Source organism: Salvelinus namaycush, chromosome 16 (assembly GCF_016432855.1).
Source record: "Salvelinus namaycush isolate Seneca chromosome 16, SaNama_1.0, whole genome shotgun sequence".
NCBI classification, from domain to species: domain Eukaryota; kingdom Metazoa; phylum Chordata; class Actinopteri; order Salmoniformes; family Salmonidae; genus Salvelinus; species Salvelinus namaycush.
This window is the reverse complement of record NC_052322.1, coordinates 8076757-8138537: the sequence shown is the minus strand read 5'-3', so window position 1 is coordinate 8138537 and position 61781 is coordinate 8076757. Positions and strand designations below refer to the sequence as shown.

General features: G+C 42.5%; 1 protein-coding gene across 1 annotated transcript; it reads left to right on the top strand.

The window, feature by feature from the left end:
- The first annotated feature begins 33305 nt into the window (after positions 1-33305).
- Positions 33306-51236, top strand: LOC120060594 (DENN domain-containing protein 2D-like). The gene is made up of 13 exons (XM_039009969.1): positions 33306-33357; positions 34011-34109; positions 40730-40899; positions 41542-41654; positions 41759-41828; positions 41945-42022; positions 43046-43186; positions 46161-46309; positions 46430-46601; positions 47176-47226; positions 49736-49817; positions 50717-50962; positions 51146-51236. Exons 2-13 carry the CDS (start codon positions 34073-34075, stop codon positions 51214-51216), a joined length of 1380 nt encoding a protein of 459 aa, XP_038865897.1. The 5' UTR covers positions 33306-33357; positions 34011-34072; the 3' UTR covers positions 51217-51236.
- The last annotated feature ends 10545 nt before the right edge of the window (positions 51237-61781 follow it).

The window sequence follows — 61781 nt, the reverse complement described above, 5'->3', positions numbered from 1 at the left end:
AATCGTTGAAGATGCACATGGAGTAATAAGGGAGATTACTAAGTGTGTTTGGTAATAGTACTAAGTGAATGTGGATGTAAGAGTTGTGTGACCGTGGAAAGGATGATTGAAATGTGGATATTAAGATCAATTAGTGTTAAGAGATTGAAATTTGGATAATAAGTGGTAAGCTGAGTTCAACAAAGGATTTAAATGTGGGATAATATGAGGATTGAAATTTGGATAATACGTTTTTCGTTATAGTGCCTTCGGAAAGTATTCAGACCCTTGCATTTTTCCTAATTTTGTAAGGTTACAGCCTTATTCTAAAATGTATTTATTTTTATTTTGCCTTCATCAGTCTACACACAATACTCCATAATGACACAGCAAAAACAGGTTTTTAGAAAGTTTTGCTAATTTATACACAAATAAAATAATGAATTATCACATTTACATAAGAATTCAGACCCTTTACTTAGTACTTTGTTGAAGCACCTTTAGCAGTGATTACAGCCTTGAGTCTTCTTGGATATGGCGCTACAAGCTTGGCACACCTGTATTTGTAGAGTTTCTCCCATTCTTCTCTGCAGATCCTCTCAAGCTCTGTCAGGTTGGATGGGGAGCTTTGGTGCACAGCTATTTTCAGGTCTCTCCAGAGATGTTCAATCGGGTTCATGTCCGGGCTCTGGCTGGGCCACTCAAGGACATTCAGAGACTTGTCCCGAAGCGACTCCTGCATTGACTTGGCTGTGTGCTTAGGGTCGTTGTCCTGTTGGAAGGTGAACCTTCGCATCAGTCTGAGGTCTGAAAACCTGCTCTGGAGCAGGTTTTCATCAAGCATATTCTTTGCTCCGTTCATCTTTCCCTCGATCCTGACTAGTCTCCCAGTCCCTGATGCTGAAAAACATCCCCACAGCATGATGCTGCCAGGTTTCCTCCAGACATGACGCTTGACATTCAGGCCAAAGAGTTCAATCTTGGTTTCATCAGACCAGCGAATCTTGAGTCTTTAGGTTCCTTTTGGCAAACTCCAAGCGGGATGTCATGTGCTTTTTACTGAGTGGCGGCTACCGTCTGGCCACTCTACCATGAAGGCCTAATTGGTGGATTTCTGCAGAGATGGTTGTCCTTCTGGAAGGTTCTCCCATCTACACAGAAGAATTCTAGAGCTCTGTCAGAGTGACGATTGGGTCCTCAGTCACTTCCCTGACCAAGGCCCTTCTCCTCCGATTGCTCAGTTTGGCAGGGCAGCCAGCTCTAGGAAGTCTTGGTGGTTCCAAACTTCTTCCATTTAAGAATGATGGAGCCCACAATGTTCTTAGGGACCTTCATTGCTGCAGAAATGTTTTGGTTCTCTTCCCCAGATCCGGGTCTTGACACAATCCTGTCTCAGAGTTCTATGGACAATTCCTTCAACCTCATGTCTTGGTTTTTGCTCTGACATGCATTGTCAAACTTATATAGAAAGGTGTGTTTCTTTCCAAATCATGTCCAATCAATTTAATTTACCATAGGTGATCTCCAATCAAGTTGTAGAAACATCTCAAGGATGATCAAAGGAAACAGGATGCACCTGAGCTCAATTTCGAGTCTCATAACAAAGGGTCTGAATACTTATGTAAATAAGGTATTTTAAAAAATATATTTAATACATTCACAAAAAAATATGGGGTATTGTTTGTAGATTGCTGAGGAAATTGTTTCATTTTAGAAAAAAGGCTGTAAAGTAACAAAATGTGGAAAAAGTAAAGGGGTCTAAATACTTTCTGAAGGCGCTATATATAACGTTATCTACAGGTTCTGTCCACTACCGCCCGTCGGCTGTACAGGTATAGAGGATAACATGTCTCACCAGAGGATAACATGTCTCACCAGAGGATAACATGTCTCACCAGAGGATAACATGTCTCACCAGAGGATAACGTGTCTCACCAGAGGATAACGTGTCTCACCAGAGTATAACGTGTCTCACCAGAAGATAACATGTCTCCCCAGAGGATAACATGTCTCACCAGAGGATAACATGTCTCACCAGAGGATAACGTGTCTCACCAGAGGATAACGTGTCTCACCAGAAGATAAAATGTCTCCCCAGAGGATAACATGTCTCACCAGAGTATAACGTGTCTCACCAGAGGATAACGTGTCTCACCAGAGGATAACGTGTCTCACCAGAGGATAACATGTCTCACCGGAGGATAACGTGTCTCACCAGAGGATAACATGTCTCACCAGAGTATAACGTGTCTCACCAGAGTATAACGTGTCTCACCAGAGGATAACATGTCTCACCAGAGGCTAACGTGTCTCACCAGAGGATAACGTGTCTCACCAGAAGATAACGTGTCTCCCCAGAGGATAACATGTCTCACCAGAGTATAACGTGTCTCACCAGAGTATAACGTGTCTCACCAGAAGATAACATGTCTCCCCAGAGGATAACATGTCTCACCAGAGGATAACATGTCTCACCAGAGGATAACGTGTCTCACCAGAGGATAACGTGTCTCACCAGAGGATAACGTGTCTCACCAGAGTATAACGTGTCTCACCAGAAGATAACATGTCTCCCCAGAGGATAACATGTCTCACCAGAGGATAACATGTCTCACCAGAGGATAACGTGTCTCACCAGAGGATAACGTGTCTCACCAGAGGATAACGTGTCTCACCAGAAGATAAAATGTCTCCCCAGAGGATAACATGTCTCACCAGAGTATAACGTGTCTCACCAGAGGATAACGTGTCTCACCAGAGGATAACATGTCTCACCGGAGGATAACGTGTCTCACCAGAGGATAACATGTCTCACCAGAGTATAACGTGTCTCACCAGAGGATAACATGTCTCACCAGAGGCTAACGTGTCTCACCAGAGGATAACGTGTCTCACCAGAAGATAACGTGTCTCCCCAGAGGATAACATGTCTCACCAGAGTATAACGTGTCTCACCAGAGTATAACGTGTCTCACCAGAAGATAACATGTCTCCCCAGAGGATAACATGTCTCACCAGAGGATAACATGTCTCACCATTTGTAGAGTTTCTCCCATTCTTCTCTGCAGATCCTCTCAAGCTCTGTCAGGTTGGATGGGGAGCTTTGGTGCACAGCTATTTTCAGGTCTCTCCAGAGATGTTCAATCGGGTTCATGTCCGGGCTCTGGCTGGGCCACTCAAGGACATTCAGAGACTTGTCCCGAAGCGACTCCTGCATTGACTTGGCTGTGTGCTTAGGGTCGTTGTCCTGTTGGAAGGTGAACCTTCGCATCAGTCTGAGGTCTGAAAACCTGCTCTGGAGCAGGTTTTCATCAAGCATATTCTTTGCTCCGTTCATCTTTCCCTCGATCCTGACTAGTCTCCCAGTCCCTGATGCTGAAAAACATCCCCACAGCATGATGCTGCCAGGTTTCCTCCAGACATGACGCTTGACATTCAGGCCAAAGAGTTCAATCTTGGTTTCATCAGACCAGCGAATCTTGAGTCTTTAGGTTCCTTTTGGCAAACTCCAAGCGGGATGTCATGTGCTTTTTACTGAGTGGCGGCTACCGTCTGGCCACTCTACCATGAAGGCCTAATTGGTGGATTTCTGCAGAGATGGTTGTCCTTCTGGAAGGTTCTCCCATCTACACAGAAGAATTCTAGAGCTCTGTCAGAGTGACGATTGGGTCCTCAGTCACTTCCCTGACCAAGGCCCTTCTCCTCCGATTGCTCAGTTTGGCAGGGCAGCCAGCTCTAGGAAGTCTTGGTGGTTCCAAACTTCTTCCATTTAAGAATGATGGAGCCCACAATGTTCTTAGGGACCTTCATTGCTGCAGAAATGTTTTGGTTCTCTTCCCCAGATCCGGGTCTTGACACAATCCTGTCTCAGAGTTCTATGGACAATTCCTTCAACCTCATGTCTTGGTTTTTGCTCTGACATGCATTGTCAAACTTATATAGAAAGGTGTGTTTCTTTCCAAATCATGTCCAATCAATTTAATTTACCATAGGTGATCTCCAATCAAGTTGTAGAAACATCTCAAGGATGATCAAAGGAAACAGGATGCACCTGAGCTCAATTTCGAGTCTCATAACAAAGGGTCTGAATACTTATGTAAATAAGGTATTTTTTAAAATATATTTAATACATTCACAAAAAAATATGGGGTATTGTTTGTAGATTGCTGAGGAAATTGTTTCATTTTAGAAAAAAGGCTGTAAAGTAACAAAATGTGGAAAAAGTAAAGGGGTCTAAATACTTTCTGAAGGCGCTATATATAACGTTATCTACAGGTTCTGTCCACTACCGCCCGTCGGCTGTACAGGTATAGAGGATAACATGTCTCACCAGAGGATAACATGTCTCACCAGAGTATAACATGTCTCACCAGAAGATAACATGTCTCCCCAGAGGATAACATGTCTCACCAGAGGATAACATGTCTCACCAGAGGATAACATGTCTCACCAGAGGATAACGTGTCTCACCAGAGGATAACGTGTCTCACCAGAGGATAACGTGTCTCACCAGAGTATAACGTGTCTCACCAGAAGATAACATGTCTCCCCAGAGGATAACATGTCTCACCAGAGGATAACGTGTCTCACCAGAGGATAACGTGTCTCACCAGAGGATAACGTGTCTCACCAGAGGATAACGTGTCTCACCAGAGTATAACGTGTCTCACCAGAAGATAACATGTCTCCCCAGAGGATAACATGTCTCACCAGAGCATAACATGTCTCACCAGAGGATAACGTGTCTCACCAGAGGATAACATGTCTCACCAGAAGATAACATGTCTCCCCAGAGGATAACATGTCTCACCAGAGTATAACATGTCTCACCAGAGTATAACGTGTCTCACCAGAGGATAACGTGTCTCCCCAGAGGATAACGTGTCTCACCAGAGGATAACATGTCTCACCAGAGGATAACATGTCTCACCAGAGGATAACGTGTCTCACCAGAGGATAACGTGTCTCACCAGAGGATAACGTGTCTCACCAGAGTATAACGTGTCTCACCAGAAGATAACATGTCTCCCCAGAGGATAACATGTCTCACCAGAGGATAACATGTCTCACCAGAGGATAACGTGTCTCACCAGAGGATAACGTGTCTCACCAGAGGATAACGTGTCTCACCAGAAGATAACATGTCTCCCCAGAGGATAACATGTCTCACCAGAGTATAACGTGTCTCACCAGAGGATAACGTGTCTCACCAGAGGATAACGTGTCTCACCAGAGGATAACATGTCTCACCGGAGGATAACGTGTCTCACCAGAGGATAACATGTCTCACCAGAGTATAACGTGTCTCACCAGAGTATAACGTGTCTCACCAGAGGATAACGTGTCTCACCAGAGGCTAACGTGTCTCACCAGAGGATAACGTGTCTCACCAGAAGATAACGTGTCTCCCCAGAGGATAACATGTCTCACCAGAGTATAACGTGTCTCACCAGAGTATAACGTGTCTCACCAGAAGATAACATGTCTCCCCAGAGGATAACATGTCTCACCAGAGGATAACATGTCTCACCAGAGGATAACGTGTCTCACCAGAGGATAACATGTCTAACCAGAAGATAACATGTCTCCCCAGAGGATAACATGTCTCACCAGAGTATAACATGTCTCACCAGAGTATAACGTGTCTCACCAGAGGATAACGTGTCTCACCAGAGTATAACGTGTCTCACCAGAGGATAACATGTCTCACCAGAGGATAACATGTCTCCCCAGAGGATAACATGTCTCCCCAGAGGATAACATGTCTCACCAGAGTATAACGTGTCTCACCAGAGTATAACATGTCTCACCAGAGTATAACGTGTCTCACCAGAGGATAACGTGTCTCACCAGAGTATAACGTGTCTCACCAGAGGATAACATGTCTCACCAGAAGATAACATGTCTCCCCAGAGGATAACGTGTCTCACCAGAGTATAACGTGTCTCACCAGAGTATAACGTGTCTCACCAGAGTATAACGTGTCTCACCAGAGGATAACGTGTCTCACCAGAGGATAACATGTCTCACCAGAGTATAACATGTCTCACCAGAGGATAACATGTCTCACCAGAGGATAACGTGTTTCACCAGAGGATAACGTGTCTCACCAGAGGATAACATGTCTCACCAGAGTATAACATGTCTCACCAGAGTATATATAGGAACATACTATAGGAAGTATTGGTTGGGCATCAATACACAAACAACCTTAACTGATTTGGACAAATTTGGTTGTTTGTCTGATGTGTTTTCACCTGCCAATCTAGTCTTATTTACCGCTCTTTAGGCAATTTCATTGTCACTAGTTTTGGAGGCTGTATGATTACAGCTTGTATATAAGGAGCAATCTTGATCTCCTTGAACAAGAAAACATTTGTCAGGCATTATCAGACTGGACTAGATTGTGTAAACTAGGGTATCAATCAATGTTGATATCATTGTATATCTAAACTGTTTGTTTCAAAGCAAAAGATACACTCTGGACAGTGGGCACTCATATGGATATCAAAGAGTATCGCTTTGGAGGTGTATTATGAACAGAGTGCTGAACCAATGTATGGCGATATACAGAAATGACTCTGTAAAATGAACTATGTGACCTAGGGGTGGTCTAGCAGTCTGGGCCAGGGTTTCACACTCAGTTCTCGGGCCCCAACAATACACAGCTGAATCAAATAATCAAAGCTTGATAACCCTTGTCTAGGCTGCTGCCGCCAGCGCAGGTGTACAGCTGAAGCATGGGTTTGAATCTGGTCCACTGCTATTTCAGCACTCTCCTCTATAGCTCTCTTTATCTAATAAAAATACAATGGAACATGAAAAGGGTTTGTGGATGCTGAAGTTGACAAAAAATATATATGTTTTCACGTTTTTCTTAGATTAGAACATAATGATGATCTGGAATGAAATGAATGGCCTGCTTTTCCAGTTATCAGTCAATACCATGAAATATACATTTTTGATTAAGGGCTCTGTTCAACCTGCATCGTGGAAGTTCAGCTTTACAGCATGATTGAAATGCAATTCTCGCTTTAGCGGAGACTGCATTCACAGTGAACGCTGCATGTGCCAGCTCAATCGGAAACGACCTTTACATGTCTATCGCGGGATCTGTAGCGCTTCAGATTTACAGATTGAATAGAGCCCTTAGACTAGACCGAGAGTGTATGCAGCATTGTAGCTTTTCCAGTTAGAGAACGTGCCACATATGTCCACTAGATGGGGATCCATGACCTAACTCCAGTTCATACTAGGCTTGTTTTCCGACTTGGTAAATGAGTGTCATTTATCACTGATGTACTGTTTGGGACCAGGGTTGATGTACGCTATTATTGTGCAACACTTCCTCCTTCCATTCTCCCACTAAGAACAAGCTAGAAGTCATACGAAGTGTATCACAAAGATGGTAGAAATTAAATATTTTTATTAATTCCCAATGCAAAGAAATTTACATCAAGCTCACATTTGTAGTAGATTGGCTAAACCATTATGAGTATGTTTGACCATTTTCTTCCATAAAGAGTATTAAAAAAAGTGCATAAGTTTTTACCCTCCTATTTCGTATTTTTCCCCCTATAAAATGTTAATATTTTATTTACAATAGGTATACAGCAGGCTTGAGTTCAAATACTATTTTAAATCTTTCAAATGCTTTAAGCGTTTGCTTTAGCCTGTACGGAGTACCAAATGGATGGGGTTTGCAATTTTGGGATTGTTCTATTGGTCCATTAAGCCAGACAAGCTCAATCAAGCACAGATAAAGTAGTTGAAATGATTTAAAATAAGATTTGAACCCAGGTCTGGTATACAGTAAAGTAAACAGAATTGTCATTTGTCATTCCAACACAACACCTGAACGTTTAGAAATATGCTTAGTCGATGTTGTCATGGGTTATGCAATATGAAGACATTAGGTCGAGGATGATGCATTGTTTATGCATCGTGAAACATAGCTTGCTTGGAATACTCGGTGCCAGTTTGATCCTTGTCACAGACTATTGTAGAGCTCCTCTCCTCCAACCATTAGGGCTAGATTGATGCCAGGAAAGTGCTTCTTGGGAGTTGGTGGACATTGATCTTGTCTTGAACCAGTAAGCAGTGGGGTTTAGGCTATCTACAGCTACTGCCTGTGGCTTACTACTGACCTAAATGTTCATGAAGGATGCTCTGGGTAGAGGTGAACTGGGTAGTTGACCTACAGATCGAACCAACCATCCCAAAAAATATCGAGGACAAGGTCAGAGTGTATATACATACAGCTTGATTCTGATTGCGCAAGAGATTGCGCCTCGGAAAGTATGTAAGTCGGCCTGACCCATTTCAGTTGTATTCTATGTGTCGAGTTCAATTTTGCACTACGCAGCATTAACTGTGGGACTTAGCTCAGGCCTATGTTTGGAGATATCTTTATTCACTATGCAAAGCACAGAAAAATGGATATTGGTAAATACATTTCAAATGGAAGGTATATACCGGATAGGTGTAAAAACGAGAATAGAGAGAGAACAAAAAAAAACGGACAAATAACTACATGTGTATTGCACAGTCTGTGGACGATTAGAGCGAGTCAATTGTGTATTCAGTTTTTTTATGCAGCCCTTGGATAATTTTTGCAATAGCAGATTTCTTCAGCATCATCTCAATTTGTGTAAGAGGCACATTTCAAATTCTTTTGCAAACATCATATGACAGGAAGGGAGGGGAAATGTTTGATCTACTTGACACGGTGCAGGTGCTATCAAACTAACACAATTTCACTTTTACTTCCTGTGGCTAGTGGTAACAGCACAACCACTGCATTTGGAGACTTCCTCTTATTATAAAGATATCCAACTTACTCATCTTATTTGAGTACATTTTTAGCATTACAATAGTACGTTATCACTAGGTTTTATTCAAACAGACAATAGCATTTGTGCCACAGGCGGTTCTGAGACAAGGCAGTGCTAGTGTTTCAGTGCCCTCCACAGATGAATTGTTAGTTCAACTGAGTTGGCTTGCCGCACTTTTGTAGAAAATAAATGTCCGTAATTAACTACTAAAAATAAATTATTAAAGAATACAGATAGATAAAATTAAGAAACACATGACATAACCTGGTGTTAAATGTGAGTTATTCTGATGTTTCTTCTTTCTTAGTGTTTGTTTCGTAACATTACACAACCACGAGCTGCAGCATATGGAAAGCCCAAAATGTGTCAGGTTTGTTTAGATATGCTTTCAAACCTAAATCGACAGTCAGATTACCAGTAACCTGCATTACGCAGCAGCTGAGATAAAGAGAGAATATTGCAAGTAGAGTTAACACCAAAGCAGCCATATTTTCTTTGTGTCAATACACTACTCTGGGTGAAGATGGTGCCGTAATGGGTGGCCACCATTTTGCAAGCTCCGACCAAACTTTGCTGTTCTGTGATTCTTTGGTTTATTCGTACTTTCTTTTCTCCAAATGTATGCGCTACCACATCTTACAACCGACAACTTTCGAGCATCAGATCGGCAGTAACATTCAATTCCAGCTTCAACTTTGACTCATCTGCCCTGGGCTCTTGCTGTAATTCTACCCAAGAGGAAACGTCGATGTTACAGATGCAAGAGAGGGGGGATCCTGGCAAAATTAAGGGCACCTCTTCCCTGCATTCTACTGGCCAATGTACAGTCACTTGATAAGATGCGTGACCTCCGATCGCGGATTTGCGACCAACGGGACTCTCGAAACTGCAACATTCTCTGCTTTTCTGAAACATGGCTATGGGACAAGATACCCCCATGGCTATCCAACTATGGATTCTCCATTCACCGTGACGACAGGAAAGTGGAGTCAGGGAAATCGAGGTTTGCCTCTTCATCAACAACTGGTGTGCAGACTCAAGCATGGTGGAAGTGTCAACCCATTGTTCAGCTGTATTGGAATACTTGGTCAAATACCGACGACCCTTTTACCTCCTGAGGTAGTTTTTAGCTGATTGTGACTGTTGTATACGTTTCACCTCAGGACAAGAATAACAACAAGCTGGCACTTAACGAACTGTACGAGGCTATAACCAAACAGGGAACTTACATCCAGAGGCTGCTTTTTTAATTACACAAGTGTGTATGATAATAGGACACAATGTTTTCACAAATGATCTATTTTACGTTCATTTAAAACAATGTAGATTACATGCATCAATTCAGATTCTACACAGCAAAATTGGAAGTGTTAGAAATGAACACTACAGCGAGTTAGTTTAACACTTTTGCGGTGTGTACGTATATGAATCCAATCGGAATGAATTTCACACATTCAAAAGTGTTAAAATGTTAACATTTAGACAATGTTTTTGTAACACTACTCTGGAGTGCAATATAAAATGCACTCACTGGATATAAATATAATGGAGTGAAATACAATGAAATAGTGTAAAGCCTAATTTGCATATTTCCCAGGGTGTCTTTAGAGATACCACCCATGACTGTATTTGTTATTGACAGACATGGTTGTTGAATTCTTTCTTTGAAAGGCCTGTGGCTTTCACCAAGTTAGTTCCTAGGCGAATGTTATCATTAAAATGAAACTTCATGACAATATACATGACATATATCGTAAGGCCTTACTTAGGAAACTCCTGGTTTACAGGCCACATCAGGCCTTCAAGTCACATTATACTGGCTTGCAAAGTGATATGTAATTCCTATTGGAATCCAAACAGAATTAGGATATCCAACAGAGTTAGAATATCCCATTTTTAATGCACGCGTAACCCGCATTCAGAATGACTGTCAGGATAATGGAATTTGCTAAAGGAGACTACCTAAACCATTTCAACTGGAACAACCATTTCAGTTACGATTGCAATAAATCTAACTGATTGGAATAGTTTAGAAAAATGTATGCCATTTATCTTTGTGTAGCATAGATTAAGCAAAGAACATGCAAAAAACACAGATTTTGAAAAACAACCCTAAGAAAATCAACCTGCAGTAGAGCATGGTGTAAAATATGATAATGGTGTGGTTTTGATGGGACTGTTTTACTCTCCACAGTGTAAAACAATAACTCTGGTTATTGGGGACGCCTAGCCCTTTTAGGGCTAGGCGTCCCTCTAGCGGGACAACTTCTGGTGAAACTGGAGGGAACGCAATTCGAATAAATAATCATAAAAATTATGGATATTAAACATTTAGGTACATATAAGTGTCTTATACCGGTTGAAAGCTTAAAATCTTGTTAATCTAACTGCACTGTCCGATTTAAAGTAGGTATTACAGCGAAAACATGCCGTGCGATTGTTTGAGGACGACCCCCCACATCAAAATATTTTTCCACCGGCACAGGTTTCATAAATTCACAAATTGCGATTAATATTCACCTACTTTTAGAAAATCTTCCTCTGATTTGTCATCCAAAGGGTACCAGCTATAACATGTAGTGTCGTTTTGTTAGATAAAATCCTTCTTTATATCCCAAAAAGTCAGTTTAGTTGATGTCATCGATTTGACTGTTATTTCTTAGTTTTTTAAGTTACAAGCCTGAAACCTTGAGCATAGACTGCTGACACCCTGTGGAAGCCATAGGAATTGCATTCAGGGAGCTAATTTTCAGTATGACCTTATACTTGCCATTGTAAGAGGATGGTCTCAAAAAAAAGACATTCTGGTTGGTTTTTCTTTGGATTTTCTCCTACCATATCTATTGTGTTATAATCTCCTACATTATTTTAACATTGCTACAAACTCCAACGTGTTTTCTTTCCAATGGTACCAATTATATGCATATCCTGGCTTCAGGGCCTGAGCAACAGGCAGTTTACTTTGGGCACGTCATTCAGGCGGAAATTGAGAAAAAAGGGGCCTAGCCCTAAAGGACCGGATCCTTTTTTTTCAATTAACGCCTGAAATTACATACCCAAATCGAACTGCCTGTAGCTCAGGACCAGAAGCAAGGATATGCATATTCTTGATACTATTTGAAAGGACACACTTTGAAGTTTGTGGAAATGTGAAATTAATGTAGGAGAATAAAACACATTAGATCTGGTGAAAGATAAAACAAACATCCGTTTGAAAAAAAAAACATGTTGCATCATCTTTGAAGAGAAAGGACAGACAGTGATGTAGGATTCTAGGTGTAATTTAGATGTTGTCCACAAGACAGCAGCAGTGTGTATTCGCAAAGTTTCAGAATTACATCACAGCATAATATTTTGTATCAAGTCTGTCAGGTCTAGACCCAAGCCACCCCCTGTACCCAGACTTTGAACTACTCCCCTCTGGGCGCAGGTATAAGGCACCCCTCAGCAGGAAAAACAGAACTAGACAATCATTTGTGCCAGGTGTGATATCCCTCCTAAATTGCTCGGGCTAATGTTCCTATCGATTCAGTAAGTCCAGCCTTTAAAAAAATATATTATTGGTATGTAACTGTTATGAAGAGTTATATTGTCAATTTTGTTTTGTATTTAAACGCCACTTTAAACGTGTACATGACAGCGCAACAAAATTTCCCCATTGGGACAATAAAGTCAGTAAGTAAGTAAGGTGTCCTTCACGAATTTGCCCAAATGTGCCGAATTGGTCAATTGATACATTTTCAAGTACATAACTATGAAGATACAAAAATGCTATGGTAATAAAAAAATGTAAGTTTACACACTCCCAGGAATGTCATACATAATGGATCATTAGCTTCCCTACAGAAAAGACACTAACCTTCACACATCTAGATGGCCGGGCAGGGTGGGTGTGGACCAGAGACAGCAGTGGGGTCAAACTGTAGAACCCAGTTCCTACATTTGAATATTAAAATGTATTTTATCAAACAAAACAATGCTACATTTTTGTCTCTGGGACCCTCAGGATGATTGAATGTAAGGACATTATTTACCTTCAGAGGTGAATGTATGAAATCAGTTGCCGTGATAGTGTTTTGTTGTGCACTATCCTCAAACAATAGCATGGTATTTTTTCGCTGTAATAGCTACTGTAAATTGGACACTGCAGTTAGATTAACAATCATTTAAGCTGTCTGCCCATATAAGACATGTCTATGTCCTGGAAAGTTGGCTGTTGTTTACAATGTCATTCTCGTCACATTATCGCATATTGAGCAATAACTGTCCCGATTTCGGGACACCAATCCAGTAGAAGTTAACACCAACATTGGGAGTTATTTTACACCACTGAGTGTTCATTTCACTCTTAAATTCACTCTGGCTCCTGAAATCAATCAACACTGGTCAATGTGCTGTGTACAAGCTTCATGTTGATTGGTTCGACTGAGGTACACTCCTTTGAATTGTTCAGTACAAAATGCTATTACAACTGGAAAAACCCTCTAACTTAATATGCTTCAATTTGAATACTTAAATCCATTCCAAAAATAAATTGCATTGGAATTGACCTAATCTCTCGTGGATAGATTCTCATGGACAGGTGGAACGAGAATCTGTCAAGACTAACATAAAATTATGTGATTACGAGCAGCAGTAGTTTCTGGTTTGGGGTTTGTCATGGTTGATTATTTGAACAAATCAGGATTAGGTGGTGCTTAAAACTTCTTTGGGGTAGGGGGCAGTATTTTCACATCCGGATGAAAAGCGTGCCCAGAGTAAACTGCCTGCTACTCAGGCCCAGATGCTAGGATATGCATATTATTAGTAGATTTGGATAGAAAACACTCTGAAGTTTCTAAAACTGTTTGAATGATGTCTGTGAGTATAACATAATTCATATGGCAGGCAAAAACCTGAGAAAAAATCCAACCAGGAAGTGGGAAATCTGAGGTTTTTAGTTTTTCAACTCTTTGCTTATCCAAGATACAGTGGAAATGGGGTCATGTTGCACTTCCTAAGGCTTCCACTAGATGTCAACAGTCTTTAGAACCTTGTTTGATACTTCTACTGTAAAGTGGGGGCGAATGAGAGGGGATTGAGTAAGGTCTGCAATGAGCTGACCATGCGCTGACCATGCGCGTTCATGTGAGAGTTAGCTTGAGTTCCATTGCATTTCTGAAGACAAAGGAATTCTCCGGTTGGAACATTATTGAAGATTTGTTAAAAACATCCTAAAGATTGTTTCTATACTTCGTTTGACATGTTTCTACAGTAATATGACTTTTCGTCTGAACTTTTGCCTGGACCTGCCCGCGCGTCGTGAGTTTAGATTGTGTACTGGAACGCGCGAACAACAAGGAGGAATTTGGACATAAATTATGGACATTATCGAACAAAACAAACATTTATTGTGGAACTGGGATTCCTGGGAGTGCATTCTGATGAAGATCATCAAAGGTAAGTGAATATTTATAATGCTATTTCTGACTTATGTTGACTCCAACATGGCGGATATCTCTTTGGGTTGATTTGTCGTCTGAGCGCCGTACTCAGATTATTGCATGGTTGGCTTTTTCCATAAAGTATTTTTGAAATCTGACACAGCGGTTGCATTAAGGAGAAGTGGATCTAAAATTCCATGTATAACACTTGTATTTTCATCAACATTTATGATGACTATTTCTGTAAATTGATGTGGCTCTCTGAAAAATCACCGGATGTTTTGGAACTACTGAACATAACGCGCCAATGTAAACTCAGATTTTTGGATATAAATATGAACTTTACCAAACAAAACATACATGTATTGTGTAACATGAAGTCCTATGAGTGTCATCTGATGAAGATCATCAAAGGTTAGTGATTAATTTGATCTATATTTCTGCTTTTTGTGACTCCTCTCTTTGGCTGGAAAAATGGCTGTGTTTTTCTGTGACTTGGCTCTGACCTAACATAATCGTTTGGTTTGCTTTCGTCGTAAAGCCTTTTTGAAATCGGACACTGTGGCTGGATTTACAACAAGTGTATCTTTAAAATGGTATAAAATACTTGTATGTTTGAGGAATTTTAATTATGGGATTTCTGTTGTTTTGAATTTGGCGCCCTGCAGTTTCACTGGTTGTTGACGAGGTGAGACGCTACCGTCCCACATACCCTAGAGAGGTTAAACTGGTGAGGTGATTTTCAAGCCTGTGTGAGGATGATAAACGGTTTCCACTAGATTCCACAGCCACAATGTAAAATTTATATTGAGTAGTAGTGACACAGGGAGGGCCTTCACAAGACTGAATTTGGTGCTTCAGGTCGAGAGGTGAAACTGTTAGGACATTTAGGGCCGATTTCCAGGACTAAGATTAAGTTTAGTCCTGGCACTTTCAAGTTAACTTTAAAACTCTGCTTGGTATCATATCCTGTAAACTACACAGATGTCTGCTTTGGATATCTGTTTCTTATGACGCATGACTCCAAGCACATCATATTGTTAGGCAAACCAGAAGGGTGTGCCCACAGTTTAAATATAGAGTTTCAAAGTCTACATTAGAGCAAACAATAACTGATAGCTTGAAGGAGAGACAATACATTGTGAGGGAGTCTGAAATATGAGCCTCACCACTGGGTTATGAGATTCAAACCACACTACTGAACAAGATGGACACTACGCTCACAGGTAATGAAAATATCTTAATAGAAGTGATCACTGTAAATAATCTTCAAAAGTAGTTGAAGGTCAGATGTTGACATGTCACTGCTTCCAATGAATTGTATTTCTTTTTTTCTTTTTTTTATCTCAAAACTACTTATCCACGTCTCTTCCAGACAAATAGAGCTGGGATGGCGGGAGAAGCAGAGAAACTGGAGCTTTTCCTCTTTTCGATTCCAGCTTGAGCATCCCCGTCATCCCTTATTATTTGGTATGAACAAATTGAGGTAATTTATTTGGAATTGACTCAGAAGAAATAGATCGGTCTTGACCTAGTGCCATAGACACCAAAATTGTTATTCCCCTAGCCATATTGATACATATGGTCATTATTGCTGCCCATTTTCTAAAATGTTGATTAAACCTTCCTTCAGTTCACATACAATACATCATAGAAGTAAGGTGTAATCTTGATGCTTAATCTCAAGCGAAGGTAAACAGATGGCGAGGAGACTGGATTTAGGCAGGGGGGGGGGGGGGGGGGGGGGTGCAGTCCTACTCTTCGGTGCGTGAGGCCTCAAGAAAGGGTAGGTGGCTCTCATCTAAACACCTACGATCTCTATCTCCCCTTCTCTGTCTGAACCTGAATAGTTTTATACCGACCATGCAAGTAAAGCATGAATAGACAAATCTTCAAAGCATTCCAGAGGAGAGGGAGGAGGTTGATGCTCTTGTGACAGGAGCCTCAGGAGGACCCACCCGTCTGGTCCAGCTGAGGGTAAACAAACCAAACTATTCATTGCTCAACCTCATGGACGCCACGATGCATCACTTTACAATGCAGTCAGAAAGTATTCAGACCCCTTGACTTTCCACATTGTTACAGCCTTATTCTAAAATTGATAAAATATTTGTTTTGTTTCTCATCTACACACAATACCCCATAATGACAAAGAGCAAACAGGTTTATAAAATGTGTGCAAAAAAAATGGGGTACGACAGTAGTCAATAGTATTCAGACCATTTGCTCTGAGACTCGAAATTGAGCTCAGGTGTATCCTGTTTCCATTTATCATCCTTGAGATGTTTCTACAACTTGATTGGAGTCCACCTGTGGTAGATTCTATTGATTGGACATGATTTGGAAAGGCACACACACGTGTCTCTATAAGGTCCCAGAGTTGACAGCGCATGTCGGAGCAAATACCAAGCCATGATGTCGAAGAAATTGTCCATAGATCTCCAAGATAGGATTGTGTCGAGGCACAGCTCTGGGAAAGGGTACCAAACAATGTCTGCAGCATTGAAGGTCCCCAAGAACACAGTTGCCTCTAGTGATGCAACAATTACATTTATGGGCCGATACCTGATATTTTCCATGCCAAAAAAAACGATCCTGATACCTGGTATTTAAGGCACTGCATCTCAGTGCAAGAGGCGTCACTACAGTCCCTGGTTTGAATCCATGCTGTATCACATCCGGCCATGAACGGGAGTCCCATAGGGCGGCGCACAATTGGCCCTGCGTCGTCCGAGTTTGACAGGGTAGGCCGTCATTGTAAATAAGAATTTGTTCTTAATCTGACTTGCCTAGTTAAATAAAGGTTACACACATACTAACCAAAAAGTTATTTTGTTGGCATTTACACATGTTCCCATTACCAGCAAAACATAATCAAAACCCATTTCTTTCACTTACTTTGTGCTGTTTTGTTGTTCATTTGTTCAGTCGTTTTATTCTCAACCAGGATTTCTATGGAACGCTGTTTGGGTCTTTGCGTGTCAAAAAATACACACGTCAAATAGTGTTATTTGACGTGTTTATTTTTTGACACACAAAGACGCAAATAAGCTTGACCAATCAGGACCTGAATATGACTGCACAATAATATAATGCATTCAAAAAAATGTGCGTAGTTATTACACATTGATTACACTATCACTCATATGTCACAATGATTCATCGATACGTATGCTATGATGCTGGTAAAGTTGTCTCGCACACCTACAGTGCTGGTCATAAAAAAAGCTAGCTATCTCATGGATGCAAACAGTGTTCTTCCCCAAAAACATAGCAAAATGACATAATCTGTTTCAGTAGCTATAGTTAGCTAGCTAACTATATAACTAGGTGTCATCATATAAAATAACCCTAATTTATAAGACATTTCTTATTTGATTAATGGTGGTCTGACCCACTGTCACGCCCTGACCATAGAGAGCTGTTTATTCTCTATGTTGGTTAGGTCGGGGTGTGATTAAGGGTGGGTTATCTAGGGGAATTGTATGTCTATGTTGGCCTGGTGTGGTTCCCAAACAGAGGCAGCTGTTTATCGTTGTCTCTGATTGGGGATCATATTTAGGTAGCCATTTCCCCATTGTGTTTTGTGGGATCTTGTCTAGGTATAGTTGCCTGCGAGCACGATTTTGAGCTTCACGTTTCGTTTGTTCGCTTTATTGTTTTTGTTCTTTGAGTTCTCTTCCTAATAAAAGGGATGGAAACATACCACGCTGCGTCTTGGTCCAATCATTATGACGAACGTGACACCCATCTATGTTTTAGCTAGCCACAATGATTAGCAACAATAGTATGTAATTGACAGTGATGCAAATAGTAAACTTGTCGTCATTGAATACATCATGCTAAACGAGGTTGGAATGTTGTTTCATAAAATCAACAAAAGACAATGATTTGTTAATTTGACAAAAATCTGTTGAAATCACACTGGATGTATTAGACTTTAGAATTGCATTGGGGGCATACTTATTTCACTGTACAGCCTTACCTATGGATTGTGGATCAATGACATCGGGTATCAGTCTACTCAGTGACACCTAGAGAACATTAGCACCGTAGCTCTTAATGCGGGACTCTGAAACTGTGAATTGAAAACTATTCCTGAGGAAAAACAATACTGCGTGGATGTTTGAGGCTGATAACTGAGGACGTTAGGGAAAATATATCTTGGGTAGTGAGTAGACTGAAACCCCATTTCATTGATCCCCAATCAGTAGGCAAAGCTGTACAGTGCAACAGGAATGTCATACATACAATAGGCTGACTGGGGAGGTGATTTCACACAATCTAGCGATAAGAGCTACAACGCTAATATTTACCTAAACTCTTCAGTTGTGTTCTGTGGGTGTCACCGAGTAGACTGATACCCCATTTCATTGCTTCACATTCCAACCGTGTTTAACATCGTCTAGTCTAAATATGGCATGATTCCACCAATTGTAACCTTCTGCATCACTTTCAAAGAGGTACTTTTATTTTGAAAGCAAACCGCAAATTCCACTATTGTGTCTAATCCTTATTGTGGCTAGCTTCACAACACATAACCCGGTCCGGTCGAGTGTCACTAACCAGATGAAGCTAGCTGGCTGCTAATAACATTAGCTTTAGGCAACAGAGTTAAGTAGCTGGCTAGCTATTTATTTTCATGAACTGAAGTTCAATTTCAATAGGCGAACAACAAGTGGCTACCTAGCTAATATCGGCATGCACGTCAGCTTTGACATCGGCGATAAACTAGACATCGGGCCGATACCGAGATCGTAGTAGATCGAAAGTAGATCGACGATGGCTAGAAGACCGGTGACACCGACCGCCGAACGCCGCCCGAACAAGGAGAGGAACCGACTTCGGTGGAAGTCGTGACAGTGAAATAGTGGCCCACTCCTCTCCAATGGCTGTGCAAAGTTGCTGGATATTGGTGGGAACTGGAACACGCTGTCGTACCCCTCGATCCAGACCATCCCAAACATGCTCAATGGGTGACATGTCTGCGTATGCAGGCCATGGAACAACTGGGACATTGTCAGCTTCCAGGAATTGTGTACAGGTCCTTGCAACATGGGACCGTGCATCATCTTGCTAAAACATGAGGTGATGAATGGCAGAGCAATGGGCCTCAAGATCTCGTCACATAATCTGTGAATTCAAAATTGCCATCGATAAAATGTAATTGTGTTCATTGTCCGTAGTTTATGCCTGCCCATACTACACTCCGCAAAAAAAGAATGTCCTCACTGTCAACTGCGTAAATTTTCAGCAAACTAAACATGTGTAAATATTTGTATGAACATAAAAAGATTCAACAACTGAAACATAAACTCAACAAGTTCCAGACATGTGACTAACAGAAATGGAATAATGTGTCCCTGAACAAAGGGGGGGTCAAAATCAAAAGTAACAGTCAATATCTGGTGTGGCCACCAGCTGCATTACGTACTGCAGTGCATCTCCTCCTCATGGACTGCACCAGATTTGCCAGTTCTTGCTGTGAGATGTTACCCCACTCTTCCACCATGGCATCTGCAAATTCCCAGACATTTCTGGTAGGAATGGCCCTAGCACTCACCCTCCGACCAATAGGTCCCAGACGTGCTCAATGGGATTGAGATCCGGGCTCTTCGCTGGCCATGGCAGAACACTGACAATCCTGTCTTGCAGGAAATCACGCGGAGAACAAGCAGTATGGCTGGTGGAATTGTCATGCTGAAGGGTCATGTCAGGATGAGACTGCAGGATGGGTATTACATGAGGGAAAAGGATGTCTTCCCTGTAACGCACAGCGTTGAATTTGCCTGCAATGACAACAAGCTCAGTCCGATGATGCTGTAACACACCGCCCCAGACCATGACGGACCCTCCACCTCCAAGTTGATCCCGCTCCAGAGTACAGACCTCGGTGTAACGCTCAGTCCTTCGACGATAAACACGAATCCAACCATCACCCCTGGTGAGACAAAACCGTGACTCGTCAGTGAAGAGCACTTTTTACCAGTCCTGTCTGGTCCAGCGACGGTGGATTTGTGCCCATAGGAGACGTTGTTGCCGGTGATGTCTGGTGAGGACCTGCCTTACAACAGGCCTACAAGCCCTCAGTCCAGCCTCTCTCAGCCTATTGAGGACAGTCTGAGCACTGATGGAGGGATTGTACATTTCTGGTGTAACTCGGGCAGTTGTTGTTGCCATCCTGTACCTGTCCCGCAGGTGTGATGTTCGGATGTACAGATCCTGTGCAGGTGTTGTTACATGTGGTCTGCCACTGCGAGGACGGTCAGCTGTCCGTCCTGTCTCCCTGTAGCGCTGTCTTAGGCGTCTCACAGTATGGACATTGCAATTTATTGTCCTGGCCACATCTGCAGTCTTCATGCCTCCTTGCAGCATGCCTAAGGGACGTTCACGCAGATGAGCAGGGATCCTGGGCATCTTTCTTTTGGTGTTTTTCAGAGTCAGTAGAAAGGCCTCTTTAGTGTCCTAAGTTTTCATAACTGTGACCTTAATTGCCTACAGTCTGTAAGCAGTTAGTGTCTTTTAAAATATATATATATTTTAAATTTCACCTTTATTTAACCAGGTAGGCCAGTTGAGAACAAGTTCTCATTTACAACTGCGAGCTGGCCAAGATAAAGCAAAGCAGTGCGACAAAAACAGAGTTACACATGGGATAAACAAACGTACAGTCAAAAACAAAATAGAAAAATCTATATATAGTGTGCAAATGTAGTAAGATTAGGGAGGTAAGGCAATAAATAGGCCATAGTGGCGAAATAATTACAATTTAGCATTGCCACTGGAGTGATAAATGTGCAGATGAGGATGTGCAAGTAGAGAAACTGGGTGCAGAAGAGCAAAAATAAATAATTTGTAGAATGAGGTAGTTGGGTGGGCTATTTACAGATGGGCTGTGTACAGGTGCAGTGATCGGTAAGCTGCTCTGACAGCTGATGCTTAAAGTTAGTGAGGGAGATATGAGTCTCCAGCTTCAGTGATTTTTGCAATTCGTTCCAGTCATTGGCAGCAGAGAACTGGAAGGAAAGGCGGCCAAATGAGATGTTGGCTTTGGGGATTACCAGTGAAATATACCTGCTGGAGTGCGTGCTATGGGTGGGTGTTGCTATGGTGACCATTGAGCTGAGATAAGGTGGGGCTTTACCTAGCAAGTGGGTGGAGCCAGTGGGTTTGGAGCCACTGGGTTTGGCGACAAATGTGAAGCGAGGGCCAGCCAATGAGAGCACACAGGTCGCAGTGGTGGGTAGTATATGGGGTTTTAGTGACAAAACAGATGGCACTGTGAGACTGCATCCAATTTGCTGAGTAGAGTGTTGGAGGCTATTTTGTAAATGACATCGCCGAAGTCAAGGATCGGTAGGATAGTCAGTTTTACGAGGCTTTGTTGTGAAATAAGAAGCAGATTCTAGATGTAATTTTGGATTGGAGATGCTTAATGTGAGTCTGGAAGGAGAGTTTACAGTCTAACCAGACACCTAGGTATTTATAGTTGTCCACATATTCTAAGTCAGAACCGTCCAGAGTAGTGATGCTAGTCGGGCGGGTGCGGGCAGCGATCGGTTGAAAAGCATGCATTTAGTTTTACTAGCATTTAAGAGCAGTTGGAGGACACGGAAGGAGTGTTGTATGGCATTGAAGCTCATCTGGAGGTTAGTTAACACAGTGTCCAAAGAAGGGCCAGAAAACAGAATGGTGTCGTCTGCGTAGAGGTGGATCAGAGAATCACCAGCAGCAAGAGCGACATCATTGATATATACAGAGAAAAGAGTCGGCCTGAGAATTGAACCCTGTGGCACCCCCATAGAGACTGCAAGAAGTCCGGACAACAGGCCCTCAGATTTGACACACTGAACTCTGAGAAGTAGTTGGTGAACCAGGCGAGGCAGTCATTTGAGAAACCAAGGCTGTTAAGTCTGCCGATAAGAATGTGGTGATTGACAGAGTCGAAAGCCTTGGCCAGGTCGATGAATGCGGCTGCACAGTACTGTCTTTTATCGATGGCGGTTATGATATCGTTTAGGACCTTGAGCGTGGCTGAGGTGCATCCATGACCAGCTCGGAAACCAGATTGTATAGCGGAGAAGGTACGATGGGATTCGAAATGGTCGGTGATCTGTTCATTAACTTGGCTTTCAAAGACTTTAGAAAGGCAGGGCAGGATGGATATAGGTCTATAACAGTTTGGGTCTAGAGTGTCTGCCCCTTTGAAGAGGGGGATGACCGCGGCAGCTTTCCAATCTTCAGGGATCTCAGACGATACAAAAAAGGTTGAACAGGCTTGTAATAGGGGTTGCAACAATTGGAGGATCATTTTAGAAAGAGAAGGTCCAGATCGTCTAGCCCAGCTGATTTGTAGGGGTCCAGATTTTGCAGCTCTTTCAGAACATCAGCTATCTGGATTTTGGTGAAGGAGAAGCGGGGGGGCTTGGGCAAGTTGCTGCGGGGGGTGCAGAGCTGTTGGCCGGGGTAGGGGTAGCCAGGTGGAAAGCAAGGCCAGCCATAGAAAAATGCTTATTGAAATTCTCGATTATCGTGGAATCAGTGGTGACAGTGTTTCCTAGCTTCAGTGCAGCGGGCAGCTGGGAGGAGGTGCTCTTACTCTCCATGGACTTTAGTGTCCCAGAACTTTTGGGAGTTTGTGCTACAGGATGCACATTTCTGTTTGAAAAAGCTAGCCTTTGCTTTCCTAACTGCCTGTGTATATTGGTTCCTGACTTCCCTGAAAAGTTGCATATCGTGGGGGCTATTCGATGCTAATGCAAAACGCCACAGGATGTTTTTGTGCTGGTCAAGGGCAGTCAAGTCTGGAGTGAAGCAAGGGCTATATCTGTTCTTAGTTCTACATTTTTTGAATGGGGCATGCTTATTTAAGATGGTGAGGAAAGCACTTTTAAAGAATAACCAGGCATCCTCTACTGACGGGATGAGGTCAATATCCTTCCAGGATACCCGGGCCAGGTCGATTAGAAAGGCCTGCTCGCTGAAGTGTTTTAGGGAGCGTTTGACAGTGATGAGGGGTGGTTGTTTCACAGCGGAACCATTACGGACGCAGGCAATGAGGCAGTGATCGCTGAGATCCTGGTTGAAGACAGCAGAGGTGTATTTGGAGGGCAGGTTGGTCAGGATAAAATCTATGAGGGTGCCCGTGTTTATGGATTTGGGCTGTACCTGGTAGGTTCCTTGATAATTTGTGTGCGATTGAGGGCATCTAGCTTAGATTGTAGGACGGCTGGGGTGTTAAGCACATCCCAGTTTAGGTCACCTAACAGTACGAACTCTGAAGATAAATGGGGGGCATCAATATGCATATGGAGTCCAGGGCACAACTGGGGGCTGAGGGGGGTCTATAGCAAGCGGCAACAGTGAGAGACTTATTTCTGGAAAGGTAGATTTTTAGAAGTAGAAGCTCGAACTGTTTGGGCACAGACCTGGATACAGAACTCTGCAGGCCATCTCTGCAGTAGATAGAACTGCCAAAGAGGGCAGGGTTGCCAACTTGGCGGAAAATGTTGTAGCCAGGATTCAGACACGGCTAGGACATCAGGGTTGGTGGAGTGTGCTAAAGCAGTGAATAAAACAAACTTAGGGAGGAGGCTTCTGATGTTAACATGCATGAAACCAATGCTTTTACGGTTACAGAAGTCAACAAATGATAGCGCCTGGGGAATAGGTGTGGTACTTGGGTCTACAGGGCCTGGATTAACCTCTACATCACCAGAGGAACAGAGGAGTAGGATAAGGGTATGGCTAAAGGCTATAAGAACTGGTCGTCTAGTGCGTTGGGAACAGAGAATAAAAGGAGCAGATTTCTGGGCGTGGTAGAATAGAGTCAGGGTATAATGTGCAGACAAGTGTATGGTGGGTTGTGAGTACAGTTGAGGTAAACCTAGGCGTTGAGCGACGATGAGAGGTTTCGTCTCTGGTGGGACCAGTTAAGCAAGGTGAGGTCTCCGCATGTGTGGGAGGTGGGACAAAAGAGCTATCTAAGGCAAGGTGGGCGGGACTGAGGGCTCTACAGGGAAATAAAACAATATGGACTAGCTGAGACAGCAGTAGACACGGCATACTGACATTAGAGTGAGGCATATTGACATCAGAGAGAGGCATAAAGCAGTCACAGGTGTTGATCAGGAGAGCTAAGACAACAACGGGTAAATGGCGATGAATGGTCAGAGCGGGTACATAGAGGACCTGAGTTCGAGGCTGGGGCCGACAGATAAACAAAATGAGGTATAATTTTATTGAAACAGTCCAGGGGCCATCAGCTGTGTAGCCGGGTGATCATAGGGGCCAAAGAACAGCAATAGGTGAGTCAGGGAGCCATTCAGTAGTCAGTACTACGCTAGGTGAGTGGGAGACACGGCGCTTAGAAAGCTAGCGGGCCAGGGCAAGAAGATGCATCTTCGGCGTCATCGCAACGGAAAAGCCCGTTGCGACCACGTCGGCAGACCAGTCGTGATGGATCGGCGGGGCTCCGTGTCGGCAACAAAGGGTCCAGGCCAATTGACAAAAGAGGTATTGTAGCCCTAGAATTAGCTGGAATATGGGCCTAGCTCGTGGCTAGCTCAAGGTGGTCTTAACGACCATTCCACAGGTGCATGTTCATTCATTGTTCATGGTTCATTGAACAAGCATGGGAAACAGTGTTTAAACCCTTTACAATTAAGATCTGTGAAGTTATTTGGATTTTTACGAATTATCTTTGAAAGACAGGGTCCTGAAAAAGGGGCGTTTCTGTTTTTGCTGAGTTTATAACCCCACCGTCACCATGGGCCACTCTGTTCACAATATTGACATCAGCAAACCGCTCTCCCATACAACACTTACACGTGGTCTGCGGTTGTGAGGCTGGATGGATGTACTGCCAAATTCTCTAAAACTACATTGGTCTCCAAGGGCAGAGAAAGGAACATTAAATTATCTGCCAACAGCTCTGGTGGACATTCCTGCATTCAGCATGCCAATTGCATGCTCCTCAACTTGAGACATGGCATTGTATTGTGTGACAAAACTGCACATTTTTGAGTGGCCTTGTGTAATGCTCATGCTGTTTAAATCAGCTTCTTGACATGCCACACCTGTCAGGTGGATGGATAATCTTAGCAAAGTGGAAATGCTCACCAACAGGGATGTAAACAAATTTGTGCACCAAATCTGAAAGAAATACACTTTTTGTGCATATGGAACATTTCTGGGATCTTTTACGTCACTTTACATGTTGCGTTTATTTTGTCAGTATTGTAAAGGCTACATAACTGCACTGAAAACCCAAAATGATATCCAAGAAAAGTTTTAAAGACCGATTTATTAGGGATGAAATATGTTTGTCTGCTTACAATTATCCTTCAAAAATCTTCAGCATAATTACTTGACTCATGAATAATTTGCATTTCAGGTCATGTGCTTGATGATTAGTAGTCGTTTACCTCATTGGGAGGAGTGTCACAGAAAGCATCTGTAAAAGCTTTAAAAAAAGCATGTGTAAGACAAACCGCTAACAAAATGAAATCCTGGAGAACATCACAATCTCGCCTATCCTATGGCAATTTTATTTGATTGTCATCTTGACTCACCAGATTAAAATTAGCTGTAATTCTAGTTTTTATCAAAGGAATAGTTAAGCATTGGTAGCGTAAATGTATCAGATGAAGCACATCCACGTGAGAAACTGACAATTGATCGACCCATAGGCTCCGTGTACAGTTTGTTGCGTTCATCTCTCCAATTCCCAGAGAAGCCAACCCGTGAACATTGAGCAACAGCATGCGCTACTTGTGCGACTATTCTCCTTGTGCTACCAGGATGAATGTGGTTGATAAATAATAATTTGAGAAACGACAAGCAGTCCAGGGAGATAAGACGCTCAACGTTGATACCTGTGAGAGCTATGAGTGGAGAGGTAACGAAAAGGATTCGAGAAAGACATGGATTAAAAAACTTCAAGCAGAGATGGAGTGAGTAGATTACATGCATTTATAGGCTAAGAAGTTTTAAACATGTTCGCATTGAGAATGAATGACTGATTGTATGACAAGGTTTGTAAAAATGTAAGTACCTTCACTGAAAAGTGGCTTCAATCAAGTCACTACTCGCGTTCCGACGGTGCCAACAGCAGGTTTCCATCGACCAGTTTATTCGACAAAAGCAACGTCGCAACAAATTTTTTTTTTGTTGCGCCATGTGTAATGGAAACCGCAGATGACACTTTCTTAAGATCAACAACAATTGTATATCAGTTAGACGGGTCGATTTTTCATTTCGAACTTATCTTTGCGACAAAAATGGAAACGGTGTGTATTTTTAACTAACAATTTAAGGTACACGGGGATGGTGATGTCAAAACGTAACTATGAAGCGCCACTCCACCCACATGTAGAACTATTTCGAAATGTCTGCCTACTAAATGTATTTTTCAACTATAAAAAAGGTTATTTGCAGGATCCTTGTCCTGATATTTAACAATGGCGGAATTACTTTGTTTGTGTGATTGGTTGGAAGCAGGTTTCACCGTCTAATTATTTCAGGTCTACAGGAGTGGACGTTTCATAATGGCACAGACCGTGGCGATATGTTGGCACATGGGAATTAGAACATGTCAAATGTTAGTAAATTCTTGCATTTGATCCATAAAGGCTTTTGAGGGCTACCTGAGACATAGCTGGGAGGACATGCAGGCCTGTCTTCAATGTATTAATGCATGGAAACGCTTCAACCACATTTTTATTTTGACACTAGGTTTTCTGAAGGTGTTTATTTCCTACAACCACGTTCCATCCACCGTTTTTACATGAGTACAGTCATACCAGGAGACGGGACGTTTCGCTACAATTTTACAAATGTAGACAATTTCGTCAACATGGTGGATTCTTTGTTGGTTAAATTGCTAGAAATGGCAGTGAAAACGCCTTTATGCGCAAATATTGATATAATAACTATCATATTTGGGCTCAGTCAGGGCTCTGTGCAGGCCAGTCAAGTTCTTTCACACCGTTCGACCACCATTTCAGTATGGACCTCGCTTTGTGCACGGGGGGCATTGTCATTCTGAAACAGGAAAGGGCCTTCCCCAAACCGTTGCCACAAAGTTGGAAGCACAGAATCTTCTAGAATGTCATTGTATGATGTAGCACTGGAACTAAGGGCCTAGCCCGACCCATGAAAACAGCCCCAGACCATTATTCATCCTCCAAACTTTTAGTTGGCACTATGCAGTCGGGCAGGTAGCGTTCTCCTAGCATCCACCAAACCCAGATTTGTCCATCAGACTGACAGATTGTGAAGCGTGATTCATCATATCGGGGTTCCCGAGTGGCGCAGCGGTTTAAGGCACTGCATCTTAGTGCAAGAGGTGTCACTACAGTCCCTGGTTCGAATCCAGACTGTTTCACATCCGGCCATGATTGGAAGTCCCATAGGGCGGCCAGTGTCATCCGGGTTTGGCTGGGATAGGCCGCCATTGTAAATAATAATTTGTTCTTAACCTTTTATTTAACAAGACAAGTCAGCTAAATAAAATCATTCCAGAGAACAGACTGAGTTATGTGTTGTGAAGCTAGCCACAATAAGGATTAGTCACAATTGTGGAATTTGCGGTTTGCCTTCAAAATAAGTGTCAGTGATGCAAATTATAAGAGTATGCCATGCTTTTATTCTGAAAGCTAACTGCAAAGTCCACTTGTGGCTAATCCTTATTGTTGCTAACTTCAGATGGATCCGACCACAATTAATCAAACAATAACTGTCTTATAAATTAAGGTTATTTTAGATGACACCTAGCTATATAGTTAGCTAGCTAACTATAGCTACTGAAACAGATTGTTGTGTTACACATCAAATAGTGTTATTTTGACGTATCTTTTTTGACACGCAAAGACCCAAACGGCATTCCATAGAAATCCAGGTTGAGAATGAAACGAACAAAACAGCACAGAAAGTAAGTTGAAGGAAATAGGTTTTGATTATGTTTTACTGGTAATGGGGACATGCGTAAATGCCAACAAAATAACTTTTTGGGTAGTGTGGTGTGTGACCTTTTTATATTAACTAGGCAAGTCAGTTAAGAACAAATGCTTATTTACAATGACGTCCTGGACGACGCTGGGCCAATTGTGCGCCGCCCTATGGGACTCCCAATCACGGCCGGATGTGATACAGCCTGGATTCAAACCAGGGACTGTTGTGACGCCTCTTGCACTGAGATGCAGTGCCTTAAACCGCTGCATGTGTGTAACTATTTAACTGTACTAGAATGCTTAAAAGGCCACAAAAATGTAAAATATCTGTATAGGTTTTTTGGCAAGGAAAATATTGGATATCGGTATCGGCCAAAAATGTCATCGGTTCATCACTAGTCATGACAGTACATTTCTGAAACCGCAGAACCTAAACCATGAAGCACTGACTTTAGCGTTCTATCATGGTCATATTTCAAGTGCAATAATACGTTAGTACATTTACATACAGATAAAGGTTTAGCGAGTGTGTGAGAGAGCAAGCGAGTGTGTGAGAGAGCAAGCGAGTGTGTGAGAGAGCAAGCGAGTGTGTGAGAGAGCAAGCGAGTGTGTGAGAGAGCAAGCGAGTGTGTGAGAGAGCAAGCGAGTGTGTGAGAGAGCAAGCGAGTGTGTGAGAGAGCAAGCGAGTGTGTGAGAGAGCAAGCGAGTGTGTGAGAGAGCAAGCGAGTGTGTGAGAGAGCAAGCGAGTGTGTGAGAGAGCAAGCGAGTGTGTGAGAGAGCAAGCGAGTGTGTGTGAGAGAGCAAGCGAGTGTGTGTGAGAGAGCAAGCGAGTGTGTGTGAGAGAGCAAGCGTGTGTGTGTGAGAGAGAGCAAGCGAGTGTGTGTGTGTGTGAGAGAGAGCAAGCGAGTGTGTGTGTGTGTGAGAGAGAGCAAGCGAGTGTGTGTGTGTGTGAGAGAGAGCAAGCGAGTGTGTGTGTGAGAGAGCAAGCGAGTGTGTGTGTGAGAGAGCAAGCGAGTGTGTGTGTGTGAGAGAGCAAGCGAGTGTGTGTGTGTGTGTGAGAGAGCAAGCGCGTGTGTGTGTGTGAGAGAGCAAGCGCGTGTGTGTGTGTGAGAGAGCAAGCGAGTGTGTGAGAGAGAGCAAGCGAGTGTGTGTGTGTGAGAGAGAGCAAGCGAGTGTGTGAGAGAGAGCAAGCGAGTGTGTGAGAGAGAGCAAGCGAGTGTGTGAGAGAGAGCAAGCGAGTGTGTGTGAGAGAGAGAGCGAGCGAGTGTGTGTGAGAGAGAGAGCGAGCGAGTGTGTGTGAGAGAGAGAGCGAGCGAGTGTGTGTGAGAGAGAGTGCGAGCGAGTGTGTGTGAGAGAGAGCGAGCGAGCGTGTGTGAGAGAGAGTGCAAGCGAGCGTGTGTGAGAGAGAGTGCAAGCGAGTGTGTGTGAGAGAGAGTGCAAGCGAGTGTGTGTGAGAGAGAGTGCAAGCGAGTGTGTGTGAGAGAGAGTGCAAGCGAGTGTGTGTGAGAGAGAGTGCAAGCGAGTGTGTGTGAGAGAGAGTGCAAGCGAGTGTGTGTGAGAGAGAGTGCAAGCGAGTGTGTGTGAGAGAGAGTGCAAGCGAGTGTGTGTGAGAGAGAGAGAGTGCAAGCGAGTGTGTGTGAGGGAGAGAGAGTGCAAGCGAGTGTGTGTGAGGGAGAGAGAGTGCAAGCGAGTGTGTGTGAGGGAGAGAGAGTGCAAGCGAGTGTGTGTGAGGGAGAGAGAGTGCAAGCGAGTGTGAGAGAGAGTGCAAGCAAGCGAGTGTGTGAGAGAGAGTGCAAGCAAGCGAGTGTGTGTGTGAGAGAGAGCGAGCGAGTGTGTGAGAGAGAGCGAGCGAGTGTGTGTGAGAGAGAGAGCGAGCGAGTGTGTGTGAGAGAGAGAGCGAGCGAGTGTGTGTGAGAGAGAGCGAGCGAGCGTGTGTGAGAGAGAGCGAGCGAGCGTGTGTGAGAGAGAGTGCAAGCGAGCGTGTGTGAGAGAGAGTGCAAGCGAGCGTGTGTGAGAGAGAGTGCAAGCGAGCGTGTGTGAGAGAGAGTGCAAGCGAGCGTGTGTGAGAGAGAGTGCAAGCGAGCGTGTGTGAGAGAGAGTGCAAGCGAGTGTGTGTGAGAGAGAGTGCAAGCGAGTGTGTGTGAGAGAGAGTGCAAGCGAGTGTGTGTGAGAGAGAGTGCAAGCGAGTGTGTGTGAGAGAGAGAGAGTGCAAGCGAGTGTGTGTGAGGGAGAGAGAGTGCAAGCGAGTGTGTGTGAGGGAGAGAGAGTGCAAGCGAGTGTGTGTGAGGGAGAGAGAGTGCAAGCGAGTGTGTGTGAGGGAGAGAGAGTGCAAGCGAGTGTGAGAGAGAGTGCAAGCAAGCGAGTGTGAGAGAGAGTGCAAGCAAGCGAGTGTGTGAGAGAGAGTGAGCAAGCGAGTGTGAGAGAGAGTGAGCAAGCGAGTGTGTGTGTGTGTGAGAGAGAGTGCAAGCGAGTGTGTGTGAGAGAGAGTGCAAGCGAGTGTGTGTGTGTGTGAGAGAGAGTGCAAGCGAGTGTGTGTGAGAGAGTGCAAGCGAGTGTGTGTGAGAGAGTGCAAGCGAGTGTGTGAGAGAGAGTGCAAGCGAGTGTGTGTGAGAGAGTGCAAGCGAGTGTGTGTGAGAGAGTGCAAGCGAGTGTGTGTGAGAGAGTGCAAGCGAGTGTGTGTGAGAGAGTGCAAGCGAGTGTGTGTGAGAGAGAGAGAGTGCAAGCGAGTGTGTGAGAGAGAGAGAGAGCAAGCGAGTGTGTGTGAGGGAGAGAGAGTGCAAGCGAGTGTGAGAGAGAGTGAGAGAGAGAGCAAGAGAGTGTGAGAGAGAGAGAGAGCAAGCGAGTGAGAGGGAGCCTTGCCAGAATGAGAAGCTACCAATCCCTAATTGGATTGAGTTGAGGCTTGCTGGCTTTCAAGAGAAGATGATGTAACATGTTATGTAACCTGAAGGGCAGGCAGCACACCCTGTGATAGAGAATAACTTCTTTACACCTACGCAGTATGTAAGCCTTGCTGTTCTCATGTTCTTCTAGCTGCCCTGCCATCGGGCATCTGGCATTGACATCAGCTATCAGCCATTGAATGAATGCTTCCTTTGAAATTAAAGCTGCTATACTGCCCTTGTTGTGCCACTTCCAATGGCAGCATCCAAGCTCAAGAGTTGCTGATGCTCAATTCTTGATGGCTGACGCGTGCATTAATTGCGTATTGTGAATTCAAATAATGATAAATTAAGTTGATTTGTTGCATATACACCACTTGTTATTTTACAAAAATGTATGAAGTCAAATAGCTACTAGCTAGCAGACACCTGCTAGCCACATTTGTATAATTGTATAATTGTTTTATGCTTTTGAATGTTTGTTATACTAGCTGTTTAGTTTTTTATAATCTTTATTTGAAAAAAATTATGCTGCTAGCGATACGTGGTACCGCAATGTGCGAGCGACAAACTGGACAGTACTTTTCCAGAATGAATGTTCATTGATACATCAGTTTTTTTAGTGGTGTCTGCTCTGCTAGAAATTTGAACAGTTGAAACATTAACAGGGTATGGTACAAAGGGTTAACTCCTCTGAGACATGATTTTACTGTAATAATGTGTTTTGGTGTTCATATGACCTATTTCTTTATTTTTTATTTTTTTATTCTGTTGGACCAAACCTCAAATGCAAATTGCCAGTCGAAACCGCTTGTCAGAGACTACGAAGTGATCATCTTTTTTTTCATACTTTTTTGTTGTGATAGGGAGGGGCTTGGTGTGTATGTAACCATAGAGAAAGAGGCAACGCAAGAGGTTTCACTCTCGCCAAAATCTATCCAAAGTAAACCCAATACATTTCTATGTGCTTATTTTGAAACTAAACTAACTAACCTTCCCGCCTTTGGGACAATGACTCCTATCGTTACACCATGCCCAAACCGGTTGGGCGCGCCATCTTGCGCAAATTGATTTTGTCCCCCCACACCAAACGCGATCACGACACTCAGGATGAAATATCAAAAACAAACTCTGAACCAATTATATTAATTTGGGGACAGGTTGAAAAGCATAAAATATTTATGGCAATTTAGCTAGCTAGCTTGCTGTTGCTAGCTAATTAGTTCTATTTAGCTAGCTTGCTGTTGCTTGCTAATTTGTCCTGGGATCTAAACGTTGAGTTATTTTACCTGAAATGCACCAAGTCCTCTACTCTGTCAATTAATCCACACATAAAATGGTCAACCAAATTGTTCCTAGTCATCTCCTCCTTCCAATCTTTAAAAAAACAAATTGGACTTTATATGGCGATTGGCATCTAACTTTCATATGGTGTATTACCACGACCGACCGACCTCAGTTCATCTTTCAATCACCCACGTGGGTATAACCAATGAGGAGATGGCACGTGGGTATCTGCTTCTATAAACCAATGAGGAGATGGGAGAGGCAGGACTTGTACCGGGTTCAGCGTCACAAATAGAACTGACTTATATTTTAGCGCTTGGCAACGCAGATGCTTGTTGGCGCGCGTGAGCAATGATTGAATAACATGCATGTGTACATTTATTTGGCGCATGCAAGCATTGCATGTGCATCTCGTCATTATAATACTGATCTCTGGTGTAACCGGGAAGGTGCACAGAAAGAGCAAACAAGATGAAAAAGACATGAGAACAATCGTACATAAACGCTCATAAAAATACAAAAAAAACTTGATTCTGTGTTACAGGCATTTTTTAATATAGTGCAGAAACATACATTCAAATTAATCAAATTCGATTTATTTCCCAGCCCTAGCTGAACTGTGTATGTTTTGTCCTCTTGTTTCCACAGTGCTAAACCATAATGGTGAGCATGGAAATTAAATTGGACAAATGTTCAGTCATTTTGGTTGACTGCAACACTGTAGTGTCCGTTAATGGTTTAACTGTTACACACACACTAGGTAATGTCATTGGTGGACAATTTATCAACTGGCAAACCATGTGGTCATTTTGGCCATAAGCCAACCTATGTATTGATCTGGACAGTTTTGTTGGTTCAGTATGTTTCAATAAGGTGGAACCTCTGACATTGTGGGAACTTTATGACAACCCAGTTTCACAAATTACTTTCTCCTGAACAGGTGAGCAACCTCAAGGCGCTGCCAATGGGAAAGAGAAAGACGCCCCATCATGTGACCTCAGTGAGTAGTTACAGTAGGCCTTATTGGGCACAGTACACATTTTTCACTTTGACTCTACCTATAGCTCTAGCAGTGTGTTCCATGGCTTTGTTTGGTCCAGGAGCCTTGTAACCATAAAAGCATACTGTTAACCAAATAACGGTATCAAAAGTTTAAAGGGAAAATACACACATTAGAGATAATGTAATGACTCTCCACAGGTGCCTCCAGTGTTTTCTTGTTTGAGCGTAGATTAGTTCGCTGATGACTAACCTATGAGCAAGGTCAGAGCACAGAATTGCAATCTTCTACTTTGGCTGTTTCCATTGTTGTACATTTTATGATTTCACATTGTTTGAAGTGGTCCATATATCCCTAATGTGTTAAGCACATCAGTCACAGGGTCCTTGTTTTTCATCTGGTCAATCTCAAGGCAGATGAATGTAAGGTTTAGGTGCCAAAGCTCCTGTAACAGGGTAACGTGTTGGTCATGTTCAATAGGGCACTCCAAATATATATATATTTTTATACACGTTTTGCAACAGAAAAATAAGCGTTTCTTATTAAACAAGTCCAGCTAGTCCCTCCCGGTTTCAGTTCATTTTGTTCCATTTGGTAACATGACCCTTGTGTAGGAGTTACTAATCATCTGTTGGTCCGGTGGTCCCCTCTAGGCACTGTCCAGCCTAGTGAGGATGAGGAGGTTGAGAGAGGTGCCCTCAAGAGGCTCAGCACAATGTGGTCTTCATTCCGGGGCAAACTCAACAGAGATCGTGAGTATAAGGCCTTAAAACACTCCATGGAAACACCTCGTTACATTAAAAAAACGTATTGTTTTCTTTTAAGTACTTCCTATTTCACACACACAATACTTTTTTTCTGCGCAGCTTAAACCATGATTTGGTCATTATCCTAATGATTCCTGTAATGCAAGTGTCTGCCCAGGCCCTAGGCCTATTGCGGTGGGGCCTGCAGCTGTGATTTGTGAGCCACTCTCTATCCCTGATGTGCGCTCCAAAAAAAAAAAAAGGCTTCTGATAGTATAACGTTTCGAAATCCAATTGTTGCTAAAACACAGCTTTGGAAGCAACTGTTTTTGAAACAACTTTCTGTGGGTATCATTTGTTTTCCTCAACTTTTAATACTAAGTTCAATAGCAATTATCTTACAACATATATATTTGATATGGCTTTGAGATACGGAGCATGCGACATGGGCATCAGCCATTGTGAGTGCATAGGGTAGTAGGCTACAACAGTTTTTTTTCAGGACATTCAATTTACTGTTAGATTTAATACATTACTTTTTCAGTTGATGGAACCAGCACATGATTTGGTCGTGCAATTTTTTTGCCGCTGTACAGCAATAATGACCTGACCTGTGTCCCATAATATGACTAGCCATCTTTTAAATTAGCATGCCCTTGCAGGGCTTGACATTCAGGTAAATTTGCCAGTGGCACACCAGGCCAGTGCCAACAGAAAGCTACTGGCCCGAATGAAAAGAATACTGGCCCGGGAAAACAGGTAAATTATGTCTTTAATTTGTGAGCTGAGCAAGTAGAATATGATATAACCTGGAGTATAATATAGCTTATAGCCTACCATACACAAGCAATTACATTTTAAGTTGACAATATATTTACATTGATTGAACGAATCTGCACAATCTCAAAGGTAAGCATGTTTTTTTTTCAGGTTTTCACTCTCAAAATAACACTATGAAAATGCTAAAAACACATTTAAGGAGATCCAGTTTGAGGTCTGGGAACAACAAGAAACTAAAGGGTGTAGTTGCCCTTTACTTCAATTGCACGCTTAGCACGAAATTGTTGTTTGGCTAGCAATGTTTTTGTGCAATGTACAGTAGGCTACATGTGATGGCGGAGTTCGCTAAATAAATGCCTTGCGATTGATGCAAATCATGATATCTTTACTACTTGGCAGTCAATATATAATTGGGAAGATTTTTTGGGGAAGCCTTCAGAAATGTTCTTTCAAACAATGCATGATGACTGAATTGCGCATTGCAAAGATTCAACCAAGACTTCGGACGAAACTTTTTGAATAAATAGTTTGCATACCCATTGGTTGCATACCCATGGATGTTTGAATAAATCTTGATAATATCTTTTTTTGAAATGGCAGAAACGAATATGAACAGCTACACTTTTTTTCACTGGCACCCTAGTGACCAATTTAAAATGGGTGTTGCACTGCCAAGTCAAAGGGTCATACATACATCCGGATGTGTGATCATGCTCTCCGTAGCCGATGTGAGGAAGACCTTTAAACAGGTCAACATTCAAGGCCAGAAGGATTACCAGGATGTGTGCTCCGGGCATGTGCTGACCAACTGGCAGGTGTCTTCACTGACATTTTCAACATGTCCCTGATTGAGTCTGTAATAGCAACATGGTTCAAGCAGACCACCATAGTCCCTGTGCCCAAGAACCATAAGGTAACCTGCCTAAATGACTACCGACCCGTAGCACTAACATCTGTAGCCATGAAGTGCTTTGAAAGGCTGGTCATGGGTCACATCACCATTATCCCAGAAACCCTAGACCCACTCCAATTTGCATACCGCCCCAACAGATCCACAGATGATGCAATCTCTATTCTCTTTCCACCTGGACTTAAGGAACACCTACGTGAGAATGCTATTCATTGACTGCAGCTCAGCGTTCAACATCATAGTGCCCTCGAATCTCATCAATAAGCTAAGGACCCTGGGACTAAGCACCTCCCTCTGCAACTGGATCCCGGACTTCCTGATGTCCCCCGCCAGGTGGTAAGGGTAGGTAACAATACATCTGCCACGCTGATCCTAGAAACGGGGGCCCCTCAGGGGTGCGTGTTCTGTCCCCTCCTGTACTCCCTGTTCACCCATGAATGCATGGCCAGGCACGACTCCAACACCATCATTAAATTTGCCGACGACACAACAGTGGTGGGCCTGATCACTAACAACGACGAGACAACCTATAGGGAGGAGGTCAGAGAATTGGCCGTGTGGTGCCAGGACAACAACCTCTCCCTCAACGTGTTCAAGACAAAGGAGTTGATTGTGGACTACAGGGAAGAGAGGACTGAGCATGCCCCCATTCTCATCGACGGGGCTGCAGTGGAGCAAGTTGAGAGCTTCAAGTTCCTTGGTGTCCACATCACCAACAAACATGGTTCAAGCACACCAAGACAGTCGTGAAGAGGGCGCAACATACCTATTCCCCCTCAGGAGACTGAAAAGATTTGGCATGGGTCCTCAGCTCCTCAAAAGGTTCTCCAGCTGCACCGTCGTGAGCATCATGACTGGTTGCATCACTGCCTGGTATGGCAACTGCTCGGCCGCCGACCGCAAGGCACTACAGAGGGTTGTGCGAATGGCCCAGTACATCACTGTGGCCAAGCTTCCTGCCATCCAGGACCTCTACACCAGGCGGTGGCAGAGGAAGGCCCTAAAATTTGTCAGACTCCAGCCACCGTAGTCATAGACTGTTCTCTCTGCTACCGCACGGCAAGCGGTACAGGAGTGCCAAGTCTAGGTTCAAGAGGCTTCTAAACAACTTCTACCCCCAAGCCTTAAGACTCCTGAACACCTAATCAAATGGCTACCCAGACTATTTGCATTGCCCCCCCCCCCCCCCCCCCCCTTTTTACACCGCTGCTACTCTGTTATCATCTATGCATGGTCACTTTAACTGTACCTACATGTACATATTACCTCAACAAACCGGTGCCCCCGCACATTGACTCTGTACCGGTACCACCCTGTATATAGCCTCGCTATTGTTTTTTACTGCTGCTCTTTAATTACTTGTTATTTTTATTTCTTATTCTTATCCATTTTTTTTTTAAACTGCATTGTTGGTTAGGGGCTCGTAAGTAAGCATTTCATTAAGGTTTACCAGTTCCCCACCTGTTGTAGACCTTACAGCGCATGTGAAATATAACATTTTATTTTATTTTTATAATGCTTTATTTCATTTAGTTTCATGTGTACTATGGCAGCTAAAAGCTGAATTACAGTAACACGTACAAGAAACAGATTTCAATAAAATAGAGGCAACAAAATCAAAACAAAAGGGAGTGTGGCAAGGATGGAGGTAGAACGGAGGTTGGAGAGTGCATCTTGGTCACAGCACGGGAGGTCAGTGGTCAGAGACAGGTCTGCAACCATCCGCACACCTCGCTGTCCCTGATGTCTTCAGCCTCTCCAAAGAACACAGAGTTAGATATTATTATTATTATATATATTTTTTTTTAAATCTGTGTCCTCTCCTTACACGGAACCCAAACCGGCTGCGCGCGTGCGATATCGTGCATACATTTATTTTGTCCCCCTACACCAAACGCGATCACAACACGCAGGTTAAAATATCAAAACAAACTCTGAACTAGAGGTCGACCGATTATGATTTTTCAACGCCGATACCGATTATTGGAGGACCAAAAAAAGCCGATGCCGATTTAAAAAAATATATATATAATAATAATAATTTTTTTTTAAATTAAAAAATATATATATAATAATAGAAAATTAAAATAAATATGTATTTGTAATAATGACAATTACAACAATACTGAATGAACACTTATTTTAACTTAATATAATACATCAATAAAATCAATTTAGCCTCAAATAAATAATGAAACATGTTCAATTTGGTTTAATAATGCAAAAACAAAGTGTAAAAAGTGCAATATGTGCCATGTAAGAAAGCTAACGTTTAAGTTCCTTGCTCAGAACATGAGAACATATGAAAGCTGGTGGTTCCTTTTAACATGAGTCTTCAATATTTCCAGGTAAGAAGTTTTAGGTTGTAGTTATTATAGGAATTATAGGACTATTTCTCTCTATATGATTTGTATTTCATATACCTTTGACTATTGGATGTTCTTATAGGCACTTTAGTATTGCAAGTGTAACAGTATAGCTTCCGTCCCTCTCCTCGCCCCTACCTGGACTCGAACCAGGAACACATCGACAACAGCCACCCTCGAAGCAGCATTACCCATGCAGAGCAAGGGGAACAACCACTCCAAGTCTGACGTTGACGTTTGAAACGCTATTAGCGCGCACCCCGCTAACTAGCTAGCCATTTCACATCGGTTACACCAGCCTAATCCCGGGAGTTGATAGGCTTGAAGTCGTAAACAGCTCAATGCTTGAAGCACAGCGAAGAGCTGCTGGCAAAACGCACGAAAGTGCTGTTTGAATGAATGCTTACGAGCCTGCTGGTGCCTACCACCACTCAGTCAGACTGCTCTATCAAATCATAGACTTAATTATAACATAACACACAGAAATACGAGCCTTAGGTCATTAATATGGTCGAATCCGGAAACTATCATCTCGAAAACAAGACGTTTATTCTTTCAGTGAAATACGGAACCGTTCCGTATTTTATCTAATGGGTGGCATCCCTAAGTCTAAATATTCCTGTTACATTGCACAACCTTCAATGTTATGTCATAATTACGTAAAATTCTGGCAAATTTAAGCGGCCCAAACTGTTACACACTGACTCTGTGCGCAATGAACGCAAGAGAAGTGACACAATTTGACCTGGCTAATATTGCCTGCTAACCTGGATTTCATTTAGCTAAATATGCAGGTTTAAAAAGATATACTTCTGTGCATTGATTTTAAGAAATGCATTGATGTTTATGGTTAGGTATAGTCGTGCAACGGTTGTGCTTTTTTCGCAAATGCGCTTTTGTTAAATCATCCCCCGTTTGAAGTTGGCTGTCTTTGTTAGGAAGAAATAGTCTTCAGAGTTCGCAACGAGTCATGTTAGCAGATAATATTAACTAAATATGCAGCTTTAAAAATATATACTTGTGTATTGATTTTAAGAAAGGCATTGATGTTTATGGTTAGGTACACATTGGAGCAACGACGGTCCTTTTTCGCGAATACGCACCGCATCGATTATATGCAACGCAGGACACGCTAGATAAACTAGTAATATCATCAACCATGTGTAGTTATAACTAGTGATTATGATTGATTGATTTTTTTTTATAAGATAAGTTTAATGCTAGCTAGCAACTTACCTTCTTACTGCATTCGCGTAACAGGCAGTCTCCTTGTGGAGTGCAATGTAATCAGGTGGTTAGAGAGTTGGACTAGTTAACTGTAAGGTTGGAAGATTGAATCCCCGAGCTGACAAGGTAAAAATCTGTAATTCTGCCCCTGAACAAGGCAGTTAACCCACCGTTCCTAGGCTGTCATTGAAAATAAGAATGTGTTCTTAACTGACTTGCCTAGTTAAATAAAGGATAAATAAAGGTGTTAAAAAATTCGGCCAAATCGGTGTCAAAATACCGATTTGCGATTGTTATGAAGACTTGAAATCGGCCCTAATTAATCGGCCATTCAGATTAATCGGTGGACCTTTACTCTGAACCAATTATATGAATTTGTGAACAGGTCGAAAAGCATTAAACACGTATGGCAATTTAGCTAGTTAGCTTGCTGTTGCTAGCTAATTTTTCCTGTTATATAAACGGTGAGTTATTTTACCTGAACTGCACAAGGTCCTCTACTCCGACAAATTAATCCACACGTAAAACGGCCAACCGAAATAGTTTCTAGTCATCTCTCCTCCTTCCAGGCTTTTTATCGATGAACTTATATGGTGATCTAAACTTTCATAGTATTACCACGATAACCGGCAAAACATTTCGTCTTTCAATCACCCACATGGGTATAACCAATGAGGAGATGGCACGTGGGTACCTGCTTCTATAAACCAATGAGGAGATGAGAGAGGCAGGACTTTCAGCGCGATCTGCGTCAGAAATAGGAATGATTTCTATTTTAGCCCTTGGCAACGCAGATGCTCATTGGCGCGCGTGAGCAGTGTGGGTGCAATAATTGAATAACATGGATTTCTAAATTTATCTTGCGACGCTCGCACATACGACGTGTCCGGTCTGGTCAGCATGTTATGGATGTGGTAGGTACTGTAGCTAGTCCTTTGCACTACTGTGTAGCACCCACTTGGGAGATGCCACGGCAGCCGCTGGCGCCAGAAAGCCTACCACACATTGGTAATCATCAAAGTAGTCCTGATCTCTACGGGACTATCTCCGCAATCCTCTCACTGCACTTCTCCACTGCCGTTGAAGCCGATGTCCGCATTCTAACCAAAACAGCTCCCAGTTCCAGCAAGCTAGCATACACTTTTCAACATCGCAGTGTTATACAACCTGAACAAATCAGATTATTAATCAATTCTTATTTAACTATCAAAAACAAAGTGGATAAAAAGACAAACTACTAAATGTTAATAAGTTTAGCTGCCATTAAGCCACCAGGGTACCATTTTACGATATGTTACTATATAGTAAGCTTCTGCTTACACATGGCAATGTTGTCGCTGCAGGGGTGAAGGAGCCATGTCAGGAGTCTCTGGATTCAGCTCCGGTGGACACCACAGCCAGGGAGCAGCGCTACATGAGCGGGCAGTACTTCTTTGAGTACCTGGTGGTGGTCAGCCTCAAGAAGTCCAAAGAGGGGGCCTACGAGCCGCAGATCACCTACCAGTTCCCCAAGGTGAGTCCGCTAGTTGGACACACTGCATGTCTCCCAAAAGGGATATGAAGGAAAAATGTGAAGAAATTAAAAGTGCAATGGAAGTCCTTGAAGATTAAAAGGGAGGTAGGAGAGAATAGTTCAGGTAGGCCTTCAGCAAGAAAAGTAGGAGGGTTGCTAAACATCGAAGACAGGCATCCAAAAAATAAAAGCATCCGGACCCCTTGACTATTCAGACCCCTTGACTATTTCTACATTTTGTTACGTCACAGCCTTATTCTAAAATTGATTAAATATTTTTTTCTGTGGGGCCTTCTATAGACCGGTGTGTGCCTTTCCAAAAAAAGTCCAATGAATTGAATTTACCACAGGTGGACTCCAAGTTCTAGAAACATCTCAATGATTATCAATGGCAACAGGATGCACCTGAGCTCAATTTCTAGTCATAGTAAATGGTCTGAATACTTATGTAAATAAGGTTGTTTTTATTTTATACATTTTTTTTATTTGCGAAAAATTCAAAAGTTGTTTTCGCTTTCACATTATGGCGTGTTGTGTGTAGATTGTTACGTTACAGCCTTTTCCTCAAAGTGGAAAAAGGGAAGGGGTCTGAATACTTTCCAACTCTCAGTTGCTCTCGCTCTGTTTCTCTCTCTCACTCAGAGGGATGGGATGGTGAGATTCCAAAGAGAGGAGGAGGAGAAGACCCTGAAGGCAATCACGCTCTTCTGTTTCCCAGAGGGGATCAGCTGGGCCCCCCTAACAGAGTACCACAGGTAACGCTGCACCTGATATGAATGTCCATCATTTTTCCTAGTGGGAAAGCTGGGTGTGTTACTGATAATCAAATATAAATACTCTCTTTCACACACTTCTCTAGTGAGACATTCTCCTTTGTCTTGACTGAGATCGATGGCAGCAGAAGGAATGGATACTGCAGAAGGCTACTGGTAAGTTTCACTTTGGTTTTTCACGTCAGATGCTCTACTTTAAGATTTATTAGAGTGTGACAAATGTCTCCTTATTCCTCTCTCCCTCTGTCTGTTTCTCCATTGTTTTCGTCTAGCCCCACGGCAACGGAGCGCGCCCCCCCGAAGCCTTCTGCATCATTAGCAGCCTGGCTTGTTTCGGACTCTTCTCCAAGGTAACCCGCTCAAAGGTTATTGGCTTTCGGCTGTCAACGAGTGTTTTGCACAGAGACTGCAGCATGGATGAGTGGAACTGGGCAGATCCCTGGGTGTAACGATGCTTACTCAGATTTCACCATTTAAAGGGATATAGGCCACTTTTTTGTGTGTTTTTGAACTGATACAATCAATTTCCATACACTGCTACATGCTCCAAAAATGCTAGCCAGGAGATTCTGGCCATTGCTAAATAACCACCTAACAAACTTAAAAGCAGTTTGGACGAGACGACAACACTGTAGTTAAGTCGGTAAAATAAGTTAAGACTTAATTTTTTTTATTTTTAAATCCCTTTAAAGCTACTAAGACCAAGGTAGTTCTCACCTTATCACAGTTTTGTGGAAATCCTTTGGAAATGTCAACAGCCCATAACCTCCCCTATTGGAAAAAATAAAAAGATACCCTTCCACTTAAGTAGAACTGGATGTGATGGGCACCTCTCGCAATTCTGACAACTGTTCATACCTTTATTCAGTCGTGTGTGAAATTGGACTGCGTTACTGTGTTTATGTAACGATGTGTTATGGTACGAGAAAATGACCTTGATGTATGAGCCTATTAGACTGCTATGGGGGTTTTGAAATGTCCTAGACCGTGTACGGTTCGTGTGTTCTCCCTCTTTGTGGGACTTTATCATTAGCCCCTGTCTGTGGTCAAAGTTGAAGTAGCTGATTTAAAAAAAAAAAACTAATTTTTCAGTGGTGCACCTAATCTTTTGACATGAATATTGACACACACCACCACTACACTATCACTTAGGCTAGTGGGAATACTAAGCCCCACAGTTTACTTCCTCATACACTTATTACTGCTGCACCATTCATTGTGGTTTCTGTTGGTTTTGTGAAGGGCTTGAGAAGTTCACCCACTGAAATGTGCACTAAGGAAATGTGTGTGTAGGGTAATTGTTATTATTCCAGTGGTGCACAATCCAATGACGATATCTGAGTTGGAATATTCCTGTCGGTCTTCTGGTGCAGATCTTTGACGAGGTGGAGAAGCGACACCAGATCTCCATGGCGATGATTTACCCGTTTATGCAGAGCCTTAGGGAGGCAGCGTTCCCCGCCCCAGGCAACACTGTCAAGATCAAGAGCTTCATTCCCGACAAGGGCACCGAGGTTAGCACCCTGACTTAGTCACATTACTAAGTTAGTATAACACAAGACGATTTTGACGATTTCGACCATCTCAGATTGTCGAAATCATTTCTTTAGTTAGAAACCGATGATTAGCATTCCTGAAACATTACTATGTTGAAATATAATTTGATCTCTAGCATCCAATTTGGACCATAATTATTTCTAAGACATGAGGAATCCAATGAAATACTCAAAAGCCACCGACGGAGCACCTACACGCCAATCCCACCCTAACCACCAGGATGCAGTGTCATTTCTCTGTCTGACCATTAGTATGGCGCTGAGGCTCGAACTATTGCTTCTTTATCCTATGTAATGTATTCCCTGTGAATGTGATGGGGTTTTTTTTCACCTGATTGAAGTCACTTTCATTATTTACCAAAAATGAGTGTGAAAGTACCAGATTTTGCCCGCTACATGTCACTCTTCCTGCTACTGCCAAGGCCATTTATAAATTATTCTGGTCTCGTTTAATAATTTTAATCACAACATTTTCTTTGCAACCTTGGGTAGAAAACCAATAGCTTTTGCTGATGGTGAAAATAAATAGTGTGGTCATTCTCACAATTCAAGCCAGTCTTCCATGAAAGCAATTCAGTTTGTCCTTCTCTTAGGTTTAATCTGTGTCCAGGAAACGGACACTCTGTGTGGTTTATTCTCTTCAAATAAAGGTCTGGATTAGTTAGACAATTCCTGGTGAACAAGCAAACCATTAGGCTACGGCAGTTCTAATGGTTTCAATGTTATGGTCTTCAATGGTAAAAGTCCCGAACACACTGTCTGGTGTTGTGTTTAATGGTAAATATCACTAATCATATTACATATAAAGATGTTTTCTAGTAATTGTATTGAAAAACATATGACTGCCACGCAATGGTTTATAATTGTATTTTATTAGTTGTCACAACATTTTAGTCATAGCCCATTTCTCCATCAAAGTTTTGGGCATGTAGGAAAAGTCTTCATATGAGAATTGCACCATAGGGACAGCCCTCAGAGCTGCCATTTGTTGGACTATTCAAGTAGAGTTGGGTTGAAGCATTAGGTTTCTAAGAGAAGGACTTGCTTTCAGGAGAATGTATAAAAGGAACCGCAGCATCTAGTGGGCAAAACCTGGGGGCGTATTCATTACGCCGATTCTGTTGCAAAATGTTTCTTAAACGGAACAGGGAGGGACCTACCTGAATTTGTCCAATATAAACTCTTGTTTTGCTCTGTTCACTTCCGTTTGGTTCTCAAACGGTGAACGGTTTCCGTAATGGATACACCCCTGGTACTTTCACACTAATTTATGGTAAATAAACGACTTCAATGGCTAACAGGGGGGGGGAAACAGAATCACAGGGAATACATTGAATGGGTGAGTTAGCAAAACTCCAAGCCGCAGCTCCATACTACTTCTCAGATATAGAGAACTGATACTGTATACTGGTTGTTGGGGTGGGATTGGCATGGGGTTTAGGAGGTCCATGTGTGACTATTTTATTGGATTCATCATGTCTACCCGATGGTAGGATGATGTTAGGTCCAAATTGTATGTTGGGTACTATATTTGTTGAATATTGTGTGAGTCCTATAAAAGGGCCAAATTGGGTGCAATAAATTAGATTCACATTTTCCTTTCAACAAAATGTTTTATGGCTTGCTGAAATGACATGGAATGACTCCATGGTCTTCCTTGAGACCTGGGTGGTATTCATTAGGGCACATCATAACAAAACATTAGAATGATGGGAATAATTGGTTGTAATTCATTGTAATGAAAACCAGAATACACAGTTCCAAAAGTTGAGAAATGTCCACATTGATTGGTGACAAGCAATATGGTGGAAACCTACTCAGGCCCGGTCACCAATCTGATCATCCAGGCCAGGAGAAAAGAGTTTCTGGATGAGGGGTACTCCTCTTCCAAGCTACAGGAAGTAAAAAATAAAGCACACAGCTGGAGATCTAGGAGACACAACGCTAACAAGATGCACAAAGACAGTTGGACGGACACACACACACACACACACACACACACACACACACACAGCTAGTGAAAAAGGAGACCATGCCAGCAGGTGGAGATGCATTGACAGAAAAGGAAATCCATTTAGCTTGGAATAAAGCTGGTAAGAAAAGAGATGCACTAGGGCAGAGGTGACACACACAGCCAACATGAAAATAGGAACATCAATGCCTGCAAGAATAGTGGACATTTGTGTACACACATTCCACAGTGTGTATGTTTAGTCATTTGCATTCATTTTGGATAACTCCAAGTTACTGTTCTGGCACCATTGGGGAAAGTGTGGTACATGACTGGTTAAACAAAACATCTGTGTGTCTATACACACATGCAGCACTGATGTGTGTGGGGTGCTGTGTCTGATCCTGCCCTCTTACTCAATGTTCCCCCAGGGCTAAAATCCCACTAACACCAATCCCATCCTGCAACATTCCATCTTTCAGGTCCTTTTTTCACAATTAACCCCCACACACACTCTAGTTGTTGCTGTATTGTATCTGTACGTTTAGGTATGATTACTTTAGTAAACTGCAATATATTTCAGCAAGTACACTCATTATGAAATATTGAGGCTGAACTATGCCTCTGAAAAATCAACTGTGCCGCAGATGTGGCTGGGACATGCTTTCAATGGTACTATTGTAGTTAATTAGGAGGGTACCCCGACTAGGACTCAAACCCTGTCCCCTGTGACTGCCATTCCAAAATCTTTGCCATTATACCAAGAGTTAAGCCGTGCTTATCAAGAGGCTGAACTATCTTGAGGTAAAGTTGTTCCCCGCTTGCTCGCATTACAAAAAAATAAAGAAATCCATTCAACAATAAATCAACTTTGTATTACCTTACTGTATGTAACATGTTGGTGACGGTGGGGACATTTACTGTATATAACATGTGGGTCACAGTATTAACGTGTAGATAACGTGTAGATAACTCCTCCAGATCATCAGTCTGACGCGGCCGGTGGACTCGTGGCTGGAGCACGTGGACTTCCGCACGCTCTTCCGTTGCTTGACCAATGAGGAGGTGGTGCTGGTGTTCGCTGCCGCCGTTATGGAGCGACGCATTGTTTTCATAGCCGTGGAGCTCAGGTACTGCACACACACCATTATTTTAGTCGTCTCAGACACGCATGCGTCAACTTCGTCAATTGAGAGCTTAACTACTTCACACAGTGACAAACACACTGAATAAGTCTGACCCCTCCCCAGCACCCTGTCCCAGGTGATCCACGCTGTGGCCGCCCTCCTCTATCCATTCACCTGGCAACACACCTTCATCTCCATAGTCCCTGAGATCCTCATCGACGTTGTTATGGCCCCCACCCCCTACCTGCTGGGAGTGCAGAAGCGGCTAATGGAACAGGTCACAGACCAGACCGACGTGAGTCACACACCCAACCCCCCCCCCCATTAGCCTCGGACACCCAGATCATGTACATTCCGAAAGCCATGGGAACCTGTCAGCAGGAAGACTCTAAACAGGGGTAAAGTACGGTAGAGACTTTGAATAGTAGAAGGATGGCCCCCTGAGACTACAGCAATGTTAGCACCAGAAAAACGTTAAACATTAGAGCTGCTAATGTGGACCTTTCAGAAACAACCCATTACCCCTAGGCACTTGGATAGGTATAAGCAATATGGCAAAGTCTGCTAGCCTCTCTGTTAAAGCACAGGAACTTTCAAGGAGGTAGGGGCTAAGGGGTTGTTCCTGGATCAGAGCCACGGTCCATCTCAATTCATCTTTCCTTGCCGCCTCAACGTATTGGAGGAGGTCAAAGGTCCCTCCCCTCAGACCTTCTCCTCCAATGCATTTTGATGAGGTGAAGATGCGAAGAATCAAGGATAGATGATTTGAGAGCCCCTGAATGACTGGATGGAACGTTTGGGAGTCTAGTTGTAATAGTGATGGATTGGTGTTGAAATACTCATTGTAGGCTCTGTTTTCCCTAACACAGCTGCTTGTGGTGGACTTGTCAGAGGATAGGAAGGACACTTTCCTTGTTCAAGTAAGTGTCTGAAATATCTGTCCTGTGTTGTCTAAAGAGTGGAACGAATGGCCTACGTTTACAGACACAATTAAGTATCACATTTACTTGAACGCATGCTTTTGAATTGAAATTATTTTTTTCACTGTTTTGCACTTACACATGCACTATGCAAAAATCGCTCCACCATTTCCTGGGTGCTAAAATTCTAATATTTTGCCTAATTTCAGTTTGTGACAAGACAAGCAAGTATAGTGTAGAGCAGGAATGGGCAACTGGCGGGGCCCCTCTTTTGAAGGTCCTCAGATATACAGTACCAGTCAAACGTTTGGCACTTACTCATTCCAGAGTTTATCTTTTTTTTTTTTTTACTATTTTCTACTGTAGAATAATAGTGAAGACATCAAAACTATGAAATAACACATGGAATCATGTAGTAACCAAAAATGTGTTAAACAAATCAAAATATATTTGAAATTCTTCAAAGTAGCCACCCTTTGCCTAGATGACAGCTTTGCACACTCCTGGTATTCTCTCAACCAGCTTCATGAGGTAGTCACCTAGAATTTGTGTAATTTCTTTCCTTAATGCGTTTGAGCCAGTCAGTTGTTGTGTTGTGACAAGGTAGGGGTGTTTAACAGAAGATAGTCCCATTTGGTAAAAGATCAAGTTCATATTATGACAAGAACAGCTCAAATAATCAGAAATGATAGTCCATTACTTTTACATGAAGGTCAGTCAATCTGGAAAATTAAGTACTTTGAAAGTTTAAAGTGCAGTCGCAAAAACCAAGTGCTATGATGAAACTGGCTCTCATGAGGACTGCCACGGGAAAGGAAGACACAGAGGGTAAGTTCATTAGAGTTACCATCCTCAGAATGGATGGTAAGTTCAAGTAACAGACATCTCAACATCAACTGTTCAGAGGAGACTGCATGAATCAGGCCTTCATGGTTGAATTGCAGCAAAGAAACCACTACTGAAGGACACCAATAAGAAGATACTTGCTTGGGCCAAGAAACTCGAGCAATGGACCTTAGACTGGTGGAAATCTGTCCTTTGGTCTGAGTCCAATTTTGAGATTTTTGGTTCCAACCGCCGTGTCTTTGTAAGACGCAGAGTAGGTGAACGGATGATCTCTGCATGTGTGGTTCCCACCGTGAAGCATGAAGGGGGAGGTGTGATGGGGTGCTTTGCTGGTGACACTCAGTGATTTATTTGCAATTCAAGGCACACTTAACCAGCATTGCTACCACAGCATTCTGCAGCGATACACCATCCCATCTGGTTTACACTTAGTCCCACTATCATTTAATTTTCAACAGGACAATGACCCAAAACACGCCTCCAGGCTGTGTAAGGGCTATTTGACCAAGTAGGAGAGTGATGGAGTGTTGCATCAGATGACCTGGCCTCCACAATCACCCAACCTGAAACCAAATGAGATGGTTTGGGATGAGTTGGACCTCAGTGAAGGAAAAGCAGCCAACAAGTGCTCAGCATATGTGGGAACTCCAAGACTGTTGGAAAATCAATCCAAGTGAAGCTGGTTAAGAGAATGCCAAGAGTGTGCAAAGGGTTGCTACTTTGAAGAATCTCATATATAAAATATATTTTGATTTAACACATTTTTGGTTATATCGTAGTTTTGATGTCTTCACTATTATTTAACAATGTAGAAAATTGTGAAAGAAGAACCTACTCATTCAAGGGTTTGAGTCAACTTTTTACTGGTACTGTATATATTTTTTTTAACTTGGTGGGGTCTTCACTTACTGTTGCAAGTTAGAATAGTAGAATACACAAGGTGCAATTTTTTTAACTTGGTTGTGCATCAGTAGTTTTTCTCTTATGTCAGTCAGTCACTGAAAGTCACTCAATTAGCCCATGTCAGCTAACATTGTTTTAATTGGCCTCTAGACTAACTTAACAATTATCTAAACTTAGTAATTGTAGTTGAATTACCGGCCGGGGGGCTCCCATTGTTTTTGTTAGACAGTCTTACTCAGATTTCATATTCAAAACTTCAAACATTTCTCTCCACCCTTGGCAAAATGTGTTCAATGGTAGGAAATTGGCTGTAAAACAGCTAATTTTCTTCCCCCACCCCATGGCAAAATATGTAGAATTGCTGCAAACGTGCTTAGAAACTAACATTTTCTTTATGCCCCATGGCAAAATGTGTAGAATTGCATGATATTAACTCTAAAACAAAAATAAATTATCTGCTTTCGAATATATTTTCAATGACCAAAAATATAGTATTTTCAGCTGTTTGAAGCTGGTGTACAAAACCGAAAAGTTAAAAGACACAAACAAAACTTAAGAACGGGAAGCAGAGAAATAACGCACACAGAACCGATTTACCGCTTCCTAGACTTGCTTTCAATGAGCGACAGACCTATAACTCGCATTTCTATGTGAATTTGGTCCGGTCGCCCAAAAAGTTACATATTGCAGCTTTAAACTATGGGGGGAAATTATTTTTTTGCTTTGTCATACCATTGAATATGGTTCCTCTGTTTCATAGATCGGGGATGAGAAGTCTATTCTGCCCCCTAAGCTTCAAGATGAAATACTGCAGGCACTAAGAAACAGGAAAGAAAAAGCCAGTGAGTATTTTCATATAAAAAAGCTGTTTATCCAAAATGCAAATGAGGTGTTGCATGGGGTATTCTTTCACGAAGTGTCCAGAGATTATCGCACTTTTGCACCTGCAGTACCACATCAGGTGTTCAGATAGACATACTTTGATTACACAATTAAAATGTGATATGAATACATGCTTTTTATTAACTGTAACCTTTGAAAATACAGGTAACTGCCAAAATAAATGAAGAACTTGAGTAAATGAGGGATACAAAGTATATTGAAAGTAGGTGCTTCCACACAGGTGTGGTCCCTTTTGTTATTTAAGCAATTAAAACATCCCATCATGCTTAGGGGTCATGTATAAAAATGTCCAGTTGCCCATTATTTTGGCTACCATGGCTAGAAGAGATCTGTGACTTTTTGAAAGGTCTCAAAGGAGCATAGGGGATTTAAAGTTTGTGTTTCAGTCACTAGATCTCGACCCAATTGAACACTTCTGGGAGATTCTAGAGTGGCGCTTTCCACCACCATCAACAAAACACTAAATTATGGAATTTCTCATGGACGAATGGAGTTCCAGACACGTGCAGAATCTATGCCAAGGTGCATTGAAGCTTTTCTGGTGGCTCGTGGTGCCCCAACGCCCTATTAAGACACTTTGTCTTTACGTTGGTGTATCCTTTATTTTGGCAGTTGCCTGTAGATTGCTTTATGCTTTCTTTGATATTTTTGAAGTAATGAGCGTTTAAGGAAAATTAGCATGTGCCATCATAGTAACACAAACTGGTGGAAGGTCAACGTGATGCCTTACTGTGGTACTAGAGATCCAGAGTGTTATGGCCCATGAGCACTCTCAAATGACACCCCGCTGAGGAGCCACCTGGACCGTTTGTGTGTGTGTGTACCATTTCCCCCTCAGCCGTGGAGGAGCTGAACAGGGTGGTCTCGGAAGCCTTCCTGCCCTTCTTCGTGAAGACTGTTGGCCATTTTGCTTTGTACGTGACGCGGAACAGCAGTGGCCAGCCGGGGGTGTTCCAGAGCAGAGCCTTCTACAAGGCCATCAAGTCCAACACCACGCGGCACTTTGTCAAGAAATTCCTCCAGACCCAGATGTTTGACCTGTTTATCCAGGAGGTGGAGCAGCAGCCAGCAAGCCCCCAGCAAGGTGCTTGTACGATTTTTTAAAAGTTTTTTTACATACTTACATAACAGTATTTGAAAGATGCTTACTTATGTGTTAGAAACCATTTCTGAAGTTGTTTACCATGGTAATGAAGCAAGCTTGTTCCCGGGGTTTATGTTTGCTTATCATAAAGGAGTAAATTAATCGACTCTTTTTTTCCCCCAGGAATTTTCCACAAAAAGATTGTTGAATACCAGGAACAGAAGAGAAAAGAGAAGGCGAAGAAGAGACACTAAGTATGAATACACTGTAAACGAGGCCATGATATTACATTTACATTTGAGTCATTTAGCAGACGCTCTTATCCAGAGCGACTTAGTTTGTGCATTCATCTTAAGATGCATGTGGTTGTCCCACCTAGCTATCTCTGTCATAGTAAGGGCATTCTAGTAGCCACCAGCAAAGTCAGTGGTAGGTTGGGGGTGGGGGAGCTTTGACTGGGCTGAGAGGGACGTGGTAGGAAGGAGTACTCGGGTTGGAGTGTAGGGTTTGAGCATAGCCTAATGGTCGGGAGGGGCAGTTCCTCTTGCTGCAAGTACCATGGTCTTGTAGTGGAGGCAAACTTCAACTGGAAGCCAGTGGCTTGTGCAGGGTGACATGGGTGAACTTGGGAAGGTTGTACATCATGCAGCGTTCGGGGTAGGTTGCAGGTGTTTGATGGCACAAGCGGGGAACACAGCCAACAGTGCGTTGCAGTAGTCCAGACAGGAGATGACAAGTGCCTGGATTAGCACCTGTCCCCCTTCCTGCGTGAACTAGGGTCGTACTCTACGGATGTTGTAGAGCATGAACCTACAGGAGCGAGACACTGCTTGGATGTTGGCAGAGAACGACAGGGTGTTGTCCAGGGTCACACCAAGGTTCTTTGCACTCCGGGCGGGGGACACCGTGGAGTTGTCAACCATGAAAGGAGAGGTCTTGAGCGGGAAGGCCTTCCCTGGTAGGAAGAGCAGCTCCGTCTTGTCGAGGTTGAGCTTGAGGTGATGGTGTGTGTATATAAGGGATTTACTGTACATGTGTGATAATATCTAGATTTTTACCGATGTAGATGTAAATATTGGAAGTGAATAGTGTAGTTTACTGTATATAAAAAATGTGTTTTACTATTGTATTTTATTTTTCCTATTTTTCTCACAAATTTCAGTCTTCTCTCATCAATGCAACTCCAACGGGTTTGGGAGAGGCGGAGTAATGCGTCCTCCGAAACATGACCCGCCTAACCGCGCTCCTTAACACCCGCCAGCTTAACCCGGAAGCCAGCTGCACCAATGTGTCAGAGGAAACACCGCCCAACTGGCGACCGGGATCAGTCTGCTGTCACCCGGCCCGCCACAAGAAGTCACTAGAGCGCGATGAGCCAAATAAAGCCCCCCGTGCCAAACCCTCCCCTAAACGTGACGACGCTGGGCCAATTGTGAGCTGTCCTATGGGACTCCCGGCCACGGCCGGTTGTGGCACAGCCCCTCGGGAGGCCCAGTTTTTATTTATTTATCTGTATGTGAGCAAGAATATGTGTGAGGGGTTGGGGTAACAGTGGGTATTTTTTATGTGCTACTACTGTATAAAATGATACACTGAACAAAAATATAAACGCAGCATGTAAAGTGTTGGTCCCATGTTTCATGAGCTGAAATAAAAAAGCAGAAAATGATTTAGTTGTGAGTTAGCCTACAGTACATTATAGTGAATTTGTATTTTGAACAGCCTAGTAATAAGGCATTTTTTATATTTTCATAATTAATTAACTGACACATTAACTTTAGCTACAGAATATCTCACCACCTTGCGTAGCTATCTCCTCCCCTCTTGCCTTCATTCCTTTCTACAGCGTGTCGAGAGGGGCTGTCAACAGCTTAATGAAAGATGTTTTGTTGTGAAAACATGTTACTATTGATGTTCCCAAACAGACTTCACTTTGTTTCCCAAATTAAGCACTGGGTAACTGCAGGAACAGGGCTGGAGAGACCATGGCATACAGAGTTTGGGAGGCATATCACTTGTAACCGCTAACCGGAGTAGCTACCCCACATGGGATATACAGGTGGGAAAGTGGCCTCCATTCACTATTCGAGTGCCTATGGATGACATGTCTTTATCCTCTTGCCCCTGTTCCTGCCCGTTTGATAATGGGCCATTCTGAATCTAAACAAAGTTTACATATTAGTAAAGACAAGATTAAATTGAGAATATTCTGATGTGTGAAATAATGATCGCTGGAGAGAACAGCATGTCAAGGAACAGAGCACAAGCTTATTTTGCAACTTTCTCAAATCATTCATAGCTTATAGTTGCAGCATGCAGCCCATAAGTCTTTCGATTTCTAAGGCATATTCAAAGGTTTGTATCATTCACAACTAAAGTTGCCAAAAAAAATGCATATAGGACTTGTTTCAAATGCTAACTTTTACGCTCAACATAGCCACTTCATATGCGCACCAAAGGCGTTTTGAGCCCAACCTGTTTAGCTAAAAAATAAATATACAGTTGAATTCGGAAGTTTACATACACCTTACAGGCTGACCACACCGCTCGCGTCGCGTGCACGAGCGTTGGAAAATAAATGTAGAAATCCATGTTATTCAATTATTGCATCTGCGTTGCCAAGCGCTAAATAGAAGTCATTCCTATTTCTGAAGCAGATCGCGCTGCAAGTCCTACCTCTCCCATCTCATTGGTTTATAGAAGCAGGTACCCACGTGCCATCTCCTCATTGGTTATACCCACGTGGGAAAGGCTAACTGTTTTGCCGGTCGTCGTGGTAATACTATGAAAGTTTAGATACCAATCACCATATAAGTTCAAAGATGAAAAAGCCTGGAAGGAGGAGAGATGACTAGAAAGGATTCGGTTGACCGTTTTATGTGTGGATTAATTGTCAGAATAGAGGACCTTGTGCATTTCAAGTAAAATAACAACTCATCGTTTCTATCCCAGGACAAATTAGCTAGCAACAGCAAGCTAGCTAAATAGGACAAATTAGCACGCAAGTGCAAGCTAACTAGCTAAATTGCCATAAATATTAAATGTTTTTCGACCTGTCCCCAAATTAATGTAATTGGTTCAGAGTTTGTATTGATATTTTAACCTGTGTGTCGTGGTTGCGTTTGGTGTAGTGGGACAAAATATATTTATGCACGATGACTCACGCGTGCCATCGGTTTGGGTTCTGATTTTGCTGATTAAAAAAAATATATATATATTTTTTTACACCTTTTATTTAACTAGGCAAGTCAGTTAAGAACACATTCTTATTTTCAATGACGGCCTAGGAACGGTGGTTTAACTGCCTTGTTCAGGGGCAGAAAGACAGATTTTTACCTTGTCAGCTCAGGGATTCAATCTTGCAACCTTACGGTTAACTCGTCCAATGCTCTAACCACCTTCCTCACGAGGAGCCCGCCTGTTACGCAAATGCAGTAAGAAGCCAAGGTAAGTTGCTAGCTAGCATTAAACTTATCTTATAAAGAACAATCAATCATAATCACTAGTTATAACTACACATGGTTGATGATATTACTAGTTTATCTAGCGTGTCCTGCGTTGCATATAATCGATGCAGTGCGCATTTGCGAAAAAGGACCGCCGTTGCTCCAACGTGTGCCTAACCATAAACATCAATGCCTTTCTTAAAATCAATACACAGAAGTATAAATTTTTAAACCTGCATATTTAGCTAAAAGAAATCCAGGTTAGCAGGCAATATTAACCAGGTGAAATTGTGTCACCTCTCTTGCGTTCATTACACGCAGAGTCAGAGTATATGCAACAGTTTGGGCCGCCTGGCTCATTGCGAACTTATTTGCCAGAATATTACGTAATTATGACACAACATTGAAGGTTGTGCAATGTAACAGGAATATTTAGACTTATGGATGCCACCCGTTAGATAAAATACAGAACGGTTCCGTATTTTACTGAAGGAATAAACGTTTTGTTTTCGAGATGATAGTTTGCGGATTCGACCATATTAATGACCTAAGGCTTGTATTTCTGTGTGTTATGTTATAATTAAGTCTATGATTTGATAGAGCAGTCTGACTGAGCGATGGTAGGCACCAGCAGGCTCGTAAGCATTCATTCAAACAGCACTTTCGTGCGTTTTGCCAGCAGCTCTTCGCAATGCTTCAAGCATTGCGCTGTTTATGACTTCAAGCCTATCAACTCCCGAGATTAGGCTGGTGTAACCGATGTGAAATGGCTAGCTAGTTAGCGGGGTGCGCGCTAATAGCGTTTCAAACGTCACTCGCTCTGAGACTTGGAGTGGTTGTTCCCCTTGCTCTGCATGGGTAACGCTGCTTCGAGGGTGGCTGTTGTCGATGTGTTCCTGGTTCGAGCCCAGGTAGGGGCGAGGAGAGGGATGGAAGCTATACTGTTACACTGGCAATACTAAAGTGCCTATAAGAACATCCAATAGTCAAAGGTATATGAAATACAAATCATATAGAGAGAAATAGTCCTGTAATTCCTATAACTACAACCTAAAACTTCTTACCTGGGAATATTGAAGACTCATGTTAAAAGGAACCACCAGCTTTCATATGTTCTCATGTTCTGAGCAAGGAACTTAAACGTTAGCTTTTTTACATGGCACATATCTTCTTATGGCTGCAAGGGGCAGTATTGGGTAGCCAGTTAAATCGTGCCCATTTCAAACGGCCTCGTACTCAATTCTTGCTCGTACAATATGCATATTATTATTACTATTGGATAGAAAACACTCTCTAGTTTCTAAAACCGTTTGAATTATTTATCTGAGTGAAACAGAACTCATTCTGCCGCACTTTTCCTGACCAGGAAGTGGAACGTCTGAAATCGATGCTCTGTTCTTCTTCATGCCTATACATGGGCACAAGACCTATTAGTATACATACACGTCATACACCTTCCTCTGGGTGTCAAGAAGGCTGTGAGAGAAGAAATGAGGTGATTATCTCGATCTGGGATGGAATAAATCCTCTTGGAATGACGTGTACCCCAGTTCCGGTACTCTGAAGAACGCGATTTGGACAGTGGGGTTGCCTTTTGTTTTGCTGACGTTATAGGCGACTATTATTTCCGGCTTTGATTTTATTTGATACATGTCACCATATCATCGTAAAGTATGTTTTTTCAATATAGTTTCATCAGATTATTGAAATTTTTTCGGGAGTTTTGCCGTGTTCCGTTCTCTTCCGTTTGTTTACATGGAGAGATCCGTGCAACCCGGCTAGCGCGCTTGCTAAATGGAGAGAGAAAGTTGCCATTCTGAATCCAAACAATGACTCATCTGGACAAAGGACACCTTGTTCAACATTCTGATGAAAGATCAGCAAAAGTAAGACCCAATTTATGATGTTATTTCATATATCTGTCGTAGTCGCCGGCGCCCAAGTGTTTCTGGCTATTGTGCTAAGCTAATATAACGCAACATTTTGTTTTCGCTGTAAAACACTTAATAAATCGGAAATATTGTCTGGCATCACAAGATGCCTGTCTTTCATTTGCTGTACACTATGTATTTTTCAGAAATGTTTTATGATGAGTAATTAGGTATTTGACGTTGGTGTCTGTAAATATTATGGCTGCTTTCGGTGCAATTTCTGAATGTAGCTGCAATGTAAACTATGATTTATACCTGAAATATGCACATTTTTCGAAAAAAACATGCTATACAATAAATATGTTATCAGACTGTCATCTGATGAGGTTGTTTCTTGGTTAGTGGCTATTTATATCTTTATTTGGCCGAATTTGTGATAGCTACTGATGCAGTCAAAAACTGATGGAGTAATAAAAGTGGAGTCTTTTGCTAACGTGGTTAGCTAATAGATTTACATATTTTGTCTTCCCTGTAAAACATTTAAAAAATCGGACATGTTGGCTGGATTCACGAGATGTGTACCTTTCATATGCTGTATTGGACTTGTTAATGTGTGAAAGTTAAATATTTAAAAAAAAATATCTTTTGAATTTCGCGCCCTGCACTTGAAGTGGCTGTTGTCATAAGTGTACCGACGTCGGGCTTGCACGCCAAACAGGATATTGCACTTTTTACTTTCTTCTCCAACACTTTGTTTTTGCATTATTTAAACCATATTGAACATGTTTCATTATTTATTTGAGACTAAATTGATTTTATTGATGTATTATATTAAGTTAAAATAAGTGTTCATTCAGTATTGTTGTAATTGTCATTATTACAAATAAATAAAACAAATCGGCTGATTTAATCGGTATCGGCTTTTTTGGTCCTCCAATAGTCGGTATCGGCGTTGAAATATCATAATCGGTCGACCTCTAATATATAAATATATATATATATATATATATATATATATATATATAACATTTGTTGTTGTTGCCTGTTTTGCATATTATTTTGGCATTAATATTTGTCACATCAGTTTGCAAACAAAATCATTGAGTTAATAAAGCCACATACAAACATGGTCTCTTTTTGCTTTCTTGAGTAAAGCAGCTCTAGTGCTTTCTGTGGTAAAGGGGCAGCCAGCAGAATATACAGAGCGTAGGGGTTGGTAATGTTCTCTAGTTGCTCTGTGATTGGCTCAGTGTTCTGTCACTCATGGGGATACCAGTCACCGCAAAATCTACAGGGAGAGCTCGAAAATTCAAGCGCCTTGGGTGCTGCCATAGATTTACATTAGAAGTGCCCATATAAGAAGGCTCAAGGTCATTGGCCACAGATAAAATAACTTCAAATCACATTATATCTACCTTAGTTTTGGACTGATCATGTCAACATCATACTTTCAAAATCTTAGCTAGCAAGCTATTATAGATAAAACGTATCAGTGCTCATCGGCCATTGGACATAAACATAACACAAAAAAGTTGGAAATCGCAAATTCAACAATGAGCGGTTTGGAAGGAGAATGCGTGCTTATTGACTACAGCTCAGCGTTCAACACCATAGTGCCCACAAATCTCATCACGAAGCTAAGGACCCTGGGACTAAACACCTCCCTCTGCAACTGGGTCCTGGACTTCCTGATTGGCCGCCCCCAGGTGGTAAGGGTAGGCAAAAAAACATCTGCCACGCTGATCCTCAACATTGGGGCTGCTCAGGGGTGCGTGCTTAGTCTCCTCCTGTACTCCCTGTTCACCCATGACTGTGTGGCCAAGCATGACTGCAATACCATCATTAAGTTTGCTGATGACACAACAGTGGTAGGCCTGATCACCAACAACGATGAGACAGCCTATAGGGAGGAGGTCAGAGACCTGGCAGTGTGGTTCCAGGACAACAACGTCTCTCTCAATGTGAGCAAGACAAAGGAGCTGATCGTGGACTATAGGAAAAGAAGGGCCGAACAGGCCCCCATTAACATCGACGGGACTGAAGTGAAGTGGGCACGAGACTGAAAATATTTGGTCCCGAGAGCCTCAAAAGTTCTACAGCTGCACCCTCGAGAGCATCCTCACCAGTTGTATCACCGCCTGGTATGGCAACTGCTCGGCATCTGACCGTAAGGCGCTACAGAGGGTAGTGCATACGGCCTAGTACATCACTGGGCCAAGCTTCCTGACATCATGACATCTAGGACCTATGTACTTGGTGGTGTTATAGGAAGGCCCCAAAAATTGTCAAAGACTCCAGTTACCCAAGTCATAGACTGTTCTCTCTGCTACCGCACGGCAAGTGGTACCGGAGCGCCAAGACTTAGTCTCGGGCCGCCAAACCATGCCAATATATCCTCCAAACACCGGCTGCGAGGGCATTATCACTTTTATACTACAGGTTACCAACATATTTAAATAATGATTGACACATTTGATAAATGTATTCATACTATTTCATCCTTCTACAAGATACAGTCCCGAAACAAATCTAGGGTTGCTACCCAAGCCGGCTGGTCGTTCGTTCTATTGGTTCGGTTGCCAGAGACGCGACCCAGTCGTTCAATCTTTTTGTTCTGTTTCTATGGACGCGACCCAGTCGTTCTAAATGTTCCATTGCCATACTGGCTGGCAACGTTCTTATCCCTTGTTGCTAGCTAGCCAATTACAGCTAATTTACAGTCATGTCAAACAGTGCAGCCAGAATAACAGCAGTAGCTGCATTTGTTTAAGCTGTTTTCTAGTGACATTTATTTGGATACATCCATAACAACGAGCTAATGAGACATTATTTTTCCTGGCATAGAAAATGTGCTCATCAGAACACTGTTGTTCAGAGGAGCTAGCCAACAACACAGCTAACATAATCACTTCATACTGAAACATGATTTAGACTGGCTGAGAAACGCTGCCTGCCTGTCTGTCTCGCCCCGACTCCAGACATGTTCATTACTATGGGACAGCTGTAGGTCAAATTTGAATATTGAAACAATGTTGCAAATGTCAGAGAGACAGACAGCAAGGTTTATACAAATCTCCACTGTTGAAAACTAGTCTAAGAGAAATGTGAGATAATGTCTAGATGCTTTTTATAGTGGAGATCAAGTTTATACAGTGGGTTGCGCAGTAAATAGGCATTTTAACTTCGTAGATTTAGCCGGTGGTAACTTTAACCAATCAGCATTCAGGATTAGACCCACCCATTGTATAAAGCCATTTATAAACTGGGTGGTTTGAGCCCTGAATGCTGATTGGCTGACAGCGATGGTATATCAGACTGTATACCACGGGTATGACAAAACATTTAACTGCTCTAATTACGTTGGTAACCAGTTTATAATGGCAATAAGGCACTTCGGGGGTTTGTGGTATATGGCCAATATGGCCAATATACTCCGCGTTGCGTCGTCCCTAAGTACAGCCTTAAGCCGTGGTATATTGGCCAAATTCCACAACTTCTTGGGCCTTATTGCTTAGTAACATACAGTAGTCTGACTCATATTATATTCTTCTGAACTACATTTTCTTCATATCATGTTTCTTTAGACCTGCCTAAAATAAATAATGGACTTATTATGACGATGTATATTCAATTGATTTATTATACTTTTTTAAATGCATTGGTGTAAAGTACTTAAGTAAATAAAGTACCCACTCGTTAGATTTTGAATGCTTAGCAGGACAAAAAAAAGTGTCCAATTCACCCACTTATCAAGAGAACATGCCTGGTCATCCCTACTGCCTCTGATCTGGTGGACTCACTAAACACAAATTCTTAGCTTGTAAATTATGTGTGAGTTTTGTAGTGTGCCCCTGGCTATCTATAAATAAAATTGTGCCGTCTGCTTTGTTTAATATTAGAAATGATTTATACACTATACAGTGCATTCGGAAAGAATTCAGACCCCTTAATTTTTTACACAATTTGTTACGTTACAGCTTTATTCTAAAATGGATTAAACCAAAAAATCCTCATCAATCTACACACAATACCCCATAATGATGAAGTGAAAACAGGTTTTCAGCAAATGTATTAAAAATTCAAACAAAAGTACCTTATTTACATAAGTATTCAGACCCTTGGCCATGAGACTTGAAATTGAGCTCAGGTGCATCCTGTTTCCATTGATCATCCTTTAGATGTTTCTACAACTTGATTGGAGTCCACCTGTGGTAAATTCAATTGATTGGACATGATTTGGAAAGGCACACCTGTCTATATAAGGTCCCACAGTTGACGGTGCATGTCAGAGCTAAAACCAAGCCATGAGGTTGAAGGAGTTGCCCGTAGAGCTCAGAGACAGGATTGTGTCTAGGTACAGATCGTGGGAAAGGTACCAAAAAATGTATTCAGCATTGAAGGTCCCCAAGAACACAGTGGCCTCCATCATTCTTAAATGGAAGAAGTTTGGAACCACCAAGACTCTTCCTAGATAGCCGCCCGGCCAAACTGAGCAATGGGGGAGAAGGACCTTGGTCAGGGAGGTGACCAAGAACCCAATGGTCACTCTGGCAGAGCTCTAGAGTTCCTCTGTGGAGATGGGAGAACCTTCCAGAAGGACAACCATTTCTGCAGCACTCCACCAATCAGGCCGTTATGGTAGAGTGTTTAGACAGAAGCCACTCCTCAGCAAAAGGCACATGACAGCCCGCTTGGAGTTTGCCGAAAGGCACCTAAAGGACTCTCAGATCATGAGAAAAAAGATTCTCCGGTCTGATGAAACCAAGATGAAACTCTTTGGCATGAATGCTAAGCATCACATCTGGGGGAAACCTGGCAACATTCCTACGGTGAAGCATGGTGGTGGCAGCATGATGCTGTGGGGATGTTTTTAAAGCGGCAGGGACTGGGAGACTAGTCAGGATCGAGGGAAAGATGAACGGAGCAAACTACAGAGAGATCCTTGATGAAAACCTGCTCCAGAGCGCTCATGACCTGACTGAGGCGAAGGTTCACCTTCCAACAGGACAACAACCCTGAGCACACAGCCAAGACAACGCAGGAGTGGCTTTGGGACAAGTCTCTGAATGTCCTTGAGTGGCCCATCCAGAGCCCGGACTTGAACCCAATAAAACATCTCTGGAGTGACCTGAAAATAGCTGTGCAGCAACGCTTCCCATTCAACCTGACAGAGCTTGTGAGGATCTGCAGAGAAGAATATAATAAACTCTCCAAAAAAGGCTGTAATTGCTGCCAAAGTTGCTTCAACAAAGTACTGAGTAAAGGGTCTGAATACTTATGTAAATGCAGTGTTGGAAAAAGTACCCAATTGTCATACTTGAGTAAAAGTAAAGATAACTTCAATAAAAGATGACTCAAGTAAAAGTGAAAGTCACCCAGTAAAATACTACTTGAGTAAAAGTCTAAAAGTATTTGGTTGCAATTATACTTAAGTATCAAAAGTAAATGTAAAAGTATGAATCATTTAAAATTTCTTATATTAAGCAAACCAGATGGCGCCAT

Excerpts from the sequence above, each read along its gene's own strand:
- LOC120060594 (XM_039009969.1), top strand. The coding sequence starts at position 34,073 with ATGTGGTCTTCATTCCGGGGCAAACTCAACAGAGATC. Across the intron at positions 41,655-41,758 it reads CCCCTAACAGAGTACCACAG|TGAGACATTCTCCTTTGTCT; the intron begins GTAACGCTGCAC and ends ACACTTCTCTAG. Across the intron at positions 41,829-41,944 it reads GATACTGCAGAAGGCTACTG|CCCCACGGCAACGGAGCGCG; the intron begins GTAAGTTTCACT and ends GTTTTCGTCTAG.